This window comes from Acomys russatus, chromosome 1 (genome assembly GCF_903995435.1).
Source record: "Acomys russatus chromosome 1, mAcoRus1.1, whole genome shotgun sequence".
NCBI classification, from domain to species: Eukaryota; Metazoa; Chordata; class Mammalia; order Rodentia; family Muridae; genus Acomys; species Acomys russatus.
Window position 1 is genome coordinate 82,836,137 of NC_067137.1, and position 72,089 is coordinate 82,908,225.

Here is a 72,089-nt window from a genome sequence, read left to right on the forward strand (position 1 = left end):
TTCTATTTAAAAATTCTTATATGTAATCATAATACCATTAGAAATGTGATATTAATACAAGAACACTAATGTTTAATTAATGTTTTAAAGTTTTAAAAATAAAAAAAGGTAACCCAGTGACACAGTGTTTGCCTGGTATGCGTGATTCCATAAAAATAAATAAATAAATCAGTAACATCACAGGGAGTAAATTTACTATTAAAACTTTTCATTTTTATTTTTTAAAGTATTATGTTTTACATAATTGGGCGCAAGTTTTACATAAGCACACTAGGCTTTTAATTGTTTTAGATAATAAAGTGTAATGGTTCAATGAGAACTTTAAAGATGCCTTACCAAGAGCTGACATTACAGAAGGCATTGCTGAACTGTGGACGATGCGGGTGGGAGTCACAGGCTGTTAGAACAAGCCTGTCCACCAGGAAGACAGATTTGATTACATGTGACTCGTGTCAACTTTGGAGAAATCAAGAGCAAATGTAAAGCGAGGTGACAGAGAGGTTTCTGAACGAGCCATTGAGCCTCTGAGGCAGGTCACACGGTGGCAGCTACTGAAATCCAAAGGGAAAACATCAACATGCCAGTTTTCCTGTCTTTCAGTTATACATCACTTGTTCATTCATTTCTTCATAAGGTGAGGAAGTTTCCTGGGAGTGGTGGCCCGTGCCTGGGATCCCTGCTCGGAAGGCAGAGGCGGAGGGACCACAAGGTCAAGGCAGCTTGGAATACATAGGGAGCCTGTTTTAAATATGTATTAGGAGCTAGGAGGGCCCACAGTATAAAAAGGCTGGGCATGGCAGTGCACACTTGGAACCATTGCAGAGTTGGACCAGGCTGACTGGACGGTGAGCCTGGTCTTCTTGGTGAACTCCGTAGCAGCAAGAGAACCTCCCCAAAAAAGAGGAAGAAAGGAAGGTGGGGAGGGGCACGAACCAACCTGAAGGACAGGGTTCTGGGGTTGTCCTCTGTCTTCCATATGTACATGCACAGCTGGAGCTACGTATACATAAGCATAGTTCTAGCACCTAAAGCCCTAATACCTATTCTACTGAGATGAAACTTAAAAAACTAACCTTTATATTTTCCACTCACCAAAAGAATTCACAACCCCAAATCGGCCGAGTAGTGAAGGCTTACTGCTTTTGGCAGTGCGGACCCACACATTCCAAGCTACTCTGTCAATAGCATTTACATCTCATTTCCTGAATCAGCTGATGTTACAATATACAGAGCAGCTACTATTCCCTGATCTTTAAATCTGATATAAATTACACTGCTAAAAATGTAGCAGGGTGCCGAGGAGGAAATTCAGTGAAATAGTGAGCTGCCATAATGCCTACACTAAATCAAGTGCCCAACTACAGTCAAGTCAAGTGGTCTCTTCATGGTGACCATATGGCTTGGGAGCTCTAAAGAAAGTTAATCTAATTTAACTAGGGATACTTCAGTCTATGAGTTTCAAAATCCTGCCTACATTTTAATGTCAAAGATAAACACTTCCCGAGATGAAGAATCCAGGGGAGCACAGGAGGAGGCTGCAGTGAACACTCAGCTTCGCTGCTCAGCGCAGCTCCAAGCCCACTTCCTTGAGCCCTGGTTCCAGGCCGACTTGGCAGTGCCACACTCCACTCCAGACTCCAGAGATCTGAGCTACAGAACCACTCCAATACTTGCCAACCAAGGCAGCTGCAGGCTCAAAGCCCCTTCTTCTGGATCCAGTTTACATGTTCTCTCCAGCACCATGCTGGTGCCCACAATCCCAGGCCCCAGGTCACCCAAGGCTGCTTGAACTCAACTATCCCCAAAAGACAAAAGATAACAAATGTTAGCAAAGATGTGGAGAAAAGAGAATTTGTGTCCACTGTTGGTGTGAATGTAGGGTAGTGTGAATGCTTTGGGGAAAAGTTAAAAAGTGCTTTTAAAAATTAAAAGTAAAACCACCCACTAGAAACACCATTTATATATGTGCAAAGAAAATGAAATCAGGGATGAAAATATATCAGCACACAACTCTCACTGCAGCATTACCAGCAACAGCCGAGACGCAGGCACTAAGTGTTCAGTGATGCAAATGGATGCGGCAAGCATGATACACACAGCGGAGTGTTTAAAAGAAGGAAAGTCTTCCATTTGTGACAGCCAGAGCAATATTCTAAGGAAAACGAACTAGGCACATAAAGGAAAACACCTAGAGAAAGTGTCACTCATTCACAGAAGGAAAAAAAAAGTCACAGAAGCAGGATGCCAGGGAGGAAGGAGAGCTAGTGTACGTGATAGCTAAATAGGAGGAAGCATCTAGTGTACGTGATAGATACAGTTAATATTTTTGCTACATACTGAAAATTGCTTAAAAAAAAAAAAAAGATAGATCTTGCTAAATACCTAACAAACAATTATCAGAATCAGGTATGACACAGACATTGGGATGGTTAAGAAAATTCAAGATGCAATGATTAGTGTGCTAGGACTATGTTTTAAAATATATACAACACACAATATCAGGTTAATTGTTTCAGGAAAGAAACAGAAACGTTTACAAAGAATCAAGGAAAGTGTTAGGAAAGGTAGAACACAGTAACAAGGAAAAAAAATAATTTCAAAACATTCATTCATTCATTCATTCATTTTGGACAGAGGATCTCAGTCTGAAGTTCCGGCAGGCCTGGCACTTACTCTGTAGACCACCAGTCTGGCCTCAAACTCACAGAGATCCACCTGTCTCTGCCTCTTGAATGCTGGAATTAAAGGTGTGTGCCACTGGATCCAAGGTCTTTCTTAAGCGTACCCCTTAAATTCACCAAGACACATTATATTCCAGACCATAAAACAATGCCTAACAAATATAAGTTTAAAGCCAATAGCAAAAGGATACCTGAAAAATCTCCAATTATATAAAAATAAACAATAAGCCTTTAAATAATTCAAGAGTCATGGGTGGTCCCAAAGAAAATGTAAATATACTTTAACAGTTATTTTTTTTATTTTATGTTATGTGCCTGCATATATGTCTACATGCATGTCTGGTGCTGGGGAGGACCTAAGATGATGTCAGATGCCCTGGAGCTGGAGTTATAGATGGATGCTAGGAATTGAACCTAGATCTTCTGGAAAAGTACCCAGTGCTCTTAGCTGCTGAGCTGCCTCTCTCTATCCCTTAAACATACTTTTATATGAAAATAAGAATACTAACCTTTGATAAAGTAGTACTTAGAATATATATTGAGTGATACAGATAGATGGACAGATAGATGATAGCTATAACTAAAGTAGTACCAAGAGGAAAATCTATAGCACAATGTTTTGGAGAATGCACTCAGCAATTATTAGACTTCGAGAATATCCTTAAACAATTAGCTTCCTTTAAGATTCAAAAAAACAGGCAAATCTGTGAGTTCCACAAAAGCCTGGTCTACATAACAGTTTGATGTCAGCCAGGGCTGCACAGTGAGACTCTTTGAAAAAACGAAAATTATAAAAAAATAAAGTGAGAGGAAAATTAAACTTAAAACAAAGAGAAGGTACGAAATGATGAATATAAATTTATGAAATTAAAAAAATAGATAAACCCACCTAAACAGAAGCTAAATTTTCATGAGGTGACAAATATAAAATTGTAAGGCCCTCAATGTGGAGCCTATCAGAGTTGTCTTCTGAGAGGCTCCACCCAGCAGCAGTTTGAAACAGTTGCTGAGACTCACAGCCAAACATTGGGCAAAGCACAGGGATCTAGTGGGAAAGTGGGGGAAAAGGATAAAAGACCTAGAGGTGACAGAGCTTCACAAGAAGACCAACAGAGCCAACTAACCAGGTCCCAGAGCGGTCTGTGGAGTCTGAAGCACCAACCAAGGACCATGCATGGAGTGGACCTAGGTCTTCTACATAGCGGATGGGCAGCTCAGGCTTCATGTGGATCCAATCATAAGGGGAGTGGGGGCTGTCTCTGACATGGACTCTGTGGCCTGCTTTTTGATCACTTCCCTTTGACATGACTGCCTTGCCAGGAACAGGGGAAGAGGACAAACTCAGTCCTGATGTGATTTGATGAGCTGGGTAGTTGGATAGGGGGCACTCCGTTTCTGAGAAATAGAGGAGGGGGATAGGAGAGGGAGGGTGGGCCTGGGAGGAGAGGAGGGATGGGACTACGACTGGGGTATAAAGTAAATAAATTAATTAATTATAATAAAAAACCCAAACCCACACTCACCCCCAACACCCATCCCCCACCCCACCCCCCACAAATGTCAGGTGGTTTGAAAGGCAGAGCCAAAGGATCTATGTGAGTTCAAGGCCAGCCTGGTTTACATAGCAAATTCCAGGACAGCTAGAGATACTGTAGATACAGATACAGTAGAGATACAGATAGAGAGACAGTAGAGAGATACTGTCTCAAAACACACAAACAAAAGTCAACATCACTCATAATAATATATTAAAAAGAAAAACAAAAGGATTGGATTGATACAGAAAAAGAAAATTCAAAGCCAATCAAAATAAAAACTCTCAGCAAACTACATCCTGAACTCTGCATGCAGCCAGGTTGACCTGAACATGTGACCCTGCTGCTTCTGGCTCTCAAGCGCTACATGTATCACCACATCTAGTCAAACAGCATTGAAAAAAAATTAAAGCTGAGAATACTAAGGTGCTGTCAAGGCTGGAATGCACAGAGTGCTGGAGGGAATACAATGACACAATCACTTTCGAGAACGCCCCTGGGCACTTATGCATGTGAAATAAACCCTTATTGCTCTAGTCAGAAGGCTTATATCCCTGTAAATTCCACACACTGACATCTTAACCCCAGAGGTGATAGGGCATGCGGGCTCTCATCAGATCAGAGTCCTTCTGAAGGCGACAGACCGTCTCTACCATGTGATGGCACAGCTACAACGGATCATACCTGACTAGAGGGCCAACCTCCACCAGACACCAAATCTCCAGTGTGTAGGATGTGATCTTAGCAGACTCCAAGGCTATAAGAAACAGGCGTCTGTTTATAAGCAGCCTACAATGGTAAACTTCTAGAAACAAGTATCTGTTCATATGTTGCCCAGTTGATGGTCAGTTTCTAGCTAGCACACATAAACTATGATGTCCACAGAACATGAATATTTATAAGAGCTTTATTTGTAATCACAAGAAGATACAAAAGCCATTGAAGTTGCCCCTCTTTCCTACCAACAGGATGACAGATAAACTATGCTATAAACATGCAGTGGACTATATCTAGCAATAAAAGTGAGCTATTATATATGCAATACTATAGGTAAAGCATAAATGCATTTTGTTACGTGAAAAAAGCCAGATCCTGGATGTGTGTTCTATATTTCTATTATATAACATTCTGAAAAAGACAGGAGACAGAAAATAAACTTAGGGATTTCAAGCATTGGGAGTAGAAAGAGGAGTGACTAAAAAGGGTCTCGGTGTCCAAACCACACCCAATGAACCACGCTGCTGAATCATTTGTATACATTCATGTTTCACTTCATTTTTATCATATAGACACTAACAGACAGGCTATTGCACGTGTTTTAGGCATGTGTGTGTTCTTCCAGCAGCGATATTACTAGAAGCATGTACACTTAGATATACAAGTCCTTTGAGAATGAGAGTTTTGACTACTTCAGGAGAAATATTCTTATAAAATCTTTCCTTATATTAGCCTGCTGCTATTAAAATAGCCATTTCCTCCTTAAACAAAATTAGATATATTTTCCTTCCAAATGTACTAGTAGACTCTGGAATTTGCACCGTGTTTCTGAGAGTTTACTAACTTAAAATGGGGACAATCATTGGAAGTGGTGGCATATGCCTGTATTGCCAGTACTTGGAAGATTAAAAAAGGAAAATGAGGAGTTCAAGATCATCCTTGGCTCCCTACCAAATTCAAGGTCAATCTGGACTATGTAAAACCCAATCTCACTAAAAAAATAAAAATAAATAAAAGGGGAAAGAAAGAAAGAAGGAAGAACGGGGGAGGAGGGGAGGGCAAGAAGCAAGCTTGTAATTTGAAGACAACAGCAGAGTTATCTCAAAAAGAATACTTTCCTTTTTGAAATTTATCTTAAGCAGACAGTGATTGAGGGAGATACCTGACATTAAACTCTAGCGGTCATAGACATTTGCACACACAAAGTTATTTATATATATAATACATTAAAAAACTCAGTTTTTATATAATAAAACTCAGTTTCCTGTTTTTCTTTAGTCCAGTAAGACTATTTCCCTTCATACATAGTATTTTTTCTTTTGCTAATTGTTTTCCCTTTACATAGATCACTCTCTTAGTCTCCTTTATCATTTATGTTCTATTAATCAAGTGTTTATTAAAATCTTGCTAAATATTAGTCATTGGAGTTGGCCAACAAAATATGCAATGCCAAAATGCCATCAATGGGGCCTGGGGGGTGGCTCAGTGGCTTAGAGTATTTGCTCTGCAAATGGGGATAGATGTAAGCTCATATTCCCAGCACCCATGCAAAAAGCTGGGTGTGGCTGAATATGCCTGTAACTCTAACATTTCAGAAAGAAGACAAAGAAGATCCTGTAAGTTCAGTGGTTGACCAGCCAGCCTAGACAAAGCCAATAGCTCCAGGCTCAGAGAGAGACCCTATCTCAAGAAAATTCAGTAGAGAGATATAGAGAAAGACCTTCTGCATATGCATGGGCATATATACCTGAATAGATAGATACGTAAATGAACATTAATGCCATCAACTCAGAGCTGCAGGTACTGTTTAGTGGTAAAGCCTACATGCTCAAGGCTCTGGATTCAACCCCTAAATTGAATAAAGGCCTCAGATGGACTGAGAAACTCTAGATAGATAGAAAAGCTGACTTGACTGATTAACACCTGTGGAAGCTTCTGATCAGGAGATCCACATACCAAACCCTATTGCTGTCTACCACTTCAAGACTGTAGAGCAACTAACCTGCAGATGGGCTCCTCCATCCCCAAAGTTCCTCTTTTCCAGTCTATACCCCACTAGGTACTAAGTGCACCCAATCTCTACTTCTGCAGAGAGATGGCCACTTCGGCTATTTTGATAAAAGGACAATTTTGCTTCTGAAGATGGCCTGTCTTTCATTTCCAGGTCATCTCCATCAGTCATGATCTCACAACATTCCCCAGTGCTCAATTTATTAGCCTACTAATTAACTAAAATGTAACACAGCAACATCAATTCACTCTTGAACATTTATAATCTACATACTTTTAGAGTCCTAATTAAAAACCTAGTTCTTCAATGAATCATTCCTTAGGCTTTTCAGTCCATGCTTTAATTTTTAAAAAAGAAACCAGTGTATTTTTGATAACATATATAGTTGTAAAACATAGTATAGTCTATGAAAAAAAGATAACTATTTTATTGTAGTGTTTTGTTAGTTCCTAAGTGCAAGAGTAAAGTATTTATATGTTCTCAAGATGACATGTGCACTTAAGACATTTTAAAAACACCATTTTGTTTTGTTTCATTTATGGCTATACAGTAAATCTAACCATACCAGTGTGTTACATATTACTAAATAAAAAGAAACTATTAAATTGTCACTCAAGGCTAAGACAAGTTTTGAGTATTTTTTGTTTTTGCTTTTCAAGACAGGGTTTCCTCTGTGTAGCCCTGGCTGCCCTGGAGTCCCCTTTGAGACCTGGCTGGCTGTAGAGATCCACCTGCCTCTGCCTGCTGAGTGCTGGGATTAAAGCACACACCAGCACTGCCCAGCTTTGAGTCTCTTCAAACAACCCAATTCCAAACCCTCTTCTTCCTCACACAGACACAGCATCTTTATTGTATGACATCTATGGCGTCCCATGAAAGGCATCTGACACAAAGACAAAACCCTCAGCGTTTTAAACTATATACGAATCGTACAGATGAGTTTTATTATGATATTGTCATACACGTATATAGTGTATTTGGATCACACACACACACACACACACACACACACACACACAATCTTGTCTTGTAAAACTCTAACTTTTAAAAATATTGTTTTACAAAAAGCTATATTTCCATTTAGAACCATTTATTTCATATTTATTCAAAGAATATCATATAACTATAAAAAATTTAAACTAGAATTCCTTTTCACCTTTCAACCAGTTACTGAAGGTTTAGATTTTTAAAAAATGTATAGTCTGGGATTGGATAGATGGCACAGAGGTTAAGAGCACTGGCTGATCTTCCAGAGGACCTGAGTTCAGTTCCCAAGAAGTACGTGACAGCTCACACGCATCCATCTATACCTACATCCATCTACAACAGGGGAATCTGACACCTCTCCTGACTTTTGCAGGCACCAGACACACACATAGTGACATATGTGCTAGCAAAATTCTTACAAACAAACAAAACAAATACTTAAGATACATAGTCTAAAGTGGTCTTGAATCCTATCACTAGTTAGATCAGCACCCTGAAGTCTTTGGAAAGGCTTAATTTACTGAACTGTGGCATGTGGATATTCTAAGGAGGTAAGACACACTTTCACTCAAATTTGTTTTGCATGTTGAGAACGATGATTCCACACACGCATGTATCAAAATGTAGTGAGAAACAATTTTTTGCTCATACAACAAGAGTTTCTGGGGAGAAAAGTCTAAGCTTGAAATGTCCTGTAAATGGCTTTAAAAAGCATTTGAGTTTTAAATAATGATTAGGGGTGAGGGAACCATAAAAGTTTTGAATTTCTCATTGGCAGGAAGGAGAAACCAACAGGGTTTTCTCTGCAGTTTGTCTAGACATAGTGAAAAAAGGTGAATGCATAAAAATCTGTCAGCAGTTACGCATCAAAATACGCAATTATACACTTTATTATGTGATAACTCTATTTGAAAAGTACATAAAATATTAAGCAATATATATACTTTTATCAAAATTTAAATATCTTAATGTAAGCTACATTTATTTGACAAATAAGGAATATGAAATACAAACAGATAAAAATGTGAAACAAAATATAAAAATAAAAACGCTAATAGTAAATGTTTCTTGCTGAAGATAAAAAAAAAATTTATTCTTCAAAAAAGATTTAAGCAAAGCCAGGCCAACCAGTGACAGAACGATATAATTTTCCAGATACTACTCTTTCATTTTTCACTTTCTTAAAGACATACTAACATAATTAACAAAATTAGAATTTTACCATTGTTGTGTTTAGAAATAACATAAAATTTCTCTTCATTGATATGAATTCTTTTAAATTATTATCAGAATGCCTTTCTGTATTCTGCAATAAAGAAGCATAAATAAAATCCAGTGATTGCAAATCTTTAATGGATAAACTATGAATTTTGCAAGTTATCATTAGAAGGTCTTCTGATAGTTTGTTTCATCAAAATAACTAAAGTACTACTAGACTAAAAATCAAATTCCAGAGAGAAATTGTCTTAATATTATTTTTAAAAATTAAGGGAAAAAGTATTAACATCTCTAAGATAAAAGGATTATCTGGTAGGGCTTAGAAAGTCAGCATCAAAATAAATAATGATTAGCTAATATCACAAATAAAGATAAAATATTCAATATTTAAATAACTTCAATCAAATAATTCAACTGTAGTAACCAATTACTACTTTAATTGATAAAAATATATCTTGCATTCAGTGATAATACAGATTTTAAGAAGTTATTATAGAGCATTAAATGGATCAAAAAATAATAATTCAAAAAAACATAAATTGTGTTTTATTTTGTGAGGATGAAAAATCTTTTGGGGAAGAGGAAGGCATTGTGTTTTGATCCTGTTCAAAAGAAAATTGAAAACTAAAGTCATCTTTTCCAGTTCCAAATGTGTGATTTGAAGAATCGGATGAAAAAGAAAATGTGAAGGCATCTTCTTCTGATTTCTCAAATAAGTTTCCTGAAGAACATAATATTAAAATGTCATTGTATTCATGTTATATAACACAATCTACTAGATTACAGTGTACTGCATATAATATACACATTTACATTGCATTGCTTATTTATTTGGCAAATATTTAAAGGTATCCTTCATACACATAAAGCATTGTCCTTAGTACTATGGAAAGGTATGCTTGAATTTAAGCCCTACTTATAAACAATTTGAACTCAAGTGAATAAAGAACTCATATACATAACAGAAAGTACCGTAAAACATCTCAAATAGAGAGAATAGTGCATAGGCCCAGAAACAGATCTGCATAGGAAATACTGGGGTAACATAATCCATTCAATTTAGCAGGGGTGCTGAAAAATAGCAAAGCTATATTAAGCAAGAGTTAGTGAGGATGAGCTTGCAAAGACTATTGAATGACTCATTATAGAATATAGACTTAAATATATAACAGGAAACCATTAAGTATCTTCAAGCACAGATATAATGTGACTTAGACTGCTGTATAAGGTTACTTTAGAAAACATGTACAGAATGGATAGAAAGGAGCATCTAGAAGTAGTGAAAATAAAAAGGGAAAAAACATATTATCTCAGGATTACATAGAAAATGTCCCTTCCCTATTACCACAGCAATGGGGACAGAGAGGAAAAATGCTGCATCTGAGATGCTACATTAAGTCAAACTTACCCAGATATTATTTATTGCATAATTATAAAATAGCAGTATATAATATATACATTAACATTGAGTTACTTATTTATTTAGCAATCTGCGAAGAGAGTTTTCCATCGTTTGGAAAGAAAATGTATAAATTAAATTGACTTGCAGATTTGCTTGTTGACTCCAAGGATTGGCATAAGAATATATCAATGTTCATTCATTATACATTATTTAAAACTGAAAGTAAAAATGCTTTTCAGTATCTTTTAAAATATCAACAATTACTAAGCAGTTTAACATCTACAGCAATACAAAGGCTTATTCAAAACAAGTGGCATAAAGCCTTTTTCCATATACAGAACTAGTTACCTGTATATGGAAAAAACCAAAAAAAATTTCTTTGTGCCACTCTGACATTTATATATTTTTAACATCCATTATTTCACTCTAAAGAAAGCTGAGCCAACCAATAGTTGGACCCTGGCCAGCAGGCTGCACTGATCAGCATACACTTGAGTTCTCCCAGGCCCCTTTTTATGTTACTCATTACCAACTTCATCTCATAACCATAAGACTTAAACAGACAAATATATAAACTTGAATTTCCCTTTGCATAAATGAGTTTTATTTTCTTTTTAAGAGTTACTATGAAGTCTTCATAAAATTCCTAATCACTCTATAAACAAAAGTATATCACTATGTAAGATAGCGCTTTTGGTGCTCTGAGAAATTCAAAAATAAATATAAAGCAAATCTTTATTCCCAAAGATTCAGAGGATGTTCTATATGTATTCATAAATACTTACTGATATTGTGCAGAATATAAACATTTTTAAAAAAAGAGGTTCAGAAAAAGCTGAGAGATTTTTTGGGAGTGGAAGGTAGATGGTGGAAATAGAAGTTTGATGGAAGAGAAGTTAGTCTTCAAAGATAAAGGTGAAGTGGGGTGTTGCTTGAAACAAGCAAGTAAAACAGTCTGCGCATATTTGAGATGTACTGAAATGTTCAGTTTGACCAAGCACAGGTAATCTGTTCTTAAAAAGAGCTTCAAAGTTACACTGAACTTAAGTTGGAAAAGTAGGATGATGGTGAGCAACAGTCAATGGAAGCCATTTAGGTATTTAACAATGGCAGATGATCTAGGTCAACATCATGCATAAAGAAGATGAAACTGAGCTCTCTAGGTAAGCTGAGAAGATGAAAACATCAATAAGGATGTCACTGCAATATCCCCATGATATGAGCTGGAAACACAATAATCTCACTAAAAATAGAGAAAAAATTGATAAAGCTTGACAACTAGTCACATTTAATCACAACAACAGAGAAAAGCTAAAATTATCACTGATACTCTGAATCATAACAAGCAGAATAACGGGGATACAATCAGGGGTATCAGAAGGATAGCTTTTATTTCAGATACACTGGGTTTTTAATGTCAAGAGGTATCTTAGATATAAAAAGCTTATCACTATCCAATCAGAAATAAAAGTCTAGAGTTTAGACAAAGGTTTTGCAACCATCAGTTTCCACTTAAATCATTTAAATTGACCCTTGGTTTTACATAGCATGTTCTCCATATAGCAGTCCACAGTAATCCTTAAAAAACCCAGTCAGATAAATTCAGCCATTTGCTCAAAACCCTCCAGTGGCTTCTTACTTCACTTAGAAGAAAAATCTAAAGATTTTAATAGTTAAAAGGTCACACATGATTTGTTCCTTCTCACACTTCTGACTTATTTTATCTGCATTAAATTGCTCTCCACTTAAATTTCCTTTCTCTCCACTTAAATCATACAATTTACCTGATTTTCACTAAACATACAAGGCATGTTACCATGTAAGACCTTTTTACTCTTTTCCTAGGATACTTTTTCCATTAGCTATTACCTCTGTCTCCTCATGGTCTCTGTTCAAATGTGTTTCATTGATGTGTTTCCTAATGCCCTTGCAGCACAACAACCATTTTCCTAAAACAGGCATTTCCTAGTCTTCTTATTATGCTTTGTTTTCCTTCTTAGTATTTCAGGGTTAACTCAAGTCAGATCCACATAGAAGGATGACTTAAGAGTTTTGCTTCTCATAATACAATTTTCTTAGATAATATGGGATCAAGGGTAAATATAGAATGTCGTGCCTCCCAACTGTGCTGGGTAAGAATACACCTGAATTACAGAAGCTATGAACTGGCATATCGATATTGAGCCTCATGACTAAAATGGGATAAATGACTAATATGAAACTAATAGTACAGCTTTCATGTGTCAAGGTGACCTCTATGCACCATGTGTCTTGTCTATAGCAGCATGACATTTTCCAAATGAAATACATCCACATAAACAAATATTGATTGAATTAACTAATCAAAGAATAAAAGAAGAAAGGCTACTCAAGAGATAGTAGAAGATAATTTTTTAAAAAGATGGAATAGTTAATAATGTTAAATTATTAAAGAGGACTAAATATGATAACAAATACAAGATATCCACAATGTTTGATAATTGAGAAGTCAGTAATACTGAAGAAAGCAAGGGTTGGCAGAGTTGTGAAAGATGTTTAAGAGCTGAAAGAGTGAAGAAAAAGGAAGAGGGCAGGAAGAAGGGAAAAGAGAACAGATCAGTTCTGACTACTTTTTGTAGGGTGAGATTGCAGCACTATCTATTATGCTAGCAGGGTCTACAAGTAAATATCTTAAATAAATTGAGTGCCTAAAAGTCAGCTAGAGATAAACCAAGTACCATGGAGGAAAGTTAACATTTGTGTGTGTGTGTGTGTGTGTGTGTGTGTGTGTGTGTGTGTGTGTGTGTGTGTGTGTATGTGTATAAAACTTCAAATCACTTACCAATTTCTTGTTGTGATGAAGGAGGATTTAGATTTACTGCAGAGTAATGTTCATTAAACTGAAAAATAATTTCCATAACTATTACTTGTGAAATAAAAAAGAGCTTATATAGCATTTATATTTGACACTAGAGGCTTAACTTTCAGCATGTATTAGTAGAGTAGATATAACAGTAACTTTCTACATAGGATATTACAAGACTTAAAAATAAGCTCTGTCTTTGGGATTGGGATGTAGCTCAGTGGCAGAATCCTTGTTTAGCATACATGAGGTTCTAAGTTCACTCTCTAGCATTAGTTGAATAAATTTGTCATTTACTTATCTTAAAGCAAGTATTGGTCTGGAGGATGTGACTCAGTGGTAGAGTGGTAGTATTCTTGAGGTCTAAGTCTAGATTCCCAGCATTGAAATAAATAAATAAAGAAATCCTAGTAAGTTAAATCATCCCTTTATATTTCTTCTGAATATTTTAGGGTTAATATTTCTTAATTTTATGGTTAATATTTTTAAATTTAATTTTTCTGTTAAGTTTTATTGGTGTAACATATAAGTTTCTACTTTTTTTCCTTTTTATTCATTCATTCATATTACATCTCAATTGTTATCCCATCCCTTGTATCCTCCCATTCCTCTCTCCCTCCCGCTTTCCCCCTACTCCCCTCCCCTATGACTGTGACTAAGGAGGACCTCCTCCCCCTGTATATGCTCATAGGGTATCAAGTCTCTTCTTGGTAGCCTGCTAACCTTCCACTGATTGCCACCAGGTCTCCCCATCAAGGGGACGTGGACAAATATGAGGCACCAGGGTTCGTGTGAAAGTCAGTCCCCCTCTCCACTCAGCTGTAGAAAATGTCCTGTCTATTGGCTAGATCTGGGTTGGGGTTTGATGTTTACTGCACATATAGTCCTTGGCTGGTGCCATAGTTTGAGCAGAACCCCTGGGCCCAAATCCACCTGTTGTAATGTTCTTGTAGGTTTCTAGAACCCTCTGGATCCTTCTATTTCCCTTTTCTCCCATGCTTCTCTCACCTAAAGTCCCAACAGGATGTCTTCCCCTCTGTCCCACTTTACTGATAAGTGAAGACTTTCATGGGACATGCTCCTTGGGCTTGTGTCCAGATATAAGTGAGTATATGCCATTTGAGTCTTTCTGCTTCTGGGTTAATTCACTCATTATGATCATTTCTAGTTCAATCCATTTGTCCACAAATTTCGGAAATTCCTTTTTTTTTTTTTTTAATAGCTGTGTCGTATTCCATAGTGTAAATGTACCACAGTTTCTTTATCCATTCTCCTACTGAGGGACACTTAGGCTGTTTCCATGTTCTGGCTATTATGAATAAGGTTGCTATGAACATGGTTGAGCATATGTCCTTGTTGTGTGCTGGAGCATCTTCTGGGTATATTCCAAGGAGTGGAATAGCTGGGTCTTGAGGAAGCCCTATTCCCAGTTTTCTCAGAATGCGCCAGATAGATTTCCAAAGTGGTTGTACTAGTTTGCATTCCCACCAGCAATGAAGGAGTGTTCCTCTTTCTCCACATCTTCGCCAGCATGTGGTGTCGCTTGAATTTTTTATCTTAGCCATTCTGGTGGGTGTAAGGTGGAATCTCAGAGTCATTTTGATTTGTATTTCTCTGATGACTAAAGATGTTGAGCATTTCTTTAAGTGTTTCTCAGCCATTCGATATTCCTCTGTTGAGAAATCTCTGTTGAGTTCTGAGCCCCATTTCTCAATTGGGTTATTTGGTTTGGTGGTGTTTATTTCTTGAGTTCTTTATATAGTTTGGATATTAGACCTTTGTCAGATGTAGGGTTGGTGAAGATCTTTTCCCAGTCTGTAGGCTGTTGCTTTGTTCTGTTGACAGTGTCTCCTGCCTTACAGAAGCTTCTCAGCATCATGAGGTCCCATTATAAGTCTCTTCTTTATTCTTACATTTAACAGTCCCAACTTTATCACATTCTAAATTCATTTGTTTCAAGACTTTGTAGCCTATACCACTGATTATTTGTTCAATCCTTATAACTTTATAACAATTTTGACTACACTTAAGTTTATACAGTTTTATGAATATAGTTATTATGTGCATGTGCATGTAGGTGCACATGTGCCATGGAGTGCATGTGGAAGTCAGAGAACAATTTGTGTAGTCCGTTCTCTCTATCTACCATGTAAGTCCCTGTCAGAAAGTCATCAGATTTGGACCAGGGTTGAATCATTTCATCCATCCTATACAGTTTTAATGTATACAATAAGTTCCTTTGACCAATTTAGTTTAAAATATTTAACATTTATAATTATATTCTCTTAATTTCTAATAGAGGTATCTTTTTGTGGTCAATTTAGCTAGGAATTGGTTAGTCTTGCCAATTATTTTTAAAGAATCTATTTTGGCTTTACTAATTTTGTCTGTTTTTCCAGTTAATTGATTTTTAGTCTTTTTTATTTCTTCACTCACTTTGGATTTGTTTATTGTTCTTTTCAAAAGAGAACCAAATAGCATTAATTTTAGACCATTTTTCTTTACTTATTTGTCTTAGTAACTAAATTATCTAACTATCATCTTTGATAAGGTGATTTTCATAATAAGTAATTTCAAAATCATTTCTGAATTCTTTCATGATTATTTCCTTGACTCACAAACTAATGTTTTTCCCCTAGATATCTTATTAAGTTACAATTTAATTGTATTGTGGTCTCAGAGAACACTGTGATTGCAACATTTTTAGATTTATTTAGTGAATCTTAATTCATTCAATGAATCTTAATAAATAGAAATTTACTTTAATATAATACAAACTGGTAATGGTGGTGCATGCCTTTAATCCCAGCACTTGGGAGGCAGAGGCAGGCAGATTTATTAGTTTAAGGCCACTCTGGTCTACACAGAACCAGTTTGAGGACAGCGAGGGTTACACAGAGAAACATTGTGTTTTTTGGTTTCAAAAAACCAAAACCAAATCAAAACAAACCAAAACAAAGCAAGTTTGGTTTAATGAACCAAAACATGGTATATCTTGTAATTATGCCATTAGCACTTGAAAACTTGCAGTTGTTGCATATGCTGTTCATCAAGGTCAATTATACCAAAGAGATTGCTCATATCATTCATATCTCACAGGAAATATTTATTGTGTTATCTAATTTTAACAACTGCTAAGAAAAGGGAGCATAAAATCTCCATAGTTGGGTCTCTATTTATCCTCTTATGTAAAATTGATTAGTTAATTAGTTACTCAATTAACTCATTACTTTTATTTCTTTTTTCTTTTTCTTTTTCCAAGACAGAGTTTCTCTGTGTAGCCTTGGCTGTCCGGGACTTGCTTTGCAGACTAGGCTGGCTTCGAACTCACAGCGATCTACCTGCCTCTGCCTCCCCAGTGCTGAGATTAAAGGCGTGCGCCACCACCACCCAGCTACTTTTATTTCTTGGAATTGAACCCAAAGCATTGTGAACACTAGGCAAGCACTATACGCCTAAGCTCAATACATAGCTCTATGATACATGTTTTAAAGCTGTTGTTAGACATAAACCATATTTGTGAGTGTTATAAGTTCCTTATGAGCTGAACTTTTAAATTTTTATAAATTATATCTTATTTTTAACAATGTCTTTATCCTGAAGGGTATCCCCAGGCGATAATATAGCCATTGTGGCCTTCTTAGACTTAGAATTTTCATGAAATATAATTTTACATCTTTAATTTTCAACTTATCATCACCTTTATGTTGAAATATGTGTCTCTTATAGATATCTTAAGCATTGGGGTCTTTCCTTTTTTACTCATTTGGACTATATCTGCCTTTTAGTGGAGTATTTAACTCACTGATATTAACACACTTACTAAGAAGTTCATAATTTATGCTGTTTCTTTATGTTGTTCTTTTATGATTTCTTAATCAATTTCTTCTTTATTATGTTCTTTTAATTACATGTTTAGAATTTCATCCTATTATCAATTTGACTTTTGAGCATTTTCTTGATTACTCATGTTTGTCTTAGGAAATATATTAATTGGGTAGTTTCCTTCCCCAACTCACCACAACAATACAACACAAAATAAAAAATAAACAGCCTTCCAGGATTTGTTGTTGTTGGTTTTCATGATATGGTTTCTCTGTGTAGCCCTGGCTTCCTGGCATTTACTCCGGCCTCAAACTCAAGAGATTCCTCCACTTCTGCCTCCCATGTGCTGGGATTCAAATGTTGTATCACCACCACCTGGCTAACTTCTCAGGATTTTGAAAGTTGCACTGAAAAGAAATCTATCTTCATAATATTTTCTTCCTATGTAAGTACTTTATGTATTTATGTTTTCAGTGATTCTTCAGTGGTTTTATAGTTTTTTTATTCAAAATGTATGTGCTTCCAGCCAAAGTTATACATATTTAAGTACATGTTATTATTATAAAGAGAATTTAGTTCTTGTGGTCTATTTTTTATGTTTAGCACATTTACTTTAGAAATTACTTGCTTATAAAATGAATATATAAATAACAACAAAAGCTAAACATATTAAATACTATAAAATACTATAACACATATAACGTCATACTTTCTATCAACAAATTTATATTTTTTTCAATTTAATATACTGTAACAAAAACTTAAGCCACATAAAAGTTCTGGGTATAGTTACTTAAATGAGCAATAACAAGAAATACTTATATTTGTACTTTGTCAGTGATACTTTTGAAAATGTTTTGTGTTTAAACTCATTTAATATTTATAAACTCTATGGCAGCCACTGTCATTATTTCTATTTACAGAGAAGGAAATTGAATTATTTTCACCAACTTCCATACACTCTAGATGTCTAAGTACTGAATAGGATTCTGTGTCTAGTTTTAACTATTTTCCTTTGTTGTATACGTCTACTAAAGCATGATTTAACATTGAGTTTAATTGCTAAATTAGAAGTAAAGAATTTATAATTATTTGAATCACTGAAAAGTAGAAATTCTTCAGGTCTTTTAAAATTAACTAATAAAACGCTGCCATGTACATACATATAGCTGAAAAGACTAATATAACTTGATAACATTATAAATTAAATAATATGTAGTTTATTTTTACATTCAAAATGTGTAACACATTAGTTATAAAACCAAATTAATTTTGATCTGCTTTTAACAACACTTTAGATCATCCTTATCATAAGGTATTTTGGCGGGGGGGTTGTTTTGTTTGTTTAATTTGATTTGATTTGGGTGCAGGAAATCAGGCTTAGCCCTCATGTTTGGTAGGCAAACACTCTATCATCATGTGAACCATATCCTAGCCAGAGATGCTCTCTTTTAAGATGTTGTTGTTTGTTTTTGTTTTAGTTTTAAGACAGGGTTTCTCTGTGTAGCCTTAGCTGTCCTGGACTACCTTTGTAGACCAGGCTGGCTCTGAACTCACAGACACCCACCTGCCTCTGCCTCCCCTAGTACTGCGATTACAGGCGTGTGCCACCACATTGGGCTGGGCTTTAAGATATATTTTTATTTCTGTGTCTATGTATGTATGCAATGTATGTGCAGACGCTCTTGGAGGCTAGAAGAAGCTGTTGGAAACCCAGAACAGGTTGTGAATCACCTGACATTGGTGCTAGCAACTGAACTCAGGTCCTCTGAAGGGCAGCAGTGATCTTAACTGGTGAATTATCTCTCTGGTCTCAATATTTTCTTTTCTTTTAATAAATAAATATGATTCTGGGTCATGTGAAGTAAGAATGAAAATGTTGTAGGGAACTTTGCTATACTATCAATACTCAAAACTCTTTCCACACTGGAGGTGAAACCCATGCCTCAAGGACATCAGGCAAGCACCACATCACTGAGTTACATACATAGCATTTTTCTAAGTCACTTCTGTAAATATTCTGTCCCAAGAATATTTTGTACTAAAGAACTAAAATTGCCTAAAGGTCCAATGTACAATTTTTAGAAATAAAAATTTGGTTCTCACTTTACCTGATCCGATGAGATTTCTGAGTCAGATACAGAAGAATCAAATAAATTTAGTCCAGGTGATGGAGAAGTATAATTCATAAGAAATGAAAATCCAGAAGAATCCTTTTGTTTCTGTCCTTCAGGTACTATATTTTTAGTTCTGTTACAGAAAGATTTAAAAATTATCAAAATTTTATAAATGCACTAATAAACAATGTAGACTGGGAAGCACCAAAACCAATGGCATACAGGTAGGAATTTTTAAAGAACGGTTGGAGGAGGTGGGCAGTGGTGGTGCACACCTTTAATCCCAGCACTCGGGAGGCAGAGGCAGGCAGATCTCTGTAAGTTCGAGGCCAGCCTGGTCTATGAAATGAGTCCAACACAGCCGGGGCTACACAGAGAAACCCTGTCTCAAAAAACAAACAAAAGAAAATAGAAAGGAAGGAAGGAAAAGAGAAAGGTTGGAGGTGGATATTAAAGTGACAAAGTTATGGAGAAAGGATGGTTTGAGTAAAGAATATAAAAATCAATTGGGAATAGTAATTGGGAATACTTACTAAGAATATGTTGTCAGGCACTATTCTAGGTGCTAACATAAGTGTAATTTATTTCTCTCAATAGCCCATCAAAAATTGCTATTATTATCATTTTCATTTGCAGCAAATACTTTTGAAGTTTAGAAACAAAGTGATTTGCTTAAAAGAATAGCAAGTGTCATTGAAACGTAGATTTCTAAGCTCTAAATCTAAGCTTTCAATTCTGACAGTCGTCAAGATCTTTAAAATTCGTCACAAAATATGTTTAACGAGAGGTCAGACATTACAAGTGGTGGAAGAGAAGATGAACTATAAATGATCTGGAGTAAACAGATAACAGTATATAATATGGTGCCAGAGTGGTCTAAGTTTAAAATCCCAACTTTAAGCCAGGCAGTGGTGGCACATGACTTTAATCCCAGCACTTGGGAGGCAAAAGCAAGTGGATTTCTGAGTTAAGGCCAGCCTGGTCGACAGAGGAAGTTCCAGGACAGCCAGGGCAGCACAGAGAAACACTGTCTTGGAAAAAAACAAAACAAAGAAACAAATAAAAACAACTCAAGCTTAACACTAACTAGTTTTATCAACTATGGTTCTGTTTTCTCATCTATAAAATAAAAATGATAGTGTACCAAAGTCATTAATATAAAAGAAACATTAGCATAAAATGCCCAACAACTGCTTACAAAGTGTTTTGTTTTGTTTAGTTTGTTTTTCGAGGCAGGGTTTCTCTGTGTAGCCTTGGCTGTCCTGGACTAACTTTGTAGACCAGCCTGGCCTCAAACTCACAGAGATCTGCCTGCCTCTGCCTTCTGAGTACTGGGATTAAAGATGTGCACAACCACTGCCAGGCCTGTTTTGTTTGTTTGTTTTTAAGGATGTAGTGTGGCTTAGGCCCGAGTGTGTACTTATCATGAGTGAGGCCTTAGAGGCATTCCCTAGCCCCACCAGCCCACAGATAAGTATAGCTATATAGTAATATTTAGTCTGACAATACTGCCACAGCTATCTCTATAATCATAAATGAGTGACATACATTTACAGATCATATTTTCATCCAGCGTTTTATCATATAACACAACATTAATTCAAAATTTTAGGATTTGATGGTAAGTTCTATTATGAATACATTTTGCTTGAGTTAATGTATGACATTCATAAATAAAAATTTTTACTAGCAATTTAAAATATAGACGTAGAACACAGGTAGAAGATACCTGATGAAGTAAAATCTGATTTATGTCTTAGAGGAAGTTCGAGTTAAGTGTTAAAGAACAGACTGAACTGAGCCCAAAGTTCAAATGCAGCATTACATTCTTGGCTGCAAACTCTAAATCAGTAGTTTCCAACATTGTATATTCATATTAGAGACACTTAATCTTAAGAAAATGGGAATTCTTGCTTCATACACTACATATATGGAAAACTGATTGCTGAACCATTACTCCATAAGTAGCCCACCATCACTATATGTGACAGTAGTTCTTGAGTTTGACTTTTTAACTTTTCTACACTTATCTTTTTAAAAACCTTAAACCTCCTTATTGTCATACTGAGTACTCGGGATCTTTATCATCCTCACTTTAACAACACCAAACCCCAAACAAACAAAAAAAAACACAGGGAGTAGAGTCTAGAACACTAACAACTGTACAAAGGGGAAGATGGGACATAGTCTCTCCCTTGTTTTCTTGACTGAAATACTTATATACTAAAACATTTTCAAGTTCTAATTAAGTACTTTACTTATATTACTCAACATATAAATAATCTAACTAGAATTATTAATAAAAAACATACATTTCAAAGAAGGGGCTTTTAGGGAACTGCATTTTCTCCACGGATTCAGGTGTCTTCATAGGTTCGAGAGTTCTTAGAAATAAAGGAGTTTCAGGAGTCTGTGGAAAACTCTCAGTTCTTTCTTCTTCAACACTATTATTTTCTACTAACTTTCCAAAGTGTTCTATGTATATGGTCTACAAATGGAAAGTAACAGAAACATTTCAACAATGACTATTACTTAAAAGAACATACATAAAATGTACTAACTGTTATCACTTCACAGATAAGTAAAATTAGAACTGGTGAATATATATATGTGTGTGTGTGTATACATATATATGTGTGTGTGTGTGTATACATATATACATACATAGACACATATATATCCACTTATTCTTCTCTTCCTCCCAGCTCCATCTCTTACCTCTACATGAAAAAATTAAATGATAACCCAAAATGCTGAAATTGAAATAAAATATCGAGGAATGATTTTTCTTTTAAAAATTTCACATTCTACTCTGCTAACTCCTTGTTAAGAAAGTTTACTTTTAAGCAATCTGGCTTATTGCTTTATGCTATAATCTGGGTCTCTGTTACAGGCTAACTCCCAGATTAGCATTACTTGGAGGTAGTGAAAAGTTTAGAAGGTAGGGTATGTTAGTTCTTTAGATCATAGTGGGTGGCATGTTTTGGAGGGGAATGTGAGATCTCTTCTTTAAAAAAAATGCTGGCCATAGATGAGGTGTCTGATTCCATTATGAACTTCTGCCATGATATATTGGCCCAAAGTAATGGGAGCAATATTCATAAACGCTGAGACTTTGAACTGTAATAAATCTTTCTTCATAAGTTATTTCAAGTAACTCTACTTTGAGGTGAATAGTAACAATTCCCTACTCTGTGTTTGCATTTTTTTTTTTTTTTTTGCCATTATAACTTTATACTACTTTATCTCGAAAGATTGAGAGCCAGAATACTAATTTTTACTTTATTTCATTTTTACACACACACACACACAGAGCCGGGGGGGGAGAGATTTATCATATTTGATTATGCCAAATCCTATTACAAAAACAATTTGGGTCTGTGTAAAAAACTATAATGTGCTGATTGCCTGTGATTTCCTTTACAGTAGAATAGTGCTTAGTTATTTCTCATTTTAGCCCTTGTTATCTTAGTCTACATCTGTTCATTAAAGGTTTCCACTATACCAAATTATCAAGATACTTCCATATCTTCCAGTCTTGACTTGCCAAGGCAAATCATTCAATCTTGCCAAACAAATTTATTTTCCTCAATCATGAATTGATTTCAATCTTAATATGTGTCATCACTTATGAGTGACAACTTTTGGTATATGTTCATATGAGCTTTTGTGGATTCTTCTTTTAATCTGAAAAATAAAATTTCTAACTTCCTTGAACCTGACTTCCAAGCTAACAACTTCTTATGTAAGTAATCTTCAATGTAATAAATCTAAGATTTAAATGAACACAAAGTATTTTTAAAATTAGGATGTTCTGCTTAGAAACTAAGAACCTACCATGTGACTTACCTGTGAAGTACATTTTGAGTCTCTTAGTTGTCTTACTGGTTCTTTATCTCCACACTCAGCATCTATTTGTTACACAAGATTTAACAGATTCATGATTATTTCATTTGTGTAATCTCATTATGAAATTAAACAATTTGCTTTAGCTGTGTGAAATGTTTTGTAAATGTCTATTTAAAAATGGCAAGGTCGGGCTGGAGAGATGGCTCAGAGGTTAAGAGCACTGGCTGCTCTTCCAAAGGTCCTGAGTTCAATTCCCAGCAACCACATGGTGGCTCACAACCATCTATAATGAGATCTGGTGCCCTCCTCTGGCCTGCAGGTGTACATGCAGGCAGAGCACTGTACACATAATAAATAAATACATCTTTTTAAAAAAAAATGGCAAGGTCATATGGTTTTGCCCAATACATACATATAAGAGCATAAAATGTAATAGTTAACAGTTTAACAAAAAGACATTACCCAGGTAAAGAAACATCATAAACACTCCAGAAGGTCCCACTTCCCATGGCCTCTTCCTCAAAGGTAATCCCTATCCTGACTTCCTAGTATGTTTTGTCACCTAAATATCTTTCTTTTCTGTCTTCCTTCTTGTTTAGCATTGTTTGTGTGACTCCTTCATATCATTGCATATAAACAGTTTTCTTATTACGTGTATAAATATTCCATATATCTACATTCTACAACAAATAGGCATTGGAAACCATGCAATGGCATTTTTAGATATATTCTGTATTTGTATTTCTCTAGGTATATCTAATGTGAACGTATGAGACACAGAGTATGTGTATCTCCCATTATCAGGTGTCAACGCTTTTCCAAAATGGCTGTACCAATTTTGGCTGAGATAACTAGCCATTGTAAAAATCATGAACTCTAAGAAAATTAGCTCTAACATCAGATTGAATCTATTTTCTGAAAGCTTTGCACACTTTGCCTCTTACATTTAAATTACAGTTAGTATTTTTACCACATATTAATTTCTTTGAATTATAGGTTTTGAAATTGTTTAAAGTCTTTGTTTTTTCTAAAATAATTACATGCCTTCCTGAGTATGAAGCCTCATTACACATGCTAAATACAGAGCTCCTAACCTCTGTCCAGCTACATGTCTTTCCCAACATCTCTATGTCAAGGGTGCACTGTTCTTAAGAGATTATCTATTCTTCCTTGTTTAATACAATCAGCTTAGTTTATGAAGAGGATTATAAACAGCTGGAGTAGATCACATACACAGGAAAGTCTTTTTTTTTCTCTTAGAAGAAAGCAAAGAGAGTATTCAGCTGTGTAGGATATGCATGTTGTTTCAGTTGAACCATATATGAGAAGTGAGAAGAATATGCTGATGAAATATAACTATTCTGAAAATGTATATATGTACAAATATTTTGAGATTTATTTTTACTTATGTATATGTATCTATGTGAATGTATGCCATATGTGTGCCAGCCCAAGAAGCCAGAAGAGAGCAACAGATCCCCTGGAACTGGAGTTACAGGCGGCTGTACGTTGTCCTTGTGGGCACCAGGAACTGAGCTTGAGAGCTCTGGAAGAGTTGATGTACTCTTAAGTGCTGAGTCACCTCTCCAACCCCAATTTACAAAACTGTTAGTTTCAGAATGTAAAATTTTATTGTAAAATTTTAAAATAGCCAAAAGATGACTTCCATATAACATGATAGAGGGTATAATGTGACTCATTAATAGGTTACGAAAATGTATCTATATAGTGGCGTATGATATACAAACAAATATTCATGTGTGTATGCATATGTAACTACATATCCATGTACACATATCCACATATAGATATTTTGAAAAGATAAATATTTTCCATTGTTTGTCACAGTTCCAATATTTAGTTCATCTTGTGAAAATAAACTCACACATCTATCCTATGGCCTTTCTACGATGTTCCGTCAAAGAATATAGTCAAGGTAGCAAAAATTAATATAAAATAACATAAAAGCATTACTTATAGTTTCAAATAGAAAACAAAAAGATATTCAATGTGAGAAAATAGCTGAAATCCACTATATTTATTCAATGGAATACTATGCAGTCATTACAAATAAAACTATTGATATGAAAAATAACCTCATATCATTACTTTTTATTTGTAATGACTATATATTGTTGAGTAGGAAGATGGGATATAAATTACATTTATTGTATAATTTAAATTTGGGGGGATAAAGAACAAAATATACATGTATACTAAAAGAAGACTAAGAGACTATGCACCAGTTTATATTGTGTCAGTTATATCTGGTTAGTGACACTTTGTTTCCTTCATATATGTTTTTTATTTTACAAATTTTCTACAAAAAATGTATTTATTTTATTTTCTGATAAAAATGTATTATTAAACCACATATGTCTATCCATTAGTAAGAATTGAAAACATTCAAATAATTTATTTAGTATAAAAACTGCTAAAATTTCTTATTTAGAAAAAAAATGAACAGCATATACCTGTATGTCCTTTTTCAATCCATTGACTATAATTCGGCTGGTTCAATCTAAAATGCAACAAATATAAATTTTTATTACTTCAGGTCAATATTTACAAGTTATCTCAGAGATTAAAATGTTTCTCTATTTGAGGGGCTGGCAGTGCTAGGAACTGAAAGCCAACATATATGCTAGCGCTGAATTATACCCCAACCCTCTGGACATTTTTTTTATTTTGAAAATTACCTGAATTGCGTAAAACCTTGTGAACTTTTAACAGCTGGAACATTTGAACACTTTGTATTACTATCCATACCCGAGTCATTAAATATCTGAAAGAAATTAATTATGCATTAGATTTCCCATATAAAATAATAACCACGTATCATAGTTACACTGGGATCTCTAACTACATCAGCATTTTCTTCTCATGCCACTATTATCAATACCTACAACTACATTCATGAACTGAAGTAACTACATAGAAAACATAAAGGTAACTATACTGAGAAACAAAAACGTTTAGGATTCTTAAGTAATTTGATGTTTTGACAAGTATGGTAAATATTTATGGTAGTTACACTTAGGGTAAACGTTAAAATTTTTAACTTATCCATATTCACTAACCAAACGAGTATTATCATTTTCTTTATTGATTACCTGATTTCTATGTTCTTTTAAGAAATATATGAGGTGATACAAATACTCTGGAATCAGACAGTTATGATAGTTATGCAACCTGTATGCTAAAAATCACTGAATGTACACTTTTAAATGGTAAATGTTGTAGCATGTCAAGTATGCCTCAAAGAAATACATTTTACTTTTTAAGGAAAAGGTGAGTGAATTTTTTGATAGCTGGCAGTCCTTGGAGGGTCCACTATGGTTCCTTTAAAATCTCTCTTGGGGGCCACAGATAGGGCTAAGTAGATAAAAGGTGCTGGTTGTCAAGCCTGATGACTTGAGTTTGATCCCTGGAACCCATGTGATAAAAGGCTGAACTGACTCCTGAAAGTCATCCTCTGATGACACCTCCATGTGTGTCAAGGTGCATGAGTGCGTGCACGCACACACACACAAAGTATCACACACACATATGGAACTGGAAAGATGGCTCAGCAGTTAAGAACGACCTGGGTTCAATTCCCAGCACCAACTTGGTGCCTCACATACCCACACTGTAGATCATACCGTTTGTAACTCCAGTTCTGAGGGGTTGGGTGCTAAAATGTTTAATTATCTATAAATGTAATGAATCATTTTTCAAAGATAATTGCACTTCTCAGAGGTGTCTATGATTTGTGTGTGTGTGTGTGTGTGTGTGTGTGTGTGTGTGTGTGTGTGTGTGTGTGTGGTTTTAAACTCTTTAATGTTATAAAAAAATCACTTAAGATGTTCATTAAAACTGTTGAATTCTTGGTCTTTACTGGTAGCAGAAATGAAATGTTCAATGGCATCTTGGACGTTTTAAAGGCTATTGACTTGATCATACCTCTTTTGTTGTTGTTCTAATTTTTTATTATAATTTATTCACATTACATCCTGATTGTACTCCCCTCTCTTATCTTCCTGTACCCTCTCCCTCCGTCTTCTGCCCTATTCCCCTCCACATAACCTCTGACTGGTGGGGTCCTCCTCCCCCACCGTCTGACCACAGCCTAGCAGGTCTCATCTGGATAGCCTGCATCCCCTTCCTCTGTGTTCCCACAGGGCCTCTCTGCCAAGGGCTAGCAGTCAAATCATGGACACCGAGTTCATGTGAGAGGCAGTCCCCCACTCTCCCCTCCCCTTCTCCATGTGGAGAATGAGCTGTCCATCGGCTATATCTGAACAGGGGGTCTAGGTTCTCTGCTTGCAGTGTCCTTGGTTGGTGCATCAGTTTGTGCAGGCCCCTCTGGGTCCAGATCTGCCAGCCTTGATGGTCTCCTTGTGGAGCTCCTGATCCCCACTCTTCCATATAACTCAAAGTGCTCCATCCAGAGTCCGGCTGTGAGTCCCAGTATCTGTCCCAATCACCCGCTGGGTGGAGTCTCTCAGAGGATATCTATGTTGGGCTAATATCCAATTATAAGCAAGTATATACCATGTGTGTCTAGGTCTGGGTTACCTCACTCAAGATAAACCCACACATCTATAGACACTTGATTTTTGACAAAGAAGCCAAAACTATACAATGGAAAAAAGATAGCATCTTCAACAAATGGTGCTGGTCTAACTGGAGTTCCACATGTAGGAAAATGCAAATAGCTCCAAATTTATCACCCTGCACAAAACTAAAGTCCAAGTGGATTAAAGACATCAAAATAAAACCAGATACACTAAATCTGTTAGAAGAAAAAGTGAGTGTCTATGATTTTTATGCTATTAACGTTATTCCACTAAATTCATTTTGCTAATTATTTAGGATTTTTACATCTAAGATCACACTTAACTGATTGTATAAATTTTTTTCCTATCCTTGTCTTTGCTATCTAACAGGTCCAAATAGCCTCCAATTTTTCTGTATTTTGGAATCTTTTAAGGAATTTTATGTAAGCCAGTGGTCCTCAATTAAGAATAATTTTGCTGTCAGAAAACATCTAAGAATGTACGGAGATATTTTTGATTGTCATTAACTTAGAAGTACAGTGTTACTGGCTTCTACACACATCAAAAAATGTATCCAGTCAAAAAATGTCAGTAACATCTGGGAATAGTGGTACATGCCTTAGTCCCAGCACTTGGGAGGCAGAGGCAAATGGGTATGAGTTCAAGGCCAGCCAGGTCTACAGAGCAAGTTCTAGGACAGCCATGGCCACACAGAGAAACTCTCTTGAAAACACAAAAGCACGTCAGTAGCATCAAGGCTGAGCAGTCTTGGTGCAATCCTGAAAGCTCTGATGGAGCTCACCTGAGAACCTGAGTCTCTATGCTGAGAAAGGAATAAGGGAGAAAGAGAACAAAAGCTACTAGAGATTGCTATATACTTGTGTTTTTCTTTTATTTAATTTTCAGCCTATTTATAACTTAAATTTTCTTACAGAAATATCCTTCTTACATGAAATTTAGTGGTGAAGTTTTACATAGTAGTCTCTCAATATTCTAAAAAAAAAGTATCTTCTACATTTAGGATGATCTTCTGCTTATCTGGAAGATAAACACACTTATCTTTTGTCCCTTCTGTTCCAGGGGAGAAAGGGTTACTTAAATTGCTGAAATTTTGTTGATATTTAAGGTACATTAGCTTTTGATCAGATTCAGCAACGCAGTGTTGCTGTGTTAGTATCACTAATTTTTCTTCCTGTTTACTAATCTCTATTGTGTGAATTTTATTTTCATCAATTTTTAAGTAGAAATATTTGATAGTTAATATTTTTCACTTTCTAATGTTTGTTTTTAAATATATGTTTTTCTCTGAGAGCCAGTTTGCCAACATTTCACAGGTTTAATAGTATTTTGTTAAATTTTATAAATTCTATTTTGATTTCTTCTATAACTCCCAACTAATTTGGAAGTATGTAAATTTATTTTCCCTTGGCACCCTAGTATTCCCAGGAAAGGGCTCTTTTTTTTTTTTTTTAAATTTCTCCCTCAGATAGGGTCTTACTATGTAGTCCTGCTGGCCTAGAGCTTGCTGTGACGATCAGGCTGGCCTCAAACTCTCAGCGATCTGTTTGCCTCTGTTTCATGAGTGTTACAACTAATGGCATGCACCACTTCAAACAGTGATAATGGCTCTTTTTGTTTGACTTTCATTATAACAAACAAAGACAGTAAGTAATTCTTTAGAATTAGGTGAGATAAGTGGTGTGTGTGTGTGTTTGTGTGTGTGTGTGTGTTCATGCATGCCTATAACTCCAGCACTTATGAGGCAGAGGCAAGAGGAAATTGAGTTTGAGGCCAATCTGAACTATATCTCAAGACCCAGCCTCTCTATATCTATCTATCTATCTATCGATGTTTGTATTATGTAATATATGTGTATATATGTACATTAATATACACATATATAAAGAGATATAGATATCGATAGATAGATAGATGATAGATAATAGAGATAAAAATAGATATAGAGTGGGTAGACATAGATATAGACATAGATAAAAAAGGGCTATGGAAAAGGCTGTTAGTAAGTGCACTTGTTGGGCAAGCATAAGGACTTGAGTTTGAATTCTCAGCACCCACATAAAGTTTGGGCGTGAAAAACAAGGACAGGCAGGTCCCAGGAGCTCCATGGCCAGATAGCTTATCTGAAATACCAAGCTTCAGGTTCAGTGAGAGGGTCTGTCTCAAGGGAATAGCGCAGAGAGATAAATAACCCACTGTTGTGATGATAGGCTTTATAGTTAGGAAAGACTATTAATTGCCTTTCTCCCTTGGTAGCTCTAATAAATAGTATCTTTGAATATTAAGAGAACTAGTCTTTAGTGGGGAGACTTCCAGGTCAGATCCCAGCTCAATTCCTCTAAGTCCTGTTTGGAAATGTATGGTGTCTTCAGCAATAGTGTTACATTCAAGTTCTGGGATTCAACCAAGAGCAACAGCAATAATCTATATTGCTGTGGGAGTCACATTTTTCTCTTTACAATTGTATATGGTATTATGTTAGTGACAGAACTCCCTATGAAACAGTGCTGTAGGTACAGCCTGTGCAATTGGTCCTGTAATTAATGAAGGGCTTAGCAGCTATTTCTCAAAAGTTTTGGTATACTAACTACCGGATCATATTTTTAAAAAAAATATCTTATATGATATTTAGTCACAAAAGGGAAGTTTATATTGAATGTGATATTGACACTCTTTTTTTGAAACAGGTTTTCTCTGTGTATCCCTGGCTGTTGTGGAACTCACTCTGTAGACCAGGCTGGCCTTGAACTCAGAGATTCACTTGGGCATGCACCACTACGATCCAGTCACACTGAAAGTCTTGTTAAACGTGTTAGACTCTGAGGTAACAGTAGTGGCTAACTTAACATGCATGTATATATACAGAGGCACACATGTAGCGTAAGGCCACTGTGTAGTTTAAATTCTGATTTCCTGTCTAAATGTTGTGTAAACCCTGCTATGTCAATAAAGCAGCTTACAGCCAGTCGATGAGCAGGGAAAGAGAATAGGGCTGGACTTCCTGCCAGCCAGGGGAGGAGGAGTTAGGGGACTGACAGGTCCAAGGAAGATCAGGAGGAAGAAGCTGAAGCCTAGGAAAGCTACAAAATGCAAGTATGGTGGGCTGTTTGCTGCGAGTAAGACAGGATTCCATAGAAGGTTAAGAAAAGACTTAAACTGCTCAGATAGTGTTGTGAAGCTTATTTTTTAAACAAATATAAAAGAGTCTCAATTATTTGTGTGGTATCCAGGTTAAGAACTAAGCTAAGAAAAACAAACACTGTTTTATAAAAATAACTTCAACACACACACACATCCTTGTGTTCTACCTACATTTATTATCTTATTTAATGTGAGCATTTATGCTATTAAAAACAGAAATTCGTACCTGTGAATCATTTTCTTTTTGTCTCAAGTCACTTCTGGCAAACTTTGACCCACTGACTGAACTTTCTTCTTTTTTATCTAAATTAATTCCAAAGACAAAACCAAATAAAATCTTAAACTCATTGCCTCATATATGCTAAGCTCACACTGTCCCACTGAGCTACACACTCAGCCCCAGTCCTCATTTCTCCAATATCTGATCACAATGTATACTTTAAAAATCAAGTTAATAAGAGTATTTAACTTAAAATATGAAATTATTTCACACCTTTTAACTCACTATATACTAGTTTTTACATAATCATGAATGTGTAATGACAAAATGGCCATATGAAAAATCTATTGTCTTAAAATTGATTACTAAAAAAGGCAGAGTAGTAATATTAATGAAGAAAAATTAAAAGAGTGTAGTCAAAATATACAATGTGATTAATCTAATTTGCAGACTCTTGAATGAATTCTGACTGAAACTTTCAATGGCCAGAACAATAAATACAATAGCTATCCCTTTAATAGAGAACTAGTCATCCTTGTCTGCTGTCTGTGCTACCAGACTAGAATACTTTTTTTAAATAATAATATTTTTATTAATTATTATTAATGTGTTACATTGTTGGAATTGCTTTCTTTCTTTTTTTTAAACACATTTTTATTGAAAAATAAAATAATTCATATTACATCTCACCCACTATAGAATACTTTTTTAAAAAAGACTTATTTATTTATTATTATGAATACAGTGCTCTGTCTGCATGTACACCGCAGGCCAGAAGAGGGCATCAGATCTCAGAGATGGTTGTGAGCCATCATGTGGTTGCTGGGAATTGAACTCAGGACCTCTAGAGGAGCAGTCAATGCCCTTAACCTCTGAGCCATCTCTCCAGGCCCCTAGAATACTTTAAAATGATGTAACACGTGATTTCCTCAAAAAGGAAAACAAAACAAAAGATGGGTGTACAAGTTACACCCTGCTTGCTCTTAGGCAGAGTTAAAGTGGTACTTTCCCATGTCTACAGGTCTTCAGTATTGTTTGTCCTTGCTTATACCACAGGATAACTAAAATTACTTTTTATTTCCTCTCTGTCAAGAAAAAATGAGGTTTCTGAATAATAAATTCTGTACCTGTAACTCTTGGTTCTGAAGAATTCATCTTTATTAGTCTTAAAAATTTTTGAGATTCACAAGGCAGTAACAACTGGCTATTTTGAGAGGTTCTATCCAATACATGCTCATCTTTTTCAAAAATTCTAAAGAGAAGAGTTTATGTTTACTATTAGCTAAGTAAAATTTAAAATTTAAACGCAGAAAAGATTTTTAGATACTATACAGTTCCAACTTCATTTTTGCATATCGTGATACTAAGTGTGTCGAGCATTTAACAGAGTTATCAGTATTATGACATTATGTGGTAATAAGCAGTACCAGTGCTGTCCTAAGTCCAATGCTCATCTCAGTATACCACACTCTCCACTTTAAACATAACCATCTTTTAAAAAGATAAAAACCATTTTAAACACTTTTACTACAAATAATGTGTTTTGCTTCAAATTTTAAAAAGATTTATTTAGAAACAAATCAGCTATCATGAAATCAGAAATTATTAAACCGGTATTATAGTCATAAATGTGTCTCTTAACTTTTTTGCTGTAAGAATAACGTCACTGAGTTGTTTTCTAAATCAAATGAATATAAACATTATCAAAAATACATTTTTCTCCCTTTGTGAACAGAAGACATATTCTATGATAACAACCCTCAATAGATGCCTAAACCACAGCAAATGAAAGCTTATGCATATTATATCTTTTCCTATACACAGAAACATACACATACTTAATGTCGTTTCCATCTTAAATAAGTACTGATCCTATAACTTCTGCATTATGGTGTAACAGTAAAAGCAGTATTTATTTCTTCCTTCTTCAGAGTTTCACAGGTAAATTTAATATCACAGATCTTAACAACCAACCTATATCATTGTTTTCTTTCCTTAAGTTGAGGGCTATCACTTAAAGAAAACCCTTTCCAGCATCTCTCTGGCACATCACAATTGGCAGCATGGCTACTCTTGTATGTATGAGCCATTTTTAAAAATAAGGGTTACATTGGGCATAAACACTATGGTGTCAGCACAGCTGATCCGATAACTGAGATAGTTACCACGCAACCAACAGGCAGGTAGCGTCTATAACACTGATTCACTGGACAAAGAAATGATTAACAGCATGGCATAAGACTTCATCATACCATATTCAGAATGGTGTTCAGTTTCTTTTCTTTTTTTTTTTTTTTTTTTTCTTTCTTTTTTTTTGAGCGGGGCAGGGACAGAGTTTCTCTGTGTAGTCTTGGATGTCTTAGAGCTAGTTCTGTAGACAGCTTGACCTTGAACTCATAGAGATCTATCTGCCTCTGCCTCCCTGAGTTCTGAGGATTAAAGGCATGTGCCACACTGCTTGGCTCTATTTCTTTTTTTCTGGAATGTATCATGTGGTATCTTTAGACCACAATAACCCTGAGTAACTGGAACTATAGAAAGCAAGAATATGAATGGGAAGATAATATACACTGAGTAAAACATGGCTAGGTAGTTCCACAAGTTCCTCATAATATACAGTTTTTATAATATTCAAGTAGCCACAAGATAAAATCTAACCATTTGCGAACTTTCTAATCAATTTAATCAAAAAATTAATGACATGCTGCCATGAGGTGATATGTAAGAGTGGATGCATCAATATAACAGTTCCAAAGAAGTAGGATCAGGGAAATTAACTCAGGAGAGGAATATGTTGGAAGAAAATTAGGATAAAGGTAATACAGTCTGAAGAGTGAAATTTAAGAACAAGCAAAAACAGGTTATATGCAGAAAACAAAATAAGAAAGTTGATTAGAAATGGTAGCAGCAATACATGTGTTTTTCTCTCCTACAATAACAGATAAAATCAATGTGTTTTTAATGCCTCACTGATGCCTTGTATGGTCTCCATAAGGAAAAATGAAGATACATTATGCTACAGATTCAGACGAGTCTCTTCTTCACTCTTTGTGGTAAAGGAAGAACCAGTCAAACTGGCAACTCGTCAAGTAACAAAAGGTAAACACATTGCTTCTCCATTGTTTGGCCTGTTTCATAACTGTTGTGGTGCTACCACAACCTAGATTAATTTTTTACACACTGACAGGTTATAGAACAGATGTGCTACTATGACCCCATTTCTTACTGCATGTTATCTTTGGTCCTAAACAACAAGCAGTTTTAGATATTAAATTCATAACACTTGAAGAAATAATATTTTCATAAAATAGTAGAAATTATCTTGAATAAAATTGTATCTGGTACAGACTCAAAAATTTTAGATGCAGAATAGCTGGTCACATAAAATTCAGTTTACTTATACCTTTCTTTAAATTCTTTTTTCTTTTCTGTATTTTTTATCTTTTCTTCTACACCATCTGAAAATTTTTTGCTTTCAAAAAGTCTTGCCATCTGCTAAAATAATGAGAAAAACAAAATAATTAGCTTCATGATGGCTCATACTTGCATCCTTAGCACTTAGAAGACTATGGTAGAAGCATTGCCTGGAATTTAAGGAGAGAGAACTTAGTGGGCAAAGTGCTCACCCTAGAAGCATAAGGACCTCAGTTCAGATGCCCAGTCCTCACATACAAGTGAGGTATAGGGGCATGAGCCTGTAATCCCAGTACTGGGGAGGTGGAGACATATAGATCTTTCAAGCTAACTGGCCAGTCGGTCAAGTCAAATGGATGAGCTTTGATTTCAGGTGGAGAGAAACTGAGGACTAATACCCAATGCTGACCTCTGGCATTCATGCACACACACACACAAACATGTATGCATGCTCACATGCACACATGGGCATGTGCGCACACACACACACACACACATACACACACACACACACATATATATACTCACACATGAAAACACAATACCTTCAGAATAGTCAGACATATATATATTTAACTAACACGTTTTTAAAAATAAACTCAGATTTGTATTTTTGATAGTATTTACTGAAAACTGCCATGTCACAGCTAGAGAGATGGCTAATGATTAAGAGCCCTTGTTCTTACAGGAGACCCAGGTTCAGTTCCCAGCATTTATACGGTTGATCACAACCATCTATAACTCCAGTCCTATGGAATCTGACGCCTTTTGCTGATCTCCACAGGCACATATAGTGCACATACATGGAGAAAAAAATTCATACAAATAAAATAAATAAATTTAAAATTTTAAATAAAAACAACAACTTAAGGAATGATACAAAAATATACTCCAAAAATCCTAAAAACTAAACTATTTTTATCCTAGCTTTCTAAATATTATAAACCATAATTATATATTTTTCCCAAATTGAATCTCTAAACCATTTACAATTTTGTTCCCTCTTTCAATTCTGGCTGAGGGTATACTCAGTGGTTCATTTGTCTAACAAGCACAGTTGCCTAAATTTGATCTTTCACAAAACAAAATAAATCAATTCTTATGACTAAGTCACATCTTGTTCTTTCCTCAGACCTCAAAAAAAAAAGTCCAGCCGTGATGGTGCATGACTTTAATCCCAGCACGAGGGAGGCAGAGGCAGGAGGATCGCAGTGAGCTCAAGGCCAGCCTGGTCTACAAAGCGAGTCTAGGACAGCCAAGGCTACACAGAGAAACCCTGTCTCAAAACAAACAAACAAACACACACACACACAAAATTTCAAGCCGTTCCCCAACAAAGTAAGAGTTAAATAAATTCATAAGCTGAAATACATTTTGACTTCCCTAAGGCAAAAAAACCTGGCCTTTCTCCATGTTTAAACTGTCTTTAAAATCAGCTCTTGTAAAAAATTTTAAAATAATACATAAATAAAATCAGCTCTTGTAAGACTGTAGACTAACATTAGCATACTGTTTATGCATAACATCATATAAAATATAAAATATATACCTTATTTAAAGAATTAATTTCTATTTCCATATCATCTGCTTCTTTCTCCAACTCAAATGATCTTTTGGTAAAATTGTTGGCACTTTTAAGAATATCTTGTGTTTTATATCTCAAATTAACTCTTTTTATGTTAAGGAACAGGCATGAAATAAAATTTACATTTATTATACAGATAATATATACAATTTAAATATATGTTCTACAAAAGCAATATTGATAATCACTGTCTGAAAACAAAAATATGACTAATATAATTAGTTTGCCTATGGTCTATTAATGAACTTTAAAACAATAACATTCTATTGAGAATACTTGTTAGGATTTTTCTTTCAATAATTTATTTTTCTTTTTGGTTTTTTGGAGACAGGGTTTTTTTTTTTGTGTAGTCTTGGCTGTCCTGGACCCACTTTGTAGACCAGGCTGGCCTCAAAACTCACAACAACCGCCTGCCTCGGCCTCCCTGAGTGCTGGGATTAAAGGCTTGTGCCATCATGCCTGCAGTTCAAGAAAATATTTTTATGAGGTAGAATTTTGATTTTCTATGCAAGTTCATCCTGTTATCTGGCATAGCTAATAAAACATAATAAATTTAAATATGATTTTAACTTAAGTTTTTGTCATTTATTTATTCCAAAGCCAATATTAAAAATCTACTCAATTTCACTTTTCTTTATCCGTAATGTTCACCAATGTATCCTGTGTAACTGAAAAGAGCTTCCATCTGGACTTCCTGCTTGAACTGGATTTATATTTATAGAATATTTCTTAGCCATTAACTGACATCCTGTGTGCTTATTAAATAATACAATTTCCTAAAATACTGTACAATCCATTTAGGAGAATTAAGAACTGAGTAGAATAATAAACTGTGAATAAAACTCTTAGGAAACTTTATTAGTCCTTTCCTGTCTTACTTTATAATTTATATGATTTGTATGCTGCACCACAAAACATCAGGTTCTATCAAGTTTTATTACCAAAAGTAGCTGTTTAAAATTTTACCTTTAGATACTTAATCCCTAATCTTCAACCTTCCAACCTCCATCTACCTCTCTTTGTCATTCAACCTTTGCATGTCATCCAAATTTATATCCAACTCCTTAAACGCTGGTAGTATCTTAAACAACCTGCCAATATCTGATCCTTCCCACTAAGAATTTAATGCACAACAAGAACAACAAAAAAAAAAGTCTAAAACAAAAATATGAAAAACCAAGTAGTAGAGGCATTAAGAGAATGGTTTAGGATGGAATGGGAACAAAACAGGATGCATGGATAAAGAAGACAGCACAGCAGTGGAATTATAATCCGATAAAAAAGCACATTGTAAAGGTTGAAAGAAGATTAAAGCTTTAAGTTCATCCTCAGGGAAGATCTCTCTGACAAACAGGTGAGACTTAAACCATTTAATGTTTACTTAACTATCTATTACAGTGGTACTTATCAGATTTATTTAAGTGTCTATTTCCTATGCTAAACTTCAAGTTCTTTCCAAGGGAGTTCTGTAACTATAGCATTTCTTAGCACAAGACAAATATGCAATACATTTCAAAATGAATACTTATAGCTCACTTTCTTACTAGCTTCTGTCCTAAAGATTATTTAATAATCAATTCATATCTGGAACTTTTTAAAAGACAAAGATTAAAATTTTCATCATTTTATTGCCATTTCATCTTCTCTTAAATTACTTGTTTTGATCACATAGGCGTATATGAAAAGTAACCCCAGAAGATTTTAAAGTAATCTTTAAAATCTGACTTAAACTGAAAAGCAAATCCATGAGATTTCTAACATGAAAACATATTAATAATTAAAAACATAAATTATACTTATCTAATAAAATTATGAGTAAAATCAGTTGTGGATACATGTATAATGTCCATTCCGTAACAGATGGGAAAGGAGCAGGCACTGGAAAACAAATTTGTAGTTGAGAATGATTATATTCTTCCATTGTAAAAATTCTGTAACTAAAATAGTATATAAAAAATGTTAATACCTAGAAATTCCATAAGAATAGTTTCATTCAGCTTTAGTTGTTCAGTACATGCCAACACTCTATTTTGAATTTCTTCATGTTCTTTTTTCTTCTCATAATATTTACATGAAAAACGTGTTTCTGAGTATTTCAGTTGGTACTGTTTCAAAACATCTTCATACTGACATATATAACCATGATACATTTTTCTGTTAAAATTAAAAAAGTATGTAGAAATCTATAAACTTAGCAAATATCATTTATTAAAGTCTATTTCACTAAGCACAAAAGGCAATTATTTACTCATCTTTATTTTCTTCAATATTCTGTTTTTTCACTCTCTTTGACTTTTCTACCATACCTCTGTTTTAGTACCTGAGTCACTCACTGCACCCTTTGATCCTCTCCAATTTATCATCTGTTCCCACCATTTTAATGCCATTCTTTGAGAATTTCGTGCAACATATTTTGGTTATATTAATCCTGAACTCCTCACAGATCCACCCTATCTTTTCACCACCCCCAACCTGGTGTTTTCTTTTGTTAATAATTAATAATTATTTGTGCTGTCCATATATTTCTGGGTGTGGGGCCATCCACTGGAGCATGGTCAACTTACCAGAAGCTACACACTTAAAGAAAACTGACTCGCCATACCCACAGAAGCCATCAACTATGCATAGCTCCTCAGCTGTGGGTAGAGCTCACAAATCCCCTTCCCACTCCATGCTGGAATGTTGACTGGCTGGACAGTGTGCAGACAACCACAGCTGCTGTTGATAACTGTGGCAGTCCTGTCATGGCCAAAGACATTACTAAATTCTTTCCTCTTTAACATGATACAGAAGTTGAGCCCCTAAATAAGCTCCTTTTCAAACCCTGTGTATTTGCTAATTAATCACTTATCACTCATAGTAACTTGGTAAAATAGTATAAGGGGATAGAGAAATACCTTTAAGAAAGCTAACATACCATTTGAGATTAGCATCTTGTTCGTAATGTACACGCCCAGCCTTAACATACTCCATATAATAATCCTGGCAGACCACATAACTTCCCTAAGTTACCCAAGAAGAGTCATTATTATCTCACTTATTAGTAGAAATAACAGTTTTCATGAATGCTTGGACAGGAGTAAGAGGTTAGAAGTAAGCAACTGATAGACTGACACTAAAGGATTTAAAGTTTGAAGCAAGGATAGGCTATAGTGAGTTAAAAGCTAGTTGAGGGCACATAATGAAAATGAGGTGAAGAAGGCAGGCAAAATGGCTGATACATGACTTCATCTCTTTTTTAAAATGTCTTAATTTGAGTCATCAATTCAAATTATCTATGTGACTAATCTAGAAAACAGACAGCTGGTTCCACTTAAGTACCTTCATTTAGCTTGAAGAGTTATGCACAATAGACACTATAAAAATACATATTTGGATTGATTTGCTTTAGCTTCTCATAGAATCATTTTTCTTAAAAAAAATTTTTTTTAATGGGGGCTAGCGAGATAGCTCAACAGTTAAGAGCACTGGCTGTTCTTCCAAAGGAACCAGGTTCAATTTCCAAGACTGACATGGCACTTCACTGGGACATCTGATACCTTCTTCTGGCCTCCAGAGACAACAGGTACACTTGCAGTACATAGACATACATGTAGGCAAACCAAAACCAAAATCAAACCAAAACCATACACATTAAGTAAACAAATAAATCCTTTTAAAAATTCTTAAATGACCATGAGTTACGAGATCATATAAGCACACATGCATGTGCGCGCGTGCACGCACACACACACACACACACACACACACACACACACTTCTACTATTCTGTGCACCATTTCCTCTTTTTGAACACCCAGGAAAGAAATTTCTTTGAAGTGTCAGGAAAATCTATTTATCTTAGGCAACTGTACTGCTTATTAAACGAATGGTCTGAGTCCCAACCTCATCACATTTCTACAATGCCTTGACTATTAGGAATGTCAATAATTCCAATAATATATGCAGGACCACCTTGTATGGATTTATAACTCAATCAAAGGTTTCCTACATTAGTCTTACTCCCTGGAAGCCTTTATTCTAAAATCCATTTACTGTTATATAAATCATTTCAAATTTTTCGGGGACTAAAGCAGAGTCTATAAATGACAGCCTAACAGTTCCCTTTCCTTTTCCACCTTCTGCCTTCAGATGGTATGCTCTCACTTCCTCCTTCTCTTAGCTACTTTTCTATTGCTGTGAAGAAACACCATAACAAAGGCAACTTACATTAGAAAGAGTTTATAGTGGACTCATAGTTCCAGGAGGTTAGAGGCCATCACCACCATGAAAGCAGCCAGCCAAGCAACTGGAGCACTGGAGCAGCAGCTGAGAGCCCACACATCTCACCCACAAGCACAAGGCAGAGAGAAAGCTAACTGGGAATGGTAGGGCTTTTGAAATCTCAAAGCCCACCCCTTGTGACACATATCCAACAAGGCTACAACTCCTAATCCTTCCCAAATAGTCCACTGAGTACTCAAACATATGAGCCTGTGGGGCCATTCTCATTCAAATCCCTATATTCCTGGATTTGCTCCATACATTTCCTTGAGAAATTCTACACATTTCCATGATTTCTAATGATAGTCCAAATCTTTAATGTTCATCTCTACTACTTTCAGAGCTCATCTTTGAAAATAAAGAAGTGCATGTTTCTTACATAAAGAATGCGTTTTTAAATTTGTATATGTGTTTTTATATATAGGTATATGTGTGGCTAACAAAACTAGAAAGGGGAGGATGAGGTGAGAGAAGAGGAAGAGATCTAAGGGAAGCGAAAACAGTAATGCTTTAAAAAAGGTGGAGAGGGGAGAACTAGTAGAAGAATGGAAACCAGCTTGAGCTTGGGAGGGAGTGTAGGGAGGAGTAATGAGGGAGAGATGCAAATGAGAGCAAGGTATGACACACATATGTGAACATGCCATAATGAATACCATTATTTTGCATGCTAACCTAATTTTTAATAATTAATAACTCAATTATATTAATATAATTTTCAGCATTGCAAAACAAGAAATACCTCCAAATCTTCATAAGCTAATTCTACATATAATTATTGCTTTACATGATTTCCTGTAAGATAATTATTTGAAGGATTCTGCTACAATAGTTGCTGCTGAGAAATAGTTTATATCTGAGGAAAAATCTAAACACACACAAGTTAAATGGAGATTTATAATAGACAGACCTACCATGGCACACAACAGCTGTTTACTTAAAACTCTCTCAGAATATGAATTTGATACATTTCCAATTATCATTCTTATATTATGCCCTAATAATACTAATTTATAGAAACAGTAGATTTAATATACAATATAGAAATTACTGTACTTGTCTTTTTCATTGGTTTCTTGGTAAGCACTAAGTTGGTCTTGAATATAATCTTCATGTTTATGGAAAACATTACATGTTGGCTTCCAGCTATAAAAAAATTACAGTTGTGATTACCATCTCAAAATAATAGATTGATAATTTTAAAAAATGAACAGAGCGGGATGAGTATAAGAACAAAAAAGAATCTAATCACTTAAAGAACAATGAATTTTTCTTTCTAGAGAAAACAAGTTTACATTAAAATATGTAAATATCACCACCATCAGCATTTACATACTCATCTACTCTAATATTAATATTCATTATAATTTACATAAAATTTGCTCTCATTACTAGAAAAGGGCAGGTCAAAATTGTATACTGTCATGTTATAGTCTATTATATTCTATTTATGTTCTTGTATTAGTACTCCAACATTAATCATCCTTTCTCATCACAGTTTTCTAATTTTGGCAAAGAAATTCTTTAGTAGTAAGTTTTCAAAAGCTAAAGAGAAGCTTTTTTTCTCTTTTGACACTTAGATTGCTATGCCCTTCTGAGATTAAAAAAACTATGCCGAAATTAATCACAAAATCAGACATAAAATGAGTGTCTAACTTAAATTTTCTGTTTTATTATACAATTTGAAAAATATTGCCAATATGAAAAACCTTAAATTACTGTATACAATGGCACCTCTATTCTAAATAGTATTTGAGAATTTCCTCTTTTCTAATATTTTTTCAAATTTAAAAATTAAGCATGCCCATTCTATAAGTATAGAAAAGCATACTTAGAAAAATAACTATCTGCATTATTTTATCCAATTATTATACTTACCTAACATTAAGTAACTAGTATTATTACTTTAATAGGTATCTTCAGATTTTACTATTATATTTTAACATTATTAAAATTATATTCATATATAACATCCATTTTAATCATTTGCTGAACAGACCTTAAATATTTGTCTATATTTTGACCAATTCTTAGAAAATGTTCTCCAAAATAGAATTAGAAGTTCAAGGATTACATATACATATGTTATGTGCATTTAAAAATGCTCACAGTGATCACTAAGAAAATATTCACTACAAGCATTTTGGTATACAGGCTCTGCATTTCCCAACTGGAAACAGATATTTAATTATTAGTTGGATTAATACTACAAATGATGTTTTATTATCAATTTTGTTCAATTTATAATATACTGTTAACTTCTTTCCATGTCAAATATACATGTTATAATTTTATTGACTATAAATATTCAGTAATAAGTATGTAGCTAAATTAATGAAGCCCCTACTGTTGGATATTCGAGTTATGTGCAGTGTTTTCCTACTGTTAAAAAAGTTAAACAGGAAACTCAATTAAATTGCAACCAAACAAGATTTCAGTGAATAAACCCAAAGATATATTTCTTAAAAGAAGTCTTCTATCTTGAAGATTTTAGGTTCTTTTTTGGTTTTGTTTTTTGTTTCAATGTATATGGGTGTTCTATCTGCATGTCAGTCTGTGCACCGAATGCATGCAGCGCCCACAGACGCCAGAGAGAACATTGCATCCCCTGGGACTGGAGTTACAGTCAATTGTGAGCCACTGTGTTGAGTGCTGGGAACTGAACCTAGATCCTCTGCAAGAGCTGTCAGTGCTCTTAACTGGTAGGCCACCTCTTTACTCCCTAGGTTAAATTCTTACAGAAACCTATGACCTTGAAAAGCTAAAGATCAAAATTACTTCAAGTTTATTTAATATCAGCTTTACATGCCGAGCTTATACTCAAAATCATTTGTTTGTTTGTTTGTGTGCAGACAGGATCTCATAAACCCTAACCTGGCCTGGAACTCTCCACAAAGCTGAGGACAACCTTGAATTTCTGACTCTTCTGCCTCTATCGCCCAGTGCTAGGATACACGCATGTGCCAATACAAAATTCTTTATTTAGACTAAGTAGATCTGAATTAGTGAGATCTTATAAACCTTACTTCTGTTTTTTCTGTGAAATCTTCTGTAAGTCCTTCTGCAATGCTAGATAACTTGACAATTGGACTTAGTTATTTTGCTAATATGGATGCTAACGTGGGAGGTGGGGTTTAGTTCAGTGGGAGGGAGGAATGTACATGGCTTGAGTTCAATTCCAAGGGTGGAAAGGGGAGGAAAAGGGGAGGAAGGGAAGACAAGGGGCACAGAGAGAACATTACTTTAAAATGGGATTTTTGCTCATTTGTCTATAGTAATAAAAAAGGGGGGGCCTTGTACAGGTTAGGCAGGTGCTCTATCATGAGCTACAGTCCCAGTTCAACGTTTTTCTGCGTAAATCATGAAACCTTGAGTAAAAATATACATAATAATTAATGAAAGTTCATTTCTGCCAAATACTTACTTATTACATCTTTCTTTGATTTCTTTACTATGTTTATAGTAATAAGCAATTTCCTCATCTGTTTTATTTATAGCTTCACGTATCTTAGAAACATTTGCTTTGTTTTCCTTAATATTTTCAAGACATTCTGGAAAAGGAAATGTTTGTTTCATTTAACTAGAAATCATAAATTCAAAATAAACAAATATTCCAGAAAAACAAAAGTATATGTCAACATACCTAAAAGGAGGAGAATTAGAAACTGGAAAGACAGAGAGGCCCAGGAGACAGGTCTCCATACCGGAAATCAAGAGAACCAAAACCAGGCCTATTCCTAGATGCAGACGCTAAGAAGACCATAAGACTAAACAAAACCATATGTCCTTGCCCCTCATCTTTTACAATAAGGGCTAAGTTAAAGGACATTTAAAGCTAATCTATCTTGTGATGCTATGAATTCGTGAAACATTTATTCATTAATGATACTACCAAATGAGCTTGTGACAAATGTGAAATTTCATCCATTGCACATCAATTATTAAATAAACCAACACACGTGTTACTCGTGATTAAATATAAAGAATTCAATTTCCTTTAAAAACTGCAACAGTTTTTTTTTAATTTATGTGTATAGTACTTAGCCTGACTGTATACATGTGTACCGTGTGTATGCCTAGTGTCTGTGCAGACTGGAAGAGGTAGTCAGATTCCGCGAAACTGAAATTACAGAAGATTGTGAATCACCACGTGGGTGCTAGGAACGGAACCTGGCTCTTCTTCTACAAGAGCAACAAATGCCTTAATTACTGAAACATCTCTCCAGCCCTGAAAGAATTTCTTAATATTCTACTTTCTTTTTGATTGCAGAAAAGATGACAAAAGTCTTCTTAGAATACTAAGACATTCTGTTTTCAAAACTAAAATTAAAACTAAATCATTCTAAGAATTTAAAACATTGCATTTATTTAATTTACCCTGCTATTTTACTTATTATTTTTCAGAATCACTCTTTCTGAAAACATACCACTTGCCAATCTCTGATATTTGGTTATTTCTAGAGAACAAAATTCAAATATTTGAAATGACTCAGTTATTTCAAAGGCAAAAAAAAAAAAAAAAAAAAAAGTCTTTGAGCTGTAGATAAAGAATTGCTTCTGAGAAATTCTTCACAAAATCATGTTGAATATAAACATTTATCATTGCAACACTAAGTTTCAACTATTACCCCAAGACAAACAGCTCACTGTTACTCAAAGTAAAGATCTCTCGTACATACAACCTGTAAGCTGCCCCAAGCATTGTAATTACACATCATGCTATATAAAATAAAGACTAAAATATTTATTTCATGAAAAACTACTTACTATTAATTCTTTGAATCATATCTTCTTTAGTACTTATGTCTTGTTCATACTGAAAAACTAAAATAAACATTTTTTGTGATTTTTTTCCCTCATGGCTAAATGTCAAATGTTAAAACAAATTGCTATTTATTTCTTTATTTTCATTTTATACCTACCAAATTCTAACAAAAGCCTGTCCAAACTGACAAACAGGTTGTCATTCATCTTGGATACTGTGTAAAATAAATAATAAAACTTTCAGAAGCCACACATAAAACAGCATAATAGATTAAGAACCTTTAAAATACAGCATTCTTAAAAGAAAAATATAGGAGGATTAAGCCATGGGGAAGAGGGAGTCTCTTCCAGTCAATGGCTGAATTTGCAACCAGTGCCTCTACAGCCCTGATAAGCAACCCAGTGGGCTCTTAGAACGTGGTGCAGGAAGGAAAGTTCTGGAAATTTTCCTCCGTGACTGTTTTTATATATATAGTCTTTGAAATGTCTAGAACCTACAGACATAGATATTTCCTGATATATTTTAAAACTTATGTATCGTCTATAGGGATATTCTTAAACATCCTTCTGCAGAATGGACCCTAGGAAATGATTTGGCGTGTATGAACTCGCATTTTTTTTTTTTAAAGTTTTCCAAAGCTCTCGCAGTCTTAGGCCCGCCCCGAGGCTCCCCCATTTGTGGCGGGAATTCGCTGACTGAGGACACCAAGCCCCGCAGCTGCCATCCCTCCTGACACGCGGCTCGTCCACACCGCCGCCGCCTTCTCCTCAGACCCGCGGCCCCCCAGCGTCTCCTCCCGCCTCAGCCCACCTAACCGGGTCCCTATGGACCCGGGACGTCCACGCTCACTCTTCCCGCCGTCTTCAACACGCGCATCTGCGGAAGCGACCAGTCCTTCTGAGCCCTTTAGGGCGGGCCTGGAAAGACCTCGTGGTCAGCCGCAGATCTCGCGAGATCACGTTGACAGGGAGCACTGGGCTTTCTGTAGTCAAGCCTTCCTGACATGGAGGCGTCAAAAATCCCCAATGGGTGCTGGGCTCAGAAAGCAGCGCGTAAAGGAACCCACAGCTTTCTGGAGACTACTCAGTCCTCCAGTAACAAAAATGTTTGGAAATTAGCAGTAAAATAGACAGTAACTTTACTGCAATAAGAAACTTGAATTCAAAATTCTGCTTGAGTTCAGCATTTCTCAAAACTTGAAAAGTAAATTTTAAGACGGTTTCATTTGATTTTGTTTGTTTGTTTGCTTGCTTGCTTAAATAACCCAAAATAAATTACTGTCTCTTGGTAATTTACGCATTTGAATTTTGTGTATCCAAAATAGAGAATCCCCTAAATTGCCTCTATTTTTATTTTTATTTTAATATATTAGTGATGGGGCTTGAACCCAGGGAGCTGTGTTTTTTAACTGTGCCTTCTATCATTGAGCTATACCATTTCTCTATTGCATGTGTCTAATAGAAGTGAATTTATTACCATCCTAAATCATCTCAATAATTGGTGTTTTCATAAATTATTTAAGTGAAAAAACAAACTTGCAGCATTTTTCTTAACTACCTCAAATCTCTCTCACACACATGTAATCAATTTTATTTTAATATGTTTTATCGCTCATTGGTATTAATAACAGTAAGCCATCAAGACTAATAAGTTTTGATGATATAAGAATTTAGCAAATTTTACCAAGAAGAGACTTGATACTCTATGAGCATATACAGGGGGAGGAGGTCCCCCTCAGTCATAGTCATAGGGGAGGGGAGTAAGGGGAAAATGGAAGGGAGGGAGGAATGGGAGGATACAAGGGATGGGGTAACCATTGAGATGCAATATGAATACATTAATAAAATATATTTTAAAAAAGAATTTAGCAAATTTATCGTGTGTGTGTGTGTGTGTGTGTGTGTGTGTGTGTAGAATCTTTTATTCCCACAGGTTTATTGAAGTATGATTCACAAATAAAAGTTGTATATATATATTTACAGAATATGACATCGACGAGAATATTAGTGTATTTGCTGTCTACTGCTAATAACACAATAGTGCAAACTAGTAAATTTATTTTTAATGAGGTTCATTTTGGATCATACGACTTGAATATATATATATATATATGGAGAGCATAACATGTAATCTTGAATGCATTAGTGTATTCACTGTCTATTGCTAATAGCACAATATTTGTAATTCTGTTTTAATGAAATTATTTTTGGCTCCTACTTCCTGAGGCACAAGGCTGAGGGGCCATATCTGGTGATGGTCCTCTTGGCAACAAAGTCCCAAAGCAGTGCAAGGCGTCACACCACAAGATATCAATCAGCTGTGTCTCGTCTGGTCCCTCACATTCTTCTTTATATATCTATCAGGATTCAATTATGAAAGTCCCATTCTAGTGACTACATTTAATTTCTAATCGCATCCCCAAATCCCCACTTCTAAACACTAGGGTCAGCTTAAATGTCTACCACCTCAGTATCTCAAAAAGGGAATTAAATTTCAATACATGAAGCCTTGAGGGAAACACACTCAAACAATGTATAATCCGTAGTAATTATGAAAGACTGTGAAATTAAATCAAATTAATTTATATAGCATATCCACCACCTCGTATAATTATTATTTGTGTGGGTGGTGATGTCATTTAAGATCTACTCTCTGGCCAGATGTCAAGTACAAAATGCAGTCTTATTGACTATGGTCTCCATGATGCACAGAATTTATTCATCCTGCCTAGCTGAAATTATGTGCCCTCTGATTAAAATCCCCCCCATGTCTCCTACTCAGCAACCTCTAAGCTGTTCTCTGCTTCTACGAATGCAACTTCTTAAAATATTTTTTGAGATTATAATATAAACACATTTCTCCCTTCCCTTTCCTCCCTCCAAACCTTCCCATATACCCCTCCTTGCTCTCTTTCAAACTCATGCCCTCCTTCATTGTTATTGCATGAATATATGTATATAACATAATTTTAATGTATATTTTCGAGGCTGACCATTTGATATTGAACAACCAAGTGGTGTGCTCCTCTCTGGGGAAGACTATTTGCCCCACTGTCAGCATTCCTTACCTGTGGTTCTTTATGCAGGGCTCCCCCACCCCCACCCTGTGATCTCTTGGCATGCTCTTGCTTCTGTCTTTGTTTGGCTCATGTTTGGGCAGCCGTCACTGAGAGACAAAGTTTCACAGCAAACTCCCCACTTCACTGGCTCTTACACTCTTCCCACAGCCTCTTCCGTGATGCTCCCAACGCCTTAGGTGAGGGAGTGGTTTGTAGATGTGTTCATTGGACTGAGAATTTGAGTGTGATATTTTGTAGTGGTCTCTGTCTCTTACAAAGAGAAGTTTCCTTGATGGAAGACTATACTGATCTGTTTAAGGTTAATTTTATAAAATTGTGTTTGTTTCTCAGTTTCTGTCTTAATCCTGGCTATCACCCAAATAACTGAGACTCTATTATATTATTTTTAAAAGCTCCAAGCATAGGAACTGAGAAGTTATTACACTATTCTTAACCCTCTAAGCTAATTTGGCTTCTTCCCCATGAACATCCCAAAGGTACTTGCGCTTTGTAGCTTTGCTGCTCCAGCTCCTTTTCCTGATATCTGCTGCACCTCAGCCCTTGGCTGAATCCTCTATTTCATCCTCTCCTCCTCCTCCTCCACTGACAGGAAGTCCAGCCCTGTTCTCTTCCCTGCTCAGCAATTGGCTGTAAGATGCTTTATTGGCATATCACTGGGGACAATTGGGGAGCAGTGTTTACACAACAGAGAGACAGGAGATTCTCAGAACAAGGATTTCAGCCAGCTATGGAAGGTGGAGTACAGAAATCAGCATTTGAATTACACAGTAACCTTATGCCTATACTTCTCTGTGGGTATAAGGACAAATGTTGAGATTGTTAGATTGATGTTAGGAATTGTGCTGGCTTAGTAAAGTAATTGTTGTAGGTTCCACTCCAATATCCATGATTTCATCGGCACTGAATAGTTAGCTAGGCTTCCAGCACCAGGCATGGTTTCCTTCCTGTTGAGCAGGTCTTTTTTTTTTTTTTTTTTTAACATTATCTATCTATCTATCTATCTATCTATCTATCTATCTATCTATCTATCCATCTAATGTATTTGAGTACTCTTATCTGCACATACAACTGCATTCCAGAAGAGGGAATCAGGTCCCATTATAGAGGGCTATGTTGCTGGGAATTGAACTCAGGGCCTCTAGAAGAGCAGAAAATGCTCCTAACTGCTGAGCCATCTCTCCAGCCTCCAGTGTTGAGCAGTTCTTCAGTCCAATTAGAGAGTTGTTAGTTACTGCCAGGTTTGCATGCCACTACTGCACCTTTAGGGTTATGTGCCATGATGTTCACTGATGTGGTTCATCGGTATCACATCTAGGTAGGACTGTTGGTTGCCTTCCTCCCTTGGAAGCTTGCATGGAACCTTCTGGTTCTTTAAATCTGTACATGTAGAGCCTGGAGTGGTGACACACACCTTTAATCCCAGCACTCAGGAGGCAGAGGCAGGCAGATCACTGAGTTAAAGGTCAGTTTGGTCTATAGAGCGGGAGTGAGTTCCAGGACAGCCAGGGCTAAACAGAGAAACCCTATCTGGAGAAAACAAACAAAACAAAGACCCTACATATGTAAACACAGAATTGCATGTATTATAGGGCTTTCTTCAGGTGAATAGTATGTACTGCATCTATTATAGGGATTTTTAAGGTGAATAGTTAATAGTATGATTCCTTACGGCTTTTTGAGATCTCCTTATTGTTATTTTACCCCGTCCCCTCTTGCTAAAGAGCCCCTCCCTCTATTTCCCATTTCCCCAATCAGATCACTTGTACTCTAGCATTCTCTTTCCTACTGATCTCCAAACCCCCACTCCCACGCCCCCACTTCCCCTCCCCCCCCCCCTTGCCCAATTCTGGTACGGATTCTGTTTTACTTTCCTGGTTTCTGCAGCTATCTTAAGCCATGTACTTACATCTGAAGATTTTTTTTTCTTTCTTTTTTCTTTTTTCTTTTCTTTCTTTCTTTTCTTTCTTTTTTTTTCTTTTTTTTTTTTTTTTTTTTTTTTTTTTTTTTTGAGACAAGGTCTCTCTGTGTTAGCCTTGCCTGTCCTGACTCGCTTTGTAGACCAGGCTAGCCTCAGATTCACAGCAATCCACCTGCCTCTGCTTCCCAAGTGCTGGGATTAAAGGCATGTGCCACCACACCTGGCCATCTGAAGATTTTGTGCTATCTCCAAAGAGATGGAATGTGTGACATTTGTCTTTCTGGTCTGGGTAGCCTCCCTCAGTACGGTCTTTTCTAGTTCCATCCACTTACTTGTAAAATTTATGATTTCATTTTTCTTTACAGCAAAATAGTATTCCATAGTGTATGTGTGCCACATTTTCATAATTCATTCATCGATGGAAGGACATTTAAATTATTTTCATCTCCTAGCTATTGGGAAGAGAATAGTAATGAATATAGTTGAGCAATTGTCTGTGGAGTAGGACGTTGAATCCTAGCGCACACGTCAGGGAATGGTATATCTGGGTAATACGGCAGATTTATTATCGTTTTTTAAAAAATCTCTACACTGATTTCCATAGAGGCAGCACCAGTTTACGATCCCGCTGACAGTGAGTGAAAGCTTCTCCAATCCCGTCCACCCTTTGTTGTTGACTGTCTTGTTGACCTTCCCCGTTCTGACTGGGACGAAATGAAATTTCAAAGTTGTTTTGATTTGAATTTCCCTAACTTCTAGAAACAAATGTAACTTTCATAGATTCTGCAGACAAGTGAAACAATGCCTTGCTGTGCCGAGCTTATTTTCTTCACATAGTATCCTCCAGCATCATGCACATTGACCCATATTACAGGACTTCTCCTTTTCAAGACAAAATAATGTTATATTGTTTGTTGCATGCATGTTACATTTTCTTTATCCCCTCGTTAGTTAGTGGACACTTAGGTTGGTGCCAGACATGTGGATACTGTGAAAATGATGCAGTGGTTATGGGGATGTAGACGCCTCCATGCTGCATACTCAGAAGTAGGATGGCTGGACCCAGTATATATCCATTTATCTACGCATGCATGCATGTATGTGTATAGTATGCATGTCTGAATGTGTTTGAGATAAGGTTTTGCTAGGCAGACCAGACTGGCTAAAACAAGTCCCTTTAGTCTTTGCCTCAGGAGTACTGAGACTGTGGGCATGAGCATATGCAATCACAGCTTTGCTTTTGTTTGTTGGTTGTTTTTTTGGGTTTTTTGTTTGTTTGTTTGTTTTTTGTTTTTCAAGATAGGGTTTCTCTGTGTGTAGCCTTGGCTGTCGTGGACTTGCTTCGTAGACCAGGTTGGCCTCGAACTCACAGAGATCCACCTGCCTCTGCCTCTAGAGTGCTGCAATTAAAGGCGTGCACCATGCCAGCTCAACTTGGCATTTTCTACACACCATCATCAGTACCCCTTGTCTTTTATTTTAAAATCATAACTATTTTAATAAGTATGATGTGATATTGCATGGGTTTGACTTCATATACTTGGTAATTAGTGATGTTGTACATTTTTCACATACCTGGCTTGATCTGTATGTCTTTTTTTAAATGTTTACCTAGGTCCTTTGATCATTTTTAAACCAGATTATTTGTTTTCTTGTTGCTATGTTCTTCCATCTTCCTATTTTGGAAATTAGCCCAGCTTTATTCTTATTACATTTGCTGTATTGTGTTTATTAACCACTCCCTCTTAGGAAAGTATATGAGAATAAATATATGAAGGGTATGAGTATTGAGTTTTGTTGGCACTATGTTGCTATAGCTGCCAAGAAAGTTTAATAAGAGTTGATTCACTTCAAAGCAACACAAGATAGTCTAGAAACATCACTTAGATGTTTGCATTTAAATTCACATTTGGGCATCTTAGTTTTACACACACACACACACACACACACACACACACACACACACACACTCATATTCCTGAGTTTTGCCATTGCCACTGTCACCTGTCCCATGCATAACTAATAAAATTTATTTGAAATTGTCCAGTAGGCAGAGCATCTCTCTTGCCCTCGTAGAAGAGATTTTTGGAATAGTTCAGGTACCAGGTCAAGACCAGAGGCTCCATCATGGGTACTAGCCTAGGACTAAGGCTCAGTAAATCTGACAGATGCTGCATTGTCCAGCCTTGTAGTGAGTTCTAAGATAATATCCTGCACTGACTTTCCTACAGTATTACCCAGCAGGTGGAGTCTCTCTGTGTGTTGTCTGGTTCTGGGAGGAGGAAGCCATCCTTTGGTCATAAGCCTATCATGGCCCCAAAGGCTCCATTCATAAGGCTCCAAGACAAGCCCCATGGGACTGCTAAGTGCTGGTTTTTCCATGTGGAGCTGGTGCATGATTCTGCCTCTCCACTCTCTGGCCTAGACTTCACTCCTACAGACCTTCTCCCCAACACAGCCTGTCTCCGTGCTGCCTGGCTTGAAATGAGGGACTGGGTACAATCAGCTGCTCTTTTCTTCTTGCATTTTTCAAATGATATACTAAAGCTGAGACTTTTCACCTTATCCTTAGCACCCCTGGGGGTAGTTTTCTACACAAATTGTTGTTCAAATTGATTTCTGGAGAGTCTTGCTCCATGGTCAATTTGCTCAGCCTCTAGCCAACATATTTTTAAACAGTTTCTCAAGCTCGCATTGTCTCCCTCCTAGCTTATTTCTCAACTGGCTCCAATCTGCCTTCCAATTCTTTTGACACCATAAGCTTTGTTCTTGCCAAACATTAAAATGAATTTCTATCGCTGTCTTAGTTAGAGTTTCTATTGCTCTGCACCATGACCAAAAGTAACTTGGGAAACAGCTTATCTGGCTTACATACCTCAATCCCAGTCAACTGGGAAGCTGAGGCAGTAATTCAATCAGAGCAGGAACCTGGAGGCAGGAGCTGATGCAGAAGCCATGGAGGGTGCTGCTTACTGGCTTGATTCCCATGGCTTGCTCAGCCTGCTTTCTTATAAAACCCAGGACCATCAATCCAAGGGTAGCACCACCCACAATGGGCTGGGCCCCTCCGCATCAATCGCTAATTAAGAAAACACCCTACAGACCTGCGTGTGTACAGCCTAATCTTCTGGAAGCATGTTCTCGGTTGGATAAAGATGTTTGCCTCCAAGCCTGACAACCTGAGTTCAATCCCCAGAGACCCAGATAGTCAGAGAACCAATCCCTCTGAGTTGTCCTCTGACTCCATAAGCACACAGTGGCATGTGTGCCAATGCCACAATCAACACACATATGCACATGTGGTTATGCACATATGCACATATGCAGAGGTTAATGTTTGATGTCTTCTCTACTGCTTTCCAATGAGCCTCATCTACTTGCTAGACTGGCTGTCCAGCAGCCTTGCAATATTCTCCCATCTCCAACCCCAGCCCTAGGGTTACAGGCACATGTCACCATACACTGGGGTTACAGGCACATGTCATGGTATATGGGTACTAGGGATGCAAACTCAGGTCCTCAGGCTTATGCAGACACGCCTTAGTCATGGAACCCTCACTTTGACACTCAGGTTCTTTTCCATTTTTATCCATAATTACACACACACACACACACACACACACACACACACACACACACACACACATAGTTTTCCCTGGAGTTTCTAATTGCATTGCTTTTCTCCCTGCATATAGAAGAGTCCTGAGTTGATCACCCCATATTGTCAAAATTCTTTGGGTTTTTCCTTATTGCCAGTTGAGCAAACATAATTTCTAGGCCCAGAGTAAGCAAAACACTCCATCTTCAGAGATCCATACCTTTTCTTATAACCACTTAGGCTCATTAGTGGCTATTATGAAGCATCATGTTTGGTTCATTTTCAAGATTAGGAGTGGCTAGGTATCACAGCCCTACTCCAAACAATTCTTTAAGTTCTAGCTTCATTTTCTGTTATCTTTCCTTCTAACTATCAATATCCACCAGTCCAAGAGAACTCAATGGAAAAACTTTCTCTTTCATTCTAAGTGATCCCAAATGCTCATTACTGTACGGTGCTATGACACAATGATGCCTTTAAAGTATATAAAGTTCTATAGGACCAAGGACCTTTATCATCATCATCATCACCATCACCATCACTATCATTATCATCCTGGTTTGCTTTCTATTGCTGTGATAAAGGCAATGTCCCAAAGCTACATGGGGAAGAAAAAGTTTATTTCACCATACAGCTTACAGTCCATCATTAAAGGAAATCAGAGCAGGAGCTCAAGGCAGGAACCTGGAGACAGGAACTAAAACAAAAGGCAGAGGCCATGCAGAAATGCTGCTTACTAACTTGCTCTTCATGGCTTGTTTAGCCAGTTTCCTTCAACAACTCAGGACTGCCTGCCTATGGGTATTACTGCCCACAGTGGGCCCTGTCTGTCCACATGAATCCTTAATCAAGAAGACACCCCCAAAGACTTACCTATAGACTGGCCACATGAATCCTTTAATCAAGAAAATGCCCCTATAGATTTGCCTACAAGCCAATCTGATGAAGGCATTTTTCTCAACTGAGGTTTACTCTTCTCAGATGACCCTAGCTTTTATCAGGTCAACACAAAACCAATAACAACAAAAAATTAGGAAGCACAATTGATCCTCTGTGAACTTCACTTTCAAACATGTCACTACTGAATCATAACCTTTCCTTTCTTGGTTTTTTTCTCAAGATCTCATGTCAATATCACAATATAGGGCTGGAGAGATGGCTCAGAGGTTAAGAGCACTGGCTTCTCTTCCAAAGGTCCTGAGTTCAATTCCTAGCAACCACGTGGTGGCTCACAGCCATCTATAATGAGATCTGATGCCCTCTTCTGGCCTGCAGGTGAAACACTGCATACACAATAATAAATAAATAAATCTTTTTTAAAAATCACAATATAAAACATAGTATAACTTGAAAGTTCTACAGTCTTTAAATATATTCAACACTTTAGAAGTTCAAGTTCTTTTTTAAAACCCAACATCTCTTCATTGTGCACACCTGTAAAGCCTAAATGATGTTGCATGCAATCTAATTCCAAGAGGGAAGACCCAGTGTAGACCTACAGTTAAACCAAATCAAAACCAACATCCAGCAGTGTAATCAACTCCTCTAGTTCAATATCCGACATCTAGCATTCATTCACAATCTCTTGGGCTCTGAAGGGCTCGGGCAGCTTTGCTTCTCCAACTCTGACATCCATTGTGCATGTTGCTTGTCATAGGCTCACGCCACACTTGTCAGTGCCTTTGGTGGTCATCCTCTATAGTCTTGGTATCTCCAGCTTCCCGGAGTACGCACAGCAACTGAAGTTGCATCTTTGCCAGTGTCCTTTCTGGGCCTCTCACAGTGCCAAGCCTCAGCTGCTTTCCATGATGCCTTCAATCATGTAACTTCACGACTCCAAAACCAGTTCCACATGGAAGACTATGACGCATGACCAAGTTCAGCTATCAGCTTGAGATACAGACTTTGTCTCCTCTGGAAACAGTGTCTGTGCACTTGGCTCCTGAGTCACCACTGCCTACATCTCATCTCACTGATTTTGGTATCTATTAATCAGCTCATTTTTTTTCAGCCTCAGCTAACCAGTTTTGATTGTCCCAGTAAAAGTTTTACTTCTACAAGTTCTTTTTAAAGATTTGTGTGTGTGTGTGTGTGTGTGTGTGTGTGTGTGCTCTATTTGCATGTATGTTTGCATGACAGAAAAGGGCATCAGTTCCCATTACAGATAGTTGTGAGCCACCATGTGGTTGCTGAGAATTGAACTCAGGATCTCTGGAAGATCACAGCCAGTGCTCTTAACCCCTGAGCCACCTCTCCACCCCTATCACTTCTACAAATGCTTAATCCAAAATATCACACACATGACCCTGATAGAGGCTTGGCCTCCCTCTGAAACCTCGCAAGCCAGGCCTCCATCATCTGCATTCCTCTCAGCATTCCTATGGTCCAAGCTCCCACAGAACAACCTGTTAAGATGTAAGCCATGACCATAGGCATCATGAGAGAGAAAGGGCTTGTTTCGTCTCACAGTTCATCATCAAGGGAAGTCGGTGCAGAATCTCAGGTCAGAATCGTAAAGACAGGAGCTGAAAGCACAAGCAATGGACGGATGCTGCTTACTGGCTTGCTCTTCACGGCTTACTCAACTTGCTTTCTTTTGCACCTCAAGACAACACCTTTCTAGGAGTGGCACTCACCACATGATCTAACCCTGCTCACATCAACCATTAGTCAAGAAGATCTCCCACAGACTAACCTATAGGCCAATCCGATGGAGACATTTTCTCAATCAAGATTTCCTCTTCCCAAATGATCCAAACTTGTATCAAATTGGCACAAAACTAACCAGCACAAGCCCAGACCATGATGTGTTTTCATTCTCATCTCTGCTTTTCCCACATAAGGGAGCTATAGCAATTTACTGGTGAGCATTTAAAAAAGACTTAGATAGGGTCTGAAGATGACCCAGAGGTTAAGAGCACTTGCTGCTCTTGCAGAGGACCTGGGGTTTGTACCCAGCATCCATACCAGGCTATTCACAACCGCTTGTAACTATAGTTCCAAAGGCTCCATCACCCTCTTCTAGCCTCTATGAGTACCTGCATACATGTGCAACATAGGCAGACAAGCAGGCACATAATACATATGCATCAGGGAAAATGAAAAGAATTTAGCTATCTGAATCATACGTAGGGGCACTTTATAAATTCAAGTACACAGTTCTGAGATTTTTTTTTTTTTAGATCTAGTTGTTTCCCATATGGTGAGATATTGGTAGGAAAGTTTTTGCTTGGATAATAGTTTATAGCCCTCCAAGAAGAAGGGAAAGGAAAGACTGGTGACAACAGAATTACAGCTGATTGGAGAGTTAGCTAAACCCCAAAAGGCAGCTCATTACTCTACATTAAATTATGTAAACTATAGTGAAGAGCTAACTCAAAATTCTGTCCCAAGATTCTTCCAACTCCTTTGTGACTTATTAGCAGAGACCAACTATCTATGTTATCATTTAAAAAGGTAAGAGTTCTATTTCAACTCTCTGAAATTACAAATAGCTACAGATGTCTTCTTACATGTGTACATTGTACACAAAGAAAGATGGAATCTTCTCCCATTTATCTAACCGATGACATACATCCAATACTTTAGTTGTTCTTCATACCAACTGTTGTCCTGAGGAAAATGATCAGTTTCAAATAAAATGAGGAAATTAATGAAAATTCATTTTCAATTAGGCTCTTCCCAATCTTGATATGGAATAGTCTGAAAGGAAAGTAAGCCAGGCATGGTGGATGGCACACGCCTTTAATCCCAGCACTTGGGAGGCGGAGGCAGGCAGATCTCTGTGAGTTCGAGGCCAGCCTGGTCTACAAAGAGAGTTGAGGACAACCAGGACTACAAGAGAAACCCTGTCTAAAAAAACAAAACAAAACAAAAAGTAAATTTATTTTAAAAATAAGAGAGCCAAATAAAGTTTTCCTTTATTTCTAAATTAATCAATTGCCATGTTCTTTTTTTTTTTTTTTTTTTTTTTTTTTTTGTTTTTCGAGACAGTGTTTCTCTGTGTAGCCTTGGCCATCCTGGACTCACTTTGTAGACCAGGCTGGCCTCGAACTCACAGCGATCCGCCTGCCTCTGCCTCCCGAGTGCTGGGATTAAAGGCATGCACCACCACGCCCGGCTCAATTGCCATGTTCTATTCTTTCATTTACTGCCAGACCATTTGGGACTGGCAAGTATATCAGTTATACTAGAGAGAAGATGTTGCTAAGGATAAATTCACCTCCTCGTGCCCAGAATCTGTGAACCTGACTTTATGTGGTAAGACAAGTGTCTAAGTTATAGATCTTATAAAGAGAAGCACCCTAGATTACACAGGTGGTCCCTAGTGCAATCTTCTGGATTCCTATAAAATATGGACAGAGTTCATACACACGCACACACACACACACACACACACACACACACACACACACACACACCCATGGCAGCTACAAAAAGATAAACGTCAGCACCCTAGAATAGAGAAGAGGCACTGTAACCTGGAGCCTCTAGAAAAAGCTCTGCCAATTCTTTGATCACATGTGTGGCCTCCAGACCTGTGGGAGAACACGTTTCTGGTTTTTGGTACCACCCAGCTTTGGGGCACACTGCAACACCAGCCACAGGAAACAGGAATAGGAAAGGCCACCTCAGAGGAAGCTATTTCTCTGAGGGTTTCTAGGGGCTGAAAAGATGGCTCGGTGTTTCTGAACATTTTTTGCAGAGGACCTGGATCAACTCCCAGCACTCACACAGTGGCTCAAAGCCATCTGAAACTCCAGTTCCAGGGGATCTGACACCCTCATCTGAAGCTCAGACACGTAGGCAAAGTACTCATATACAGAAAAGAAAATATACCTTTTTAAAAATTTAGAGAAAGTTTCCAGTGCTTCAAAGACAACACCAAAGGGCAGCAGAATCAAGAACAAAATGGAAAGTGAGACATCGTGTAGTCTAGACTTAAGGCCTAATTGCTAGATTAAGTCAATGGCTGGTCACGAAAGGTGAACTAATTCTTGTTGAAATGTATTATGGCGGGCACTGTGCAAAGGCTGGTCAGCCGTATCTCGTTCAGTCCTTGTAGCTCCCATCTAAGGAGTACTCCATTTGTTAGATAAGCATACAGGGACCCCAAAACATGCGGCTAGTGTGATGACATAAACGTACAATATCTGAAGTCCCCCTGCATCTGCTGTGTCATGGCTCCTGTGAATTTCAATGTGAGAAGCATTATCCTAAAGCATCAATACAGTAACTCTGTTCCTTGTCTCTGAGGCCTGCTCCTTCCTTCCGTCTTTGCAGGCATGAGCTCTTGTCTTTACTTACCTCACAATCTGAAGCCTCGTCTACTGAGGAGGTAGTTACCAATGAGAGTAGGAGATGGATGGAGGGAGTCACAGATCAAGCCAAGTAGAAAAGAAAGAAAGCAGTGTATTATTATGCCACTGAAAAATAATCATTAGCAGTCATTAAGGAATCAAATAACAGAAAAACACAAAAAATATGGATACGGGTTTTAAAAAAAAGTAAAAAAACAAAAGATTTAGAAAAAATTTACTGAAGAAAAAATAAAAGTCAACATTAAAATTTCTGAAAATCAGGTTAAACCCTAGTGTTAATAACTATTTTAATAAGTTTTCTTAGGTTATTTTTTCCAAAACAGGAAAAAAAAAAAAAAAAAGAGGGTTTAAAATCTTGCAGTCTAAAGAGCCCAATTGGCTATTAAAGAAACAGACACATTTTTCCATCCTTGAATTTCTTGCAATTCTGTTCCTCCTGTCTGCCTATGTAATTCCCTGCCAGAGCTTTGCAGCTGGTCCTACTGGGGCTTAAGCAGCCTCCTCTCTGTGTTTCCATTTAAAAATCTTTATTTCAATAGGTGGGCCTGGAGCATCTGCACTCCCAAAATTACCGCACAACTGATCCAAAATGATTGAAACAAAATTGGTTTCAAAAATTGCCCCTAGGCTGAAAAGAAGATGAAGGCTAACATTTCAGACCTAAAGAAACATTTATCACAATTCTGAGGTCTGTAATCGACTTCTGTAGATGTTATAGAAAATGTTGACAGCCTGTTAATTATAGAAATGCTTGTGAGCATCACTGCTATTCTCTTGAAAGACCTGACAAAAGAGTTCAGAGTTTTTTCACTTAAGCCCAGCCTCACAACACCTCAAGCCCAATCTCTTGTCCCCCGAGGCTGCATTCAGTTCCCTTTTCCTCTAAGTGGACAGTGCGCTGACTGGGGAAAGGCTCTTAAATAGTGCCAGCCCCTGGACTCCAACCGTTTCCGGTCTCCAGAGAAGACAATGGAGTCCGAAGCCATGTTTTGATTCAAGGACTCTTGGGGGGGTGGGATGGGTGCAGTTTGCAAGGGTTGCATCCAAGACAGTTTCAATTTCCCTGAGCTCTCTGAACTGAAGGAGTCCCAGTGCTGAGGTCATAGCAGCGTGATGCAGTACAGACCTTTACATGCAAGGGTCAGGAAATACCTGTGTGTGGTTCACATGTGCTGACCCCAACTCTGCTAGAATTAAACCATCTCTTGAGTGAAGAAAGCAAGGTATGCGATGGATAGAAATTTGGATACGTTTCATTCCTTTGTCTGGACTAATTAGATGCTTAATGTGGGTAATCTTTGGTTTTTGGAAAATGAAGCCAGACCAGGGACCACTGATGTCTCTCCTAACTCAATGTCTATAGATTCCATCAGATCAGAAAGAAAAGCTCCAATCCTGATCCCAGGGGTTTGGTTTACAAATATGACTCCTGGCACCAACTATAGTGCATTTTAAAGAGAGAAAAAAAAAAAGGAAAGAAAAAAAGAAAAGAAAAGAGAAGAAAAAGAAAAAAAGGTCTTAAGAACAGATTTTTGATGTGGCCTACAAACAATGTAAAATTAAAAATATACTCATTCCAAGGCTGGAGAGAGAGCACTTGCTGCTCTTGCAGAGGACCCAGGTTCAGCTTCTGGCACCCATAGGGCAGCTCACAACCTTCCTTAACTCCAGTTCCGGGGGGGGGGGGGGGGGGACCCAGCATCCTCTTCTGACCTCTTCAGGCACGAGGCAGAAATTTTGTGCACAAACACACACATAGGCAAAACACTCATGCACGTAAGTAGTAAAAGAAAGAAATCCAACCCGCCTCTACCCACCCCCAACCCCCCCACCCCGGCCAAAAAATTGTACTGACTCCTTTGCAAACAATACATCTCCAGAGTAAACAGTTTTAGCAAGGCTTCAAACATTCCCTGTTTACTTTTAAATCCTTCCAAGCCGCAGTTCTTAGCAACAATGTTACTGTTTATGGTCAGAAGTTGCTCTGTTCCCAAATTAAGATGTTAGCGCCTCCGGCTCAGTCACTAGATGGCAATTTTGACAGACAAAATCTCTTTGGATATTGCCAAATGTCTCCTGGAAGTAAGGAAAGGGGATAGAAAGATCGCCCTCAGCTGAGAACAGCTTCTCTGGAGGAAAGATGTCATGTAAGTATGTCTTTTATAATGCAGTTTTTAAAATGCTTTCTTTCTTTCTTTCTTTCTTTCTTTTTTTGTCTGTTTTTCCGAGACAGGGGTTTCTCTGTGTAGCCTTGGCTGTCCTGGACTCGCTTTGTAGACCAGGCTGGCCTTGAACTCAGTGTCCACCTGCCTCTGCTTCCCTGAGTGCTGGGATTAGAAGTGTGTACCACCGTGCCTGGCTTAAAAAAAAAAAAATGTTTTCTACTAACCAAGATCAACTCAGAGAAGTTACTTATTACTTAATGATTTGAGTGTGTGTGTCTGTGTGTATATGTCTGTGTCTGTATGTCTGTGTCATCTATGTGTGTCTGTATATGTGTCACTGTGGATGTTTGTCTGTATGTGTGTAGCTAGCTGTGTGTGTTTCTATGTGTGTCTATGAGTGTCTCCATGTGTGTGACTCTGTGTAAGTCTGTGTCTATGTATGCCTGTCTGTGTGTCTGTGTATGTTTGTCTATATGTCTGTGTCCCTGTGTGTGTGTGTGTGTGTGTGTGTCTGTGTGTCTCAGTGTGAGTATGTCTCTGTGTATGTGTGTCTGTGTGTCTCTCTGTGTATGTGTGTCTGTGTGTGTGTCTATATGTGTCTTTGTGTATGTTTGTCTGTGTGTGTCTGTATACCTGTGTCTGTCTGTATATGTGTGTATGTGTCTGTGTGTGTGTCTCTCTCTCTGTGTGTCTCTGTATGTGTATGTGTCTCTGTATGTGTGCCTGTGTGTGTGTATGTGTCTCTCTATGTGTGTCTGTGTGTGAGTACCACAGCACATGTTCAGAGTTCAGAGGACAACCTGTAGGAGTAGGTTCTGTCCTTTCACTATGTGAGATCTAGAGATCATACTCAGATTGTCAGGTTTGATGGCAAGAGCCTTTTTTTCCATTAATTAATTAATTAATTAGATTTACATCCTGATTACAGCTTCCTTTCTCTCCTCAGAGTCCCTCCCTCTACCCCACTTCCCTTTTTCAGAAAAAGGGAGGCCTCCCATGTTTATCAACCCACCTATGGCTTTATCCAATGAGTCACTTTGACTTCTTTTTGTACGTACTTTAGAAAGATACTTTGATCTGGGATTTGAAAACTGTGAGGAAAAAAAATAATGTTAATAATAATTTGGAAATGTTAAATCATAATAGGAGGAGGAAATAATGTTCCAGTAGAGATCTATGAATTAATCATTCTTTCAGTCAAACAATTAATGTTTTATTACTGATAATGATGTGCTTGTAAGTCACAGGCTGGTCACATTGCTGAGCGTTAATCCTTCAGATCATAGCCCTAAGTAAGCAATGAGATGGTGTGGTTAGCCCTGTGCACTGTGAGGTGGCCTTAAAGGAGCGGGAGAAAGACATGTGCATCTAAGACCATAGTGTATATTGTATCATGAGGAGTATTAGCTCACAATATACTCTTCTGCTTAGATTCAAATTCTCAGGCAAAGATCCTTAATCCACCACAAAAGAAACTCAAAGTGCAGTTGGATGGGGAGCACATTTCTAAAAAGATTGCTACTCACTACTTTAAAATAGTACATATATACATTTAAACATAAATTGTCTCTACTTAAAAACATAAGCAATTTTACATCATTTAAAAAATACCATTTAAGCGGGAGCTGGTGAATAATAACAAAATAACAACAAATGTCCTTGTTTCTTAAAATTAGATCAATAGTTTCATTGTAACATTTCTCATTCAGTAAGTTTGCAATTCCAGGATGTCTACCAAACATGGCAAAGGTAGCCTTTGTTTATGCTCAGGGCGGGTAGGTGATAACAGGGCCTCCCTGCTCTTTGTTAGTTTCAAGGTGCACCCTTAGAGAATGCCAAAACATGTGGGAAATAACAACAGCATCCTGTCTTGGGAGGCTTTTCTGTTGTTTTGCTTTAAGACACTATGTATTTTTAAATGGGATCTAGAATTCACTCCACAATCTGAAGATCTGGGCCACCAAAATCATCAACAAACACACACCTCTGCTGCCACTCTCATAGGGAAACCAGAATATTAAATTGAGGAATAAATGAAGTTATGAAATTTTCATGCTGCCATTTCAAAGACTGCAAAATACCTTTTGACGCTTTCTAGATTATCTTTGCTATAAATGAGATGTTTTTCGGTAGTTATTTTTTAAATAAGAAATTTCTATTAGAGGTACGAAAGATTAAAAACAAAAACAAGCAAACAGAATGCAGCATTCTAGACAGCATCAAGCCTTGAAAGGGAAGACAAAAATCTCCGAAAGTCCAACCGGACACACACAAAAGACTGGGGGGTGGGGGGGACTTCCAGCCTGTGACTCTCACTTGCAGCAAAACGCCTTTATTAAAGAATTCAGATACATTCAATTACTGCATTCTTAAAGCCGCTGACTATTGAAAATGTGGCGAGGTGAGGGGGGAGGAACACGCCTTTTTTTTTTTTTTTTTTTTTAAGGCATTGTAGTTAGGAAGAGTTAGGAGCAGGCAATGAAAAGATAAAAATTGGAACTCGCTAAGTGTATTGACTTCTAAGCACTGCGCTCCCCATCCCTGTGAACTCCGATGAGCATCTGCCTCTCTGCCCAAGAACGGATTAAAAGGTAAATGCAGAACCGAGGCAGGCCCTCCCTATGTCGCAGAAGTACAGTACTAAGTTGAAGATTTCCCTTATAAGCCAGGGAAAGGTGCTGCATCTAAATCTGAACAGTTATAATCTGCCCCTGAGCACTAGCTCTACTCTTTTTTTTTTTTTTTTTTTCTCCACATCTCGCCCCCAAACTAAAACTGACAGCAGAATCAACATGCCTGGATTCTTGTGCAGAACTGAGCGTTTGCGGGTCTCCCTGTAAAGCGTGGGACAGAAAGCACCCCAACAGACTTGCTGACAAAATACAGTTAAACAAGGAAGTGGCTGGCAAACGGGGCATCACTGGAGAATTGTCACAAAGCCCCCAGATTGGCTGTGTTTGTTTTTAACACCTTTCTTTTCCTAAAATTAAGAAAACACCAACCCAAAGGTACAGCTTTCTGCCTAAGCGTTTGCGGGTGGGGTGAGGGCTACAGATGCCCAGCCAAGGCATTTCTAAGATGTCCACGAAGTGTCACCCCTCTTTCCCTGAGATAGGGACCCGGCCCACTTATCTCTTCCAGGTTTTCTCCAGGTGAAGCCCAAGAACAAATAGGTGATTCCAAGGTGCCTTAGGCCCCTGTGTTTCTTTTGAGTTAACAAATTTAAATTGAGTCCCTGACGATGGCCAAAGAAGATCTAATCTCTTGTCCCTTCTCAGAGCTCAACTTCCACAGACCTCCCACGGAGGATCCAGGCATTTTCTCGGAGTCTTCCCCTTGGCCAGCCCGGACTCTAAACCCCACTTTCCTGCTGGGACCTCAAACACGCAAAAGCCAAAGTGTCCTCTTATATTCATGGAGCTGTTGTTCAAGAAGTGGGCAATAGAATAAATATTACCATTTCCCGGATGGGGCGTCATGGCTTGGGAAATTAAAGCGAGTTGCTCATAAAGGTTAAAGGAGAAAAAAAAAAAAAAAAAAACTCCGTGTCATCCTTGCCCCCAGACGGGGAGATTTTAAACTTGTTGCACGGCCAAAGGATGCTGGGGGAGGCACGGTCCTAGGGGTGGGGAGTCGGGGACGCGGCTGTGGAACAGCTTCTTTCCAAGATGCAAGGAGGAGGTGAAGCCATTTTGCCTCAATGTGTAAAAGAGGCAAAGTCCTACAAACTCGAGCTAGGGCATACTTTCCATGCCTCGCCAGAAGGGAAAATTGCTGTTTCTCTGCAGCCCGGCTTGATGCCCACTTTGTCCTTAAAGCCCAGGGTTGTTGTTGTTTTGTTTTGTTTTTCCTGCTTCCCCCTCAAGGATTCTAGGACCCCTGTTTGTGACTAAAATTTGTCGCTGGGGCTGATTCACAAGTCGCTCCAAGGCAGAGAAGGTTTGTGCTTTCTCACTCCCCTCATCACTCTCCTTATTCTGCCCCGACCCTGTCGCACTTCAAGGAAATGAGCTCTTCGGGAAGAAGAAGGCCTCTCCGTTGAGGAGAGCTCACAGAAATGATGTAAATGGTTGCAGGGCTTTTCCCGCCCCTTCCTCCCTGCTACTTTTTTTTTTCCGAGTGAACTGTGAAGATCTGTGAAAATAATATCAGGGTTTTCCGTCAGAACGAGCTTTACCCTGCACTCAGGCGTGGTGTGATCTGACCCGACACATCCAACCATCTGTGCCATCTATCTGCCTTCTGATTTACCCAATCTGTACAAGCCGAATACAAAGTGTACTTGATACTAAAGAAAAGACAGCCAGGCCCAGTCCAGTTCGGGGGCGGGGGGGGGGGTGCAGGCGGGTGAACCTTGTCGTCTGATTTCCTAGGACACCTTTATTCAGTATTTCCTTTCCACCAACTAATAAACCTCATCAAAGGCCCACATGAGATCGAGGTTTCTTTGACGGAAGCCTCAGAAAGCGGTATGGTGTGGATGCCAATTGGGAATCGATAAATGTTGCCAGTTCAATCTATTGGCCAGAAGGCAGAATGCCAAAAAAGGCCAATGCTCTCTGCGGGAGGGGTCAGTGCCCCGCCGGCTCTGACCACTCCACCTTGCCACCTTAACACCCTCGGCATTGTGGGACACCGCCCTCCCCTCTATCTTGCAGTTACTGAACTGCTCCTGATCTAAAAAGCCAAGATTTCTATCTCCACCCTAGGAGTTGTGGAGGCAAAACCAGCCTGCCATGAGAGGACCGAATCTATGTTTTTATAAAGATCTTTGGAGTGGGCTTTTAAGTCGCTGTCCTGACCTACGGATGACTTCTCACTCTAGATGTGGCTGCTGCATATTTGTTCAAGTCCACTGAACTGGAGAGGGGGGGGGACGACGACTATGAAGTATAACTTTATTTGGGTCAGAAGCCCCTACAGCCTGCCTTTCTTGGTGTTAGACTCCGTGTGTCCTTGCTGCCGTTTAAAATAGTTTCAGGAAGCCTTTGAAGGGAGTGAAGGTAGAGTTCAAACTGACCTCTTCTACAGATCTCTCTCTCTCTCTCTCTCTCTCTCTCTCTCTCTCTCTCTCTCTCTCTCTCTCTCTCTCTCTCTCTCTCTCTCTTCCTGTTCCTTCGGTCCCAGGTTTGCTTCCCACGCAAAAGGGGTAAGCTGCAGATAGGCAGGAATGGGTGCGGGGGGGGGGATCCACTTCCCTCCGGGTCCCTTTGGTGAGTAACGCTCCCGCGGGGGTTTGCCTGCCTCACCTTGCTACGTTTAAACTTGCGAGGGTTTAATTTTCCCTGTCCTCTTTTGGACCTTTCGACCTAGGCATCGCATCGCCCCCAAAGTGAATTCCTGCAGCGTCCGGTCTCTCTGGTGGGAAAACAAGAGGGAGGGGCCGGGAAGGGGGAGCCGGGAGGTTGAGACTCGGCGTTTTTCGCGTGTGTTCCAGCCACTCCTACTTCTTTTTCATCCTTCAGTAAAACACTGAGCAGTCTCCTAGCAAACCGCGGGCGCTGTCGAGTCTGGGGAGGTGCTGAAATGGCCGGGGCGCGCTAGTAGCGGCCTTGATTGGCAGAGCTGCTAGGTGACTGACAGGGGGTCTCCATGGCGCCGGCGTCTCCAATCCGCCCACCCCAGTAGTGGCGCGGGCTAGCTGGCTGGCGAGCCCTAGCTGAGCAAGCGCAGCCGAACCCAACCCACAGCTCTTTCCAGGCGGGAAGGCTCCCCCCCTGATTCTGTAACCCTCAGCCAGCCGCACCCCGCTCGGCCCGCGGGCATCTGCTGCCGGGGCGCCCGCGCAGCCTCGATGTTCCAGCTGCCAATTTTGAATTTCAGCCCCCAGCAAGTAGCCGGGGTGTGCGAGACGCTGGAGGAAAGCGGCGATGTGGAACGCCTCGGTCGCTTCCTGTGGTCGCTGCCCGTGGCCCCGGCGGCCTGTGAGGCCCTCAACAAAAATGAGTCGGTGCTGCGAGCGAGAGCCATCGTGGCCTTCCACGGTGGCAACTACCGCGAGCTCTACCATATCCTGGAAAATCATAAGTTTACTAAGGAATCGCATGCAAAGCTGCAGGCACTGTGGCTTGAAGCGCATTACCAGGAGGCAGAGAAGCTTCGCGGACGGCCTCTGGGGCCAGTAGACAAGTATCGAGTAAGGAAGAAGTTCCCACTACCCCGGACCATTTGGGATGGCGAACAGAAGACACACTGCTTCAAGGAGCGCACGCGGCACCTGCTTCGAGAATGGTACCTTCAGGACCCATATCCCAACCCCAGCAAAAAGCGAGAGCTCGCCCAGGCAACCGGACTGACCCCCACACAGGTGGGCAACTGGTTCAAAAACCGCCGACAAAGAGACCGGGCAGCTGCAGCTAAAAACAGGTCAGTACAGTACAGCGAAGCCTCCAACTTGGTGCACGTCGGGATGGGGCGGGAAGAGGCATTCCAGGCTGCATCCTTACCCGGTGTCCGGGTACTCGGGATTCAGTGGGAGTTGGGAATGCAGTCCGTCTTGCGTTTGAGTCCGCTGTGTCCTTTGCAAGCTCCTGGCTCCCCACCATCTCTCTGGTTCAAGGGGCTTTGGCTCTGTGTGTGTGTGTGTGTGTGTGTGTGTGTGTGTGTGTGTGTGTGTGTGTGTGTGTGTAGGGAGGGAGGTAGATAGGTACTGCAGCAGCTAGTGTTGGTCACCAAACCAAGGTGTCACTAGAGTTGGGGAAGGGGGAATTAAAAGCCCAGGATCAATAAAAAATCCAGAGGCCCAAAGCTAATTTTTGCTAGCACGGGCCCAGGCTCTAATCAAGTGATGTCTATCTAGTTAGCTTTATTTTTAAACCCCGGCGGTGGCACCCTTCCCTTATCCTCTGCGAAAGGTTTTAGGGTCTCAGAAAGACGAGTTTCCTCATCACGAGCAAGCTAGTGAGACTACGCGTTTCATTCTCCAACGTGTGTATTTTACAACCGAGGCCCAAACTCTCCGTGCAGGCTGGAATAGACCAGATTCCAGGGATATCGCCTGGAAATATACCATTAGGAAAGGAATCCCATGTCCCAAAACCTTATCTAGTCAGCTTCGCTTTTTCCTGACAATCCTCCAACAAATCTCCCAACGGTGGGTGCCAACTGAGAAAGATTTGGGGAGGTTCAGGCGGAATTCACGGTGAGAAAAAAAGGGGGGGGGATGCATGAGGGAGAGAAGCAGCTGTCCAAGTCATCTCACCTTTCCCACCCAGTCAAGGTCTGGGGATTCAGTGGGAAGACAGTCTTGACAAGGAGCTGCCGGGAGCCGGTGGAGACAGGGCAGAGAAAAGGGGGCCCACGTGGCGGTTTGATTTCTTGCTGTGACCGGTGTCCCTTCCTTCCCCCGTAGACTCCAGCAGCAGGTTCTGTCGCAGGGCCCTGGGCGGGTGATACGCTCGGAGGTTGAAGGCACGCCAGAGGTCTTGGGCGTCGCCTCCAGCCCGGCTGCCAGCCTGTCGAGCAAAGCGGCCACTTCGGCCATCTCCATCACTTCCAGCGACAGCGAGTGCGACATCTGAGCTGCCCACTCATCACGTTTAGAAACAGAATCCAGTGTAAAATTGAGATACACAAAATAAAAGGACGAGACCAGCAAATACAGCGCAGCAGAAGCCCGGTGGCCAGGGACCCTCGGGTCTAAATGGCCTTGGCTGCTCCACTGCCGCTGGCTCTAGGAGCGAGTTTTCACCGCGACTCTGGGGCCCGCGGTGAGGCCTGACCCAACGCCACGTCTCCTCGCGTTGCTTTTTCTGAAGGATCTGGCTGCAAAGACTCCTTTGGACCGGAACTGCACTCTAGCGCCTGCCATTGGGTCTCCTGTGGGTATTTCGCGTCGAAAAGACGTGGTTATATATGTATAGCTTTTGCTTTGAAGGTTTCTTTTTTTTTTTTTAACGAAACATATATATGCTGTTTATTTACTTATTTAAAAGACCTCCAGGATAGGTTTCTCGGTAGCTTGGAGAACTTACTGTTTTAAATGCAAACTCACGCGTTCTGTGTGAAGAAGCCAAATAATAATAAAAACAAACAAACAAACAAAACCTTGGTGGATAACCTTTAATTAAGGGAATTGCTATCTCAGTTTTTTTTAATCACTCTTATTCCCTTTTACCAGACATGTAGGATGGAATCTGATCCAAATAGTCCCACCATCTTCTTTATATCCCTTAATATCTCTCAGTATATATACGTAAACAGCCACTGATAGACCGCTAAGCACCTGCCACATTGTGTTGTATAAAAACATATGTATATGTATACATAAATATATACACATTGCTGTATTAAACCTAGAATTTGGAACATAAGCATTCCGCCTCTATGGCACTGCTTCACGTTTGCCACAAGGTGATCACCACAGTTTGTCCCCTGGCTCATTTTTATGAAGTGTTAGTGATTTTCAATAACAATTTGAGAAGACAAATGCTAGACTCAGGAAATGAATCCTATCTTACAAAAAACGCAAAGAGGAGCATTTTATAATCAAGTGTTTCCATTTTGTTTGCAACCCCCTACCCCCATTCAGAAGCGGTGGGCAGTCGCAGTCATTCAAAGTAAGCACATAGTGCATGTAGAATTGAGCTTTTATTAAGAGAGAGAGAGAGAAAATAAAGGTTTTCAGTAACTAGACTAACATCTTCCTGCTTCAGAAGAGGGTTTTACTCAAGTAAATGATTTTCAACACAAGAAACACTCAGGAGACTGTATGCAAGTTATATATTGTTACATATTGACCGTAAAGAAAAGCTACAGAGAAATGACGGGCATTTCCTAATCAAAGCTCTACATTTAACACGCAACAATCCATCAAGAACTTCATTGCCTTGGGAATAGCCTTAGTTAAAACATAAATATTCTTAGCATGTAACTGTTCTTCCTGCACACACACACACACACACACACACACACACACACACACACACATGCACGTGCACACTCACACACACAATCTGCCACTTTTGCATTCAGAAATTAAATTATATCCAGATTAGCTAAAATGTTGCCTTTCCTAGGGAAATGGATTGCACATTACAAAATTTGACATTGATCTTTAAATCACTTGGGTTGGACTTTGCTAACATTTCTGAAGAAAGAAAAAAAAAAGCTAAAGCACCAAATAAAAACTGAAGTCGTAGAGGACACTAGGCAGTCAAGTGGCAACCAGGACATGAGAAAGGGCTGGGTTTTGTTTGTTTGTTCTATATCACTTAAACAGAGTTGCCTACTTCGGGCCTTAAAATGGTTGTCACTGTGTACAAATATTCCTTATCTAGAAAATTAAAACCCTCATAACAAAAGAACACTAGATGGACAGGTTCGGGGAGCTTTTGTGATCAAATAGGTAATTCCCAAATCAAAACAAATGCCCTTCAGTGGCCCATGAAAGATCTCCATGGTCTTTCTTTTGATTCCTAAAGCCCTTGGTAGGTCTTTGGATGCCAAGGGGGCAGTCTGCGGCTGGGTTGGGGGGCACCAAGAGGGCAAATTTTAAGAAAGTGTTCACCCTCTAGATCATGTGAGTGACAAAAAGTGCTAGTGACCTGAAATTGAGTGTCCACTTAATTTTGTACCCTTGGTTGTTGATGGTGGTATGGCTGTAGTCCCAGGGCTCAGGGGCAGAGGCCTGGCAGACCTCTATAGGTTTGAGGTCAGCCTTGCTTACGTAGTGAGTTCCAGGCCAGCCATTGCTACACAGTGAGACTGTGCCTCATCCTAGCCTAGAATCAGCCCAGCAGGATTGCATGTCAAGGAAAAGTTCATGGTTCTTAGTCTTATAATCTAGCTCCACCTCATTTTAGCTATAGGGTGATCCAGAACCAGTACTTGGAGTCGTTTATTGGATTATTGTTTTATTATTTTATTTTTTCGAGACAGGGTTTCTCTGTGTAATAGCCCGGGCTGTTCTAGACCAGGCTGGCCTCAAACTCATGGAGCCCCGACTGTCTCTGCCTCCGAAGTGCTGGGATCAAAGGTGTGGGCCGCCACACCCTGTTTATCTTTTATTTTTATGATCCCAGGTCCAGGGAGGTGGAGGATGAAGGAACTAATTACTGAAATGACGTAAAAGAATTTGAGACTCTTAAAAATCCTAACCTACTTGTCAGTTCAGATGATTCCTGAAAGCAGAAGAAAACATCCACTCTGTGCTTTCCAGAAAACGGAGCAAGGTTTGCAGGAACCAAGCTTTCTCTGTACAAAATAATGTTCAATGATACTTGCAGAAAACTACAAGGCCAAATGGTGAAAGATTTTTCCCTATATACGTTTCTGAAGGCTTTTTAATGGAGACACCCCACTTACCTAAGTTAACAAGCTGCCCAGGAATTAAAGTATCTATAATGTTTCAATAACGTGGAGATTTACTCATCTGATTTCATGTCGGAATCTTAGGGCAGTAACACTGTTTGAAGGAGGTTTTTGTCTGTGTACCTGAAATCCGGTGACACTGTGTGTCATTCGTTGCTTTGTGATCAATCAATTCTTTGAATGACCACAGGTTGGAAATTAGCCCAACTCTTCAGAGACTTATTTAATCACCCGAATCCTCCCATAAATGTTTATTATAAAGATTTTCTTTAATTTTTTTTTAAAGATCGTTTTTATCCTGGCTTAGAGAGTGTTAAATTAGAGGCAGTAGAAAGGCTCCAATAAAGGTTTTGAATTGAGGAAACTATCCATAGAGCAGGTTTCCTTTCTTCAATGCTTTCGTCACAATTTCCGCAAAAGTAATTAGTCCAGCACAGACGGGGTGGGGTGGGGTGGGGGAGCCATTTTACATTTCAACAGACCTGACCAAAGCCAGGATTTTACCTCAGCCTCAACTAGGTTCCTCTTTGGCTTCTCATCATTTCTAACCACCCAAATAGCTCCCGAAA

At 38.1% G+C, this 72,089-nt stretch overlaps 2 protein-coding genes across 2 annotated transcripts; one reads left to right on the forward strand and one right to left on the reverse strand.

Moving 5' to 3' along the window:
• Positions 1-9,673: 9,673 nt before the first annotated feature.
• Positions 9,674-45,334, reverse strand: C1H14orf39 (chromosome 1 C14orf39 homolog). Its single transcript, XM_051146934.1, has 17 exons — positions 45,286-45,334; positions 45,131-45,187; positions 43,788-43,914; positions 41,420-41,509; positions 38,070-38,257; positions 37,939-37,981; positions 36,068-36,188; positions 34,508-34,599; positions 32,232-32,356; positions 31,111-31,187; positions 25,884-25,969; positions 25,659-25,705; positions 23,185-23,246; positions 21,648-21,823; positions 19,330-19,474; positions 13,373-13,430; positions 9,674-9,870 (listed from the first exon to the last, which is right to left on the reverse strand). The coding sequence occupies exons 1-17, from the start codon at positions 45,332-45,334 to the stop codon at positions 9,674-9,676; spliced, it is 1,740 nt and encodes a 579-aa protein (XP_051002891.1).
• A 21,641-nt stretch (positions 45,335-66,975) lies between these two features.
• On the forward strand, positions 66,976-68,729 carry LOC127190416 (homeobox protein SIX6). Its single transcript, XM_051147426.1, has 2 exons — positions 66,976-67,575; positions 68,561-68,729. Exons 1-2 carry the CDS (start codon positions 67,004-67,006, stop codon positions 68,727-68,729), a joined length of 741 nt encoding a protein of 246 aa, XP_051003383.1. The 5' UTR covers positions 66,976-67,003.
• The last annotated feature ends 3,360 nt before the right edge of the window (positions 68,730-72,089 follow it).

Excerpts from the sequence above, each read along its gene's own strand:
- C1H14orf39 (XM_051146934.1), bottom strand. The coding sequence starts at position 45,334 with ATGAATGACAACCTGTTTGTCAGTTTGGACAGGCTTTTGTTAGAATTT. Across the intron at positions 45,188-45,285 it reads CAGGCTTTTGTTAGAATTTG|TTTTTCAGTATGAACAAGAC; the intron begins GTAGGTATAAAA and ends TGTTTATTTTAG. Across the intron at positions 13,431-19,329 it reads CAGAAATCTCATCGGATCAG|TTTAATGAACATTACTCTGC; the intron begins GTAAAGTGAGAA and ends ATTATTTTTCAG.
- LOC127190416 (XM_051147426.1), top strand. The coding sequence starts at position 67,004 with ATGTTCCAGCTGCCAATTTTGAATTTCAGCCCCCAGCAAGTAGCCGGG. Across the intron at positions 67,576-68,560 it reads GCAGCTGCAGCTAAAAACAG|ACTCCAGCAGCAGGTTCTGT; the intron begins GTCAGTACAGTA and ends CTTCCCCCGTAG.